The 72,089-nt window shown below is 25.4% G+C and overlaps 1 protein-coding gene across 7 annotated transcripts; it reads left to right on the top strand.

Moving 5' to 3' along the window:
* The first annotated feature begins 21,652 nt into the window (after positions 1-21,652).
* On the top strand, positions 21,653-59,137 carry LOC145830177 (uncharacterized). Of its 7 annotated transcripts, XM_082938087.1 has the most exons (26): positions 21,653-21,778; positions 22,720-22,848; positions 26,024-26,524; positions 26,891-26,992; positions 29,155-29,280; positions 36,999-37,107; positions 37,382-37,491; positions 38,554-38,638; positions 38,741-38,833; positions 38,963-39,044; positions 39,473-39,505; positions 39,857-40,038; positions 46,378-46,496; positions 46,750-46,880; positions 47,367-47,529; positions 49,758-49,898; positions 50,583-50,676; positions 51,050-51,226; positions 52,231-52,318; positions 52,782-52,929; positions 53,162-53,360; positions 53,533-53,687; positions 53,940-54,072; positions 54,697-55,992; positions 56,050-56,346; positions 56,418-59,137. In XM_082938087.1, the coding sequence occupies exons 1-26, from the start codon at positions 21,713-21,715 to the stop codon at positions 58,658-58,660; spliced, it is 7,002 nt and encodes a 2,333-aa protein (XP_082794213.1). In that variant the 5' UTR covers positions 21,653-21,712; the 3' UTR covers positions 58,661-59,137. The 7 variants fall into 7 exon arrangements, with proteins under 7 accessions (XP_082794213.1, XP_082794209.1, XP_082794214.1 ...); XM_082938083.1 differs by having other exon boundaries at positions 38,741-38,830; positions 54,697-56,346; XM_082938088.1 differs by having other exon boundaries at positions 54,697-56,256.
* The last annotated feature ends 12,952 nt before the right edge of the window (positions 59,138-72,089 follow it).

Genomic DNA, 72,089 nt, shown 5'->3' with positions numbered 1-72,089 from the left:
TTGAAGCTGATGAGTGCATAGGCATAAAACTCGAGTCCTTTGAGTTTTACATCTTAAAATAAACTTTTTTATAAATAAAGCCCTTAAGGTGGGCTCAGTGTGAAATATTTAATTTATCAAGTTAAATAACTTAATTCTATATATACGTATATACATAAGGAAGATCGATTTTTGTACTGAATTTTAGTAATGCACAATATTACGTCATTTTTTGCTTTTTTGTATAACTTTTGCATCTATGTTTAGTAAAGTGCTTTTTATTTTAAACTGAACTGGCTGATGATTAAAGCGTTTAGCTTTATGAAACATATGTACCAGTATTTTTTAAATCGTACTTTTCCAATAAATTATTTAAAAGTCCTTCAATTGGGCTCTGTAGAAGGTGTTCAAGTTTGAATATTAATCTTATTATATATATATATGTTGGCTCTACTGGACTATTGTTCAAGAATCGCTACACAAAACAAAAGTACAGCTTCAAACATGAAAAAAATAGAAATGCGACAACTTTATCACAGTACATTTGGAAACTAAAAAATAACAAAGTTAATTTTAAAATCCACTTGGAAATATTGACAAGAACGAAAAACAAATACAGTTTAAAAAATGGATATAAACTATTCAATGCGGAAAAAAACAAAATTTTAAACGTTAAAAAATCAGAATACATAAACAAAAGGAATGAATTACAAACTGGCTGTAGACATTACTGAAAACAATTTATTTAAAAATTTTGTTAATAATTTTCTCTGAAATCAACTAACTATTTACGTAATACCTAATTTTGTAAAATTTGAATGCTGTATTTACAAGTTTGCTTTTTATTGAATGAAATACTAGGCTGAAGACGCGTATTGAACGCAGAAAAAGCTGTTCTAAGCAAAAGTTTATTTTATGTATGTTGATTATATATATACATATAAATTATTAGTATAAATGCAATTTTAAAAATTCTAGAACATATGTTTCATAAAGACAAAAAAGATTGTCTTCAATCTTCATCCATTTCAAATTTGGTAAACATAGATGCAAAAGTTATACAAAAAACAATATGACGTAAGAATTGAATATTGTACATTACAAATATTTGATGCAAAAATTTTTAAATAGCAATCTTTATTTGTCTTTGTTAAAAATAAATTCTATAATTTATAAAATTGTATTTTACAACAAAATTATTTAAAAGCCCTCCAAGTGGGCTCTGTAGAAAATAATTAAGCTTAAACAATCACCTTATTTTCTATATATGTATATATAGACCACAAAAGATATATATATATATATGACCTTTAATATCATATATCCTATAATATAAGACCTTCTATATATATATATGTATATATAAGACCATAAAGAAAATTTCTTGACACAACCCAAGTGTAGATTAATCAATACATCTAAGTCCGATGTGGGCCACATGGTTAAGGTTAAGATTGATTGCATTAATAAGGCTGTGCGTTTAAAATCTTAACTTATGCAGTTGATTGATGCAGACCAAGTTTTAAATTGGTTCACTGGTTTGAAAAAACAAACGTACAGCTGTTTTAAGTTTGATGTGGTTGATTCTTCGTCGACCAATCAGCGAAGAATTGGTGATAAAATCTCTAAAATTTGCTGATAATTATACTAGCGTATCTACTGAAGACTTAAGTCTAATAAAAAATGCATGTAAATCAGTACTTAATGAACAAGGAATCCTGTGGCGAAAGAAGAGAGCAAATAACATCAGCTCTCATTTTTGATGTAGCGCAGGGATCTTTTATGGGTGCAGAGTTATGTGATCTAGAAGGACTTTTTTTGTTGGATAGTTTGAAGTTTTTTTTTGATTTAGATAGAGTAGGGTTGTACAGGGACGATGGTCTAGCTGTACTGCATAATTCTTCTGGCTTTAAAGTTGAAAGGTTAAAAAGAACAAACGCACACCTTCTTTAAGTTTATGGGGTTACGAGTCACTATCGATACACCAATGTTGACGACTGACTACTTGGACGTGAAGCTTAACTTTCTCCTATGTGCCTTATAAAAAGCAAAACACAAAAATTATAAATATAATTTAATGTTCTCGTCACCAAAAAATATTATAAAACAAGTATTAAATATAATTAATCAACGCTTAAATAAAATATAAAGTAACGAAGAAAACTTTTAAAGAGTAAACCACGATTACGAATTAATAATGAAAAAATGCGGCTACAATGATATACTTAATTTTGAAACAACGGAGCAACAAGATAAAACGAACAATAAAGACAAAAGAAAGCGAAATATAAATTGGTATAACCCCCCGATCTGTAGTTCAGTCAAAACAAATCTCGGCAGTGAAATTTTAAACCTAGTAAAAAATATTTCAACAAAAATAACCCATTATCAAAGATATCTAAGAAACATAATATGCGAATAAGTTATTCATGTATGGCGAATTTGGAGAGATTAATGAAGTCAACAATCAAAAGATTTAAAAAAAAGTAACTTAATCAAAAATTGGTGTAATTGCTCAAGTGGCAGTAAATAGGATTTGAAAGGCGGGCAATTGCCGTTCGGAGAATATTATTTACCAGGCAACAGTTAACTCTGACCTTGAAAAGAAGTTCTACATCGGCTTATGCTCAACTCGGATTTCGGTATGCTAACCATAAAAAATCTTTTAAGGGTGGTGCATATGAAAATGAGACTGAGCTTTCAAAGTATGTTTGCGGCCTAAAGCACAAAAACATTGATTTTAAATTGACTTGGGAGGTGATAAAAAAAGCACATCCAATAGCAGATGGTAATAACCCTGTTTGTAGGATGTGCTTAAAAGAATCAACAGCTGTTTTATATGCGTTAAAAAATGAAGATTGTTTAAATAAGAGGAGTGAACTCATATCGTCTTGTCGGCATATGAAAAAGCTCCTCTTAAAATATAATAAATTTTGAAGTATTTTATAGTCACTTAACTGTGGTTTTTGTGAACTTTAAATGTTTGTTGGTTAGATGGATCATCAATTTTAGCACCGTATATTTGTAATTTACAATTTTCAATTCTTACGTCATATTGTTTTTGTTTTCTTGTATAACTTTTGCATCTATGTTTACCAAAGTGCTTTTTATTTTAAATTAAACCAGCTGAAGATTAAAGAAAATCTTTTTTGTTTTTATGAAACGTATGTACTGGATTTTTTAAAACAACATTTCCTAATGATTTATGTGTTTAAAAGTTCTTTTAGTGGGCTCATTAGAAAGTGATTTAGTTTAAATAACCACCTTACTCTCTCTTATTATAACCCTCCGAAGTTACAGTGGGGTCTGATAACACATTGTGCTAGCCAGAGACTGTATTGAGCTCAGGATTACTTAATTGGGTGTGTTTACTAGAACTTGCTGCCTTATCAGCCGAGTGTACACGCTTAGCATGCTTCGTAACCAGCTTAGTGAGGCTAGTGGCTGAAAGGGTTTTAGGTTTCTTACTGGTAGTACTCATCGCTTACCGAGGTTAAAATATCGGTTACGGTGTCAACTAAGCCGTTATTGATTTTAAATGTAATAAACCGTAATAGACCGAGGTTAAGATCTTGGTTACGGTGCCAACTAAACCGTAGTTAATTTAAAATGTAATAAACCATGACAGACCGATGTTAAAATCTCGGTTACGGTGTCAACTAAACCGTAGTTGATTTTAAGGTAAATAAGAAGCTTAATTAAACTAATCGTAATATATCGTAATATAAAGGTTAAACTACAATTAAATAGTACTAATAGTTTAATATTTACTTGACTACGTTCTATCGTTAATGAAACAACTATTTAGCACTCAAAATTTTATATAGAATTAAAACACAAAACGATACAAAAAAAGAAACACTCACACACGTGCAGGTCAGAGCTCGATGGTTTGTTTCTCTGCACTTTTTGCTAGATGTATTTGTACTTGACTTTCGTTAAGCTTGTTAGAAAAACCGAAAAACGAAAACAAAAAGCTGTATTGAAAATACGCTTGTCTTCGTTTCTTAGTGGCTCGTGAACGCAACACTACAGAAACAGCTCGGTGAACAACGAAACTATCTAACTAAGCTTAACACAATCGTTAACTCTTTGTTGTAGCGTAAAAACTAGCTTGAAGAGTTAGCTCAACAAACGAAAGTCAAAACAATTGAACCAGATGAATGAATGTCTGAATCAAAAGACCGAATCAAATGACTACGCCCCTCTCGCGGCGCTCGGTTTTATGCGATTTGCTACACGCAAAAAAGACTCTCGGAGAGCAAGCGTACTGCTTACAATATATATCTAATAAGGTGGTTATTCAAACTTGAACACCTTCTACAGAGCCCACTTGAAGGGCTTTAAAATAGTTAAAAAGAAAAATACGATTTTAAAATACTGGTACATATGTTTCATAAAGCTAAACGCTTTAATCATCAGCTAGTTAAATTTAAAATAAAAAGCACTTTAGTAAATGTAGATGCAAAAGGTCTACAAAAAAACTAAAAATGACGTAATATTTTGCATTACAACAATTCGGTACAAAATTGATCTTTCCATCTAACTAATCAAACAACTAAAAATTCACAAAAACCACAGTTAAGTGACTATAAAATACGTTAAAACTTATTGTATTTTATTGAAAATATTCTTAAATGTTTTATAAATTCTATTGTTATATCTTAGTTCTCTTCTATGTTTGTTCCTACTGTTTATTTCGTTACAAGTTATTTTTTAGGTCTAGGCGTATACTTATAGTTCAAAAAAATTAACAGTCTAAAAGAGGTGGAGAGCTTTTTTTTTGTAACCGCATAGTTATTAAGTGTTACAATCTTATTTATGTTTTAGAAATTATTAGAACCTAACATGACTTTTTTAAAGATTTTTATTGTATGACTTCTTCCTTCAAGATTAAGCTTTTAAACATTAAAAATTATTTTTATCTCAAATTTATCAATGAATGTATGATGTGTTGATATACAAAATAAAGGTTTATTTATACAGCAGGTATAACCACATTTTTAAGCATTCAATTATTCAACAGATATAAACGAAACTCGACAGAAAAAATCGCAAATATTGATTTTTTCATTAAATACAAATGTTTTTAGCATGTTAAAGATTTTTGTAAGTTTTCGTAGTTGCGACTGGTAAATTTCAATAAAAAATAAACCTAGATCTCAGTTTACTGATGAGATATCAAGAGACTAAGTTATTCTGTCAAAATATAATAAAAACATTTTAGATATATTTAGGATTTTTTTATGAAAATCTTAGTTCACTTATTTTGGTTTTTATAAGCTTTTAAATTAACAGCAAACTTTTACAGTTGTGTGTTTTTATATTATTTAAATTTCGTTAACACAATAGTTACAGTTTTTTTTTTTGCTGTTTTCAAAGGTTACATGACAATTCAGAATTTTAGAATATATATCCAAAAGACTATATTTCAAAAAGTAATATACATTAAAAAAAAAAAAAAAGGGTTGTAGGTCTAATTAATAAAATCATGATCATTAAATAAAATCAACAAAAGTATTCATATTAAGAGAAATTTAAAATCTACTAAAAAGTACTATATTCAATTACTTATTATAGCTATATTTAAAAAACATAAAGTATTTTGCAAAAAAACTGACTGTAGATAATTAATAAGTTGCAACCCATCTTTTTTCGACTATAATTACTTTTTGAGGTATGGTCTTTAAATTTTTTTTTCAGAATTTGAGTTGTCGTGTACCCGTTTTTAACTTATAAAAATTTCTACGAGTTTATTAAAAACAGCAAATAAAGAGTTGATATGTTTTAAATAAGTAGAAAAATAATTTGTTCATTGATAAAGCTTTTTAATAAAATTATCACTAAAGTGAACCGGACGACTGTCAACAAAAACCCATGCAACATTCTGCGAGCTGGTTTTGTCTCATTGGTACTCATCAGGCAGAACTTGTCTAGAATTACATTCTATCACTTAAAATAAAGAAACTTAAATACGTTTGCACTAAAGCGTTCGTTAGTGAGTCAGCTGGAAATTTTTTTTTTCTTTATATTTAGTTTAAGCTTTAAGTAATTCTTGTACAATGGTGAAAATTACTATGGATATTCTTAAAACTCTTATATTTCAATTTAGCTAATCTTTATAAAAAAGAATTTAGACTTTAACAGAAAAAATAAATACGAAATGATATAGGACAGAACATAGACCATGTATCGGCAAACTGCGGTTTCTGAAGGGTAATAATGCAGCCCGCAATTATATTTTTCTTTTAAATCGATTGCCCATAAAGGTAAAACTACGACTCATGAAAGAATATTTTGAAACTCACACTAGATAATCTTGGGTTTGAAAGGAACAGCAAAAAAATGTTTTGATAGAATTTACCAAAAAATAAAAACTTAAGCTAGATGTTCTAAGGATTTAAATGAAAAAAAAAAGTGGTCTTAAGTACAATTTACAATAAATTTGAACTTTATTCTATAAATTCCGAGGTTAGAAATAAAGAGCAAAAAAAGGTCTAAGGTGCAATTTACTGGAAGTTCCAAACTTACTCTGGATATTTCAGGACTGTTGTGATAAATAAAATTGCACCATATGTTTCGAACTTAGTGTTTTTATGCATTTAGTCTTAACCAGAGTAAGTATTCATTATTTTCAAATTTTTGTATTTATTTATTTATACTAGTTTTTTTATAAAACGGATAACATCAAATAAGAGTAAAAAACAAAAAAAATATGTTTATATAATAAAACGTAATTGCACTTCAAATTAGAATTATTAAATATTACTTAAAGTTAAAGGCTTCAAAAACAAATTATATCAGCTTTTTATGGGAAAAAACCAATCAAACATTGTAAAATAATTTTGATTATTTTTTATATAACTTTTTAACTATTATGTTGTTATTAGTTTTTTAATTTACGAAATTTTATTATTTATTTTATATTATTTCATCATTTATTCGGATTTTTATGTATAAAATGTTTTGTTATTAAGTGAAACTATAGTTTGCAGGAGTTTTAATTAAGCAATAAAGCGTTCCTAATAACTTTAAAAAAATATTATTTTACCAAATATATTAATAAATTTATATATCTTAAAATGTATTCAAAAGATAAAAGTGTACTAGACAAAAAACATTAAATTTTTTTTAACACTTTTGTTTATTATTATGATGTATAGTGTATGTATAAATACACTATACATCATAATGTAAGTTTTTCAATTTTTATTAAAATATATATACGCTTGGGTACATCTGTTGCACCAACCCACAAATTTTCGTGTGATTTTTCTTCAGCGTGGGGATTTCACATACATGTATAATTAAAAAAGCTTTACTGTTATACTTTAATTATTAAAACTGAATCGCTAATTAAAAGCATTATCAGAACAATACATGATAAAAAAAACTTGTACAAGATTTTTAAAGCGCAAAACTTATATACTTAAAGAATTAAATAAAACTAAATTAAATATAATAAAATTATAGTACAGTGCATCCTTGCTAATCCAGCCATGTTAGGAAAGCTTTTAGGCCGGATTAGTCTTTGACCGGATATAAAAAAAAAATCGGTTTTTAAGTTTTTTCATTGTTTATATTATGCGATGCATAAAATAAAACGCACCATTAATTTTTTTCTTAATTTATTATTTTTATTTTTTTACAACTAAAACAGAAAAAAAACAAAATCACTCCGATAAAATTTAGAATCAACTTTGTAAAAACAAATTAAACGGTGTTAATATTTAGCACATTGTTTTAATCACGATATTTTAAGTTTTTACTTGAAAAAATGATTCAAGCTAAATTGATAAAACCTACTTTTCGACTAGCAACCGGATTAGCAAGGATCGTATTAATGATGACCGGATAAGCGAGGATGCACTGTACTAAGAAACTTATTTATAAGACCTTACTGTGTTAAAATCACGTAGTATTAATAAGATTTTTTATGTAAGTTAGTTTGCAAATTAAGAAAAATCAATTCACAGAAGTAACTTTACATAATTTAAAAATAATATTTTTTTAATTTTTCTAATTCCCTAATAAATTTATCAGATTTATTACAATTTGAATAATATTAAAATGAACTCATAAAGTATAAGTTATTCATAGTATAATACTATTCTTTATTTATTAAAGAACTATTTTACACAAAATCGTAGAACAAAAAAAAAAACTTTTTTCTCATTAGACTTACTTGTTAATCAAATTTTAAAGAAATAATAACTAGAAATGAAACACTAGTTAAAAAGTTTAATATTTTTTTTTATACATCTAAAAATGTAAGAAAGTAGTTAAAAAACTTTGTGCTTAGTAGTAAATTTTACTTTAACGGAAAACTAATTAATTGTGCGCAGCGCACTCAAAATAAAAGTGATAGGTAATTAAAAAGGTTTAACTAAATAGTATTAAAAGCGTTAAATGAATATAATTAATTTTTATAAAAAAAATATAAAAAACGAAAACAGTTTGCATTGTTAAACTTTCATCAAAATTTAAAAATGTCCTGGACTCAATTTAAACTTATTTTAGCTTATAAAAAACCAAATTTTACTCTAATTCAATTCTAACTTTAACGTAGAGTTAAATTCTTGTAAAAGTCAGAAATTAACCACAACTATTAAAACTTATTCAAAAGATAAATTAGAATTAAACATTTATTTTTTGAATATTTTTTTCTTTTATTGTTACCTTATACGGTTTTTTATATTAGGCACAACTTTTCTAAAAAGGGCGATATAAAAATTATTTGACAGCAGTTAATTTTTACATTTAAAGTTATAGTATTATGCTTTTTATTTATTTTTTGTTAATTTCTTTTTTTTAAAGTTTAGTTAATAAATTAAATTTTAAACTAAATAACATTAAAAAAGGGATGTTCGACCGTTAAAAAACTCTTATTGTTTTGGATATAGGTACGCCTCTAACGGCAAAAATTTAAGCGTGGCTGTGTTATACTGACACTTAATAAATATAAATAATTAAAGCTTTACTAGAGTACAAGCTTTGTGTTATCATGAATTTTCAATTCTTTTGAAGAGCCAATGAATCAGATTCGGGCTCTACCAAAAATAAGATTTGTATAAACATATTAAAAAATACAAATTTTTAATGCATATAAATTAAAAACTAAAATTAAAAACAAGTTAAAAATAATTCCTTATTTTAGAATTAAAAAATACACAGGACTTTCAATTTTAAAGTTAAGTATAATTTTTAACTTGTTTTTTATTTTTGCTTTTAATTTATATTCATTTAAAATGTGTTATAAATTTGTATAAGCTTGTATATTCAGTTTAAATAATAGCTTATAGAAAACTATATATTTATAATCAAAATAATACTTTTATTTTTTTGATTATATAACATACTTTTTTAAACCTCATCGTATATATTCTCCAGAGAACTATATAATTACATAAAAATTCAAATCGTTAAACATTTTAAAAGAGGTCATATTTTAATAAATTGAATAAATTTATCTTTAAAAAAGTCTGCCAGAAAATTCAATTAGTAAATACTATGATTCCAAAATAAACATGGAAAAATTTTATTAAAAAAGAAATTAATAAACTGCTAAAAGTAGCCATATTTTAGTCAGTTTATGAATTTAATTTAATCCAAAGATCAATCTTAGAGCTAAAAATAATAAAAAATGTACCAGTAGGCCCAACTTAAAAAAAAATATGATAGTAATTGAAAAGTTTTCGACTTATTTCTTCTATCACTTTCACTGTAGTTGTTAAGCGGAGAATTTTGGCGGTTTATACTTGGTACAATCGACGTTTATAATACGCTTAAGTTCTAAACAATAACTTGGTAAGTTTACTTTAATGGTTTAAGCACTTTACTTGTATTAAGTAGAGAGTAGAGTATTGCAAGTATTCATAACAAAAACTTTATGTATCGAAATTATTCTCAAAAATTTTTAGATACTATATCGAATAAAAGTAAATACTTAAAAAACTATATAATAAGTTTAGCAGATTATGACTCTAAAGATGTTTTTAATTACCTTACCGTTTTAAATTAACTTATTAAAGGTAATACAGCGCTTCCTCGCTAATCCGGCCAAGTTGGGCAAGATTTTTTTGAAAATACGGCCGGATTTGCCTTTGGCCGGATAAGAACAAAATATCGTTTTTTTTACAAATTATCTACCTTAGTTATATTATGAATGTATATAACAAAACGTACTATAAAATTTCTGTTAATTTAATTTATTTTACTTCATTCAAATAAAAAAGAATTAAAACTGACAAAACTAAACGAAACAAAACTTTATAAGTTCAAAATTAATGAAAAAAAATAACTACACTGTCAACACTTTAACTAATTTAAGATTTTTTTTTGAAAAAAGAAAGAATGGAAGATTGTTAATGGAAGATTTAAAGAATGGAAGATTGAAGAGTGCTTTCTCGTTTCTTAGCAGAAAACTCACGAAATTGGATGAGTTTTGACACATCTTAATTAGTCCCAGCTCCTCCTTTTCGGCTTTAAACTTTTCGAACTTTTCTTCGCCTCTCAAAATGTCATTTAAAGTTGACTTACCAATTTTAAACTGGCTCATTATAACAGCTTTAGGCACATTATTGTTTGCCATTTCGCAAACTTTTAACCTGTTTTCAATTGTTAGTTGAACGCGTTTTTGTTTCTTTGCTGTCTTATCCATTTTTTAACCAGATATGTTGATTGTAGTATATTAAAGTGTAACTTGCTTAGCAAAGACAGTAAAATTGCAAATGAATAATAAACAAGTTTGTTACAACTGAGCGGGAAAAGTATGAGAAAAAACTTAAGATTATACAAATGATACTTTATTATGACGTAACAATATATTGCTTGCATACTTATAAAACGTAAATTGAATACTTTTTCGAAGTAAAATTAAATTGAACGCTAAAGTAAATAAGTCGACTTCTCGACTAAAACCGGCCGGATTAGCGAGGAACCGGATTGGCGAGGACCGGATTAGCGAGGAAGCACTGTACTGTCTTTACCAAGTATAATATAAATATTTTTTATCAAAATGGTATAATTTAAATTTATTATGTAAAGGTCTTTTAGGTTCGTTGATTTTTTTTCAAGTTTTAAAAATAGTTTTTCATAAATACACCCTATATTTAAACAAAACATAAGGTCTTTTGAAATATTTTTATAATTATTGTAAACTTTTATACACTTATAATCTAAAATACAACTATATCTTGTTATTAAATTCAATTTGAAAAAAAATTCAATAAGGTATTTTTTGTATGTAAAAAATACTAGTAACGTTTGTATACTTTCTTTAAAGTAAAACTTTCATAACACACTATTATATATATATAATTAATATAAGTTCAAAAAGTTTTTAAAATAAATCAAAATTCTCTTTCGGAATCTAGCTGAAATTTTTCAATATTGAATAAAATTTCAAAAAGAAAGTTTTAAATTTATTTAAACCATACAATAATAAAAAACTAATATTTTAGAAAAAAAAAGTATAAAAAAAATTATAAGAAATATTCAGAATTATTTAAAAAAAAAAAAAATTTACACCGAAATATATACATTAAATAAAAATAGTTGTTTACTTGCAGCAAAACGGAAATTAAAATTTTAATTAACTTTAAAAATGGCTTATATGACAAATAAATAACCTTTTAAGAGTTTGAATAATGCATTTCATGATCTTTAGATTTAATTTTGACCCTTATAGTTTGGATACAGTTATTAATTATTATAATTTACTTAATTTATAAAAAAAAACAAAGTTTAATTTAAAAGTATATTACGTTTAATCCCAGTTCTAAGGTAAGTTTAGCTTATATAATGTACAAAGTTCTTACTTTTATATTTTAAAAGTAAAAGTTAAATCTTAATCTATAAAAAAATATATATATTTAGGATCGCAACAAACTACAAAAACTTGTAAAAAGTTATCAAATTTTACAAAGTTTTCAAACATTTCAAAGAAAATCTTAAATTTTAAAATACATATACTAATACATTTTGATTTCTGTATTTTAAGTATTTGTGTTTTTTTCTAATTACAGAAGTAAATATCTATCTTATAGCATTAACTTTTGAAAGGAGTAATTTTTAATGAAGCTCATATTTTTTTACTTAAACTAAAAATTTATTTCATGTTATTTTATTTTTAGGTTTAAAATATAATGTAAAATTTATTTATGACTTTTTTTTAACTTTAGAAAGCAGTAACTTTTTAATGAAGCTTATATTTTCTAATTGAACTAAAAATTTATCTTACGTTATTTTATTTTTAGGCTAAAAATATGATGTAAAAAAGTTTCTTGATGGCTTTTTTTAAACCTAATTCAAAATGTATACATATAGTAAAACCAAAAACAACGTAGTAGGATTAACTTAACACCTTTTACATAACAGAACTTATTCAAATCCTTAAATGGAAAACTATTTAGTAAACACAATTTACTGAGCAAAAAATATTTATAAGACATTAGAAATATTTAAAGCGGTACATTGCATATTGTTTAGAGCATTTAGATATTATATTTTGTTTTGCTATAATGTAGTATATATGTAAAGCTTGTCAACTAATAAATACGTAAATAAGTAAGTAAAATTAGAATATTTTATTTAATGTTTTTTTTAAAGAAAAGTTCTTAAAATTACATTGCAACAGATTTTTTAGTTTTAAAATATTATATAAACTTTCTTTTATATTTACTAGATAAATTGTTAGAAAAAATTCTCGATACTAAGTACTTAATAACTTCATAATAACTCAAAATATCATCTTCGAGTATCTTTTAAAAATCAAATATAAACACTGCTTGCAAGAGAAAAAAAACATTTTGCCATTTTCTTTAACCTAGTGCCGTAAAATATTTAGTTTTAAAAAGCTTAACTTTATTTAAGCTCTAATTTTTTTTATATTTTTATTATTGGATCAACCATTAATTCCGAGAGCTATCAATAATTTTAAACGAGTATATAGCAGCAACAAGAACAGCTAATTTAAGTATATTTGATTTCTGAGTAGCCTGCTCCTTTCTATTTAATATTTAGTTTCGACCAGAGTTTCCTCAATAGATAGAGGACGATAATACTAAGAAGCAATTTCAATTTTAGGTAATTATGATTTTTATATGAAACTAATTCAAATTAACTTAAAAGGTCAGAAGAATAGTTAACGGGAGACTTAAAACTTATACTAGATAATCGGGGGTTTGTAACGAAGAGTAAAAAATAGTAGCGAATATTTATTAAATTTCTACTTAAGGGGCGATTAAACAAGTAAGTTTTAGAAATTCTGGTTTAGATCACTAATTTTTTGTTATTGAACTATAGCAACAAAAATTATTTTTTAAATTTCTAAAAGCTTACTAAATCAAAATATAACTTATTTTAATTTATTAATTTGACTGTAGTGATTAAGTTTCTTTTTTTTACAAAATATAAACTTTTTAAATAAAAAAGACTAGTTTACACTTTAGGCTGGCACAAGACTAATTTAGTTTAAAAATAGAGATAAAATATAATTCAAAAATAAGACTTTGATTAGTAACTTACTTTAGTTTATTGTAAGACCATTGTTAAAAACAAATGTGTATCCAGATTTGTATTCAACTACTGATTTTAGTTTAGATAAAACTTTTACAATTAAACATGTTGTACAAAACAATAAACAGATGTAAAATCTTATTTTTATAGTTTTATCAATCCCATATTGTTTTACTCAACAATCATAAACGTTGTATGCAATTTACTGTTTTTTTACACCATCTTTAAATTTTTACTTCCTTATAAATTATATCAATTTTGATCTAATCGATTAAAAAGCTTCATTAGCACAACTTTTTTTTAAATTAAACTTACATTTATATCATAGTTTTTAGAACATTAATGTATAATTTTAATTTGTTTTAGTATAAATAACACAGCAAATTTTACAACTGATAGTTGGTTATTTTATAACCACGACTCGGTGATCGAGAGGTCTTTTTGTACACCCAGGAGCTCAGGTCCTTAAATCAACAATTTTTTGAGCATCTTCGTTTTTCGTTTTGTTCAATAAAATTACTTATAAAAGTTGGATAAGCTGTTCATATGTAGTACTGACGACTTATTGCATAAAGTTAGATAGTGTAGTAAAGACGTCTTAAGAAACAGTAATTAGTACCTTAAATGAGAAATTTTGATTCTAAATCGAACATATAACTAATAAGATTCTAATTGTAAATACTCAGTCTATACTTAAGTTTTTACTTTATGGAAAAATATGTTTCATATTTGCTATAGGTTTAAAGACGCTTTTTTACAACAAGAATTAAAAACCTACATCATTACTACAAAAAGTTTAAAAAGAATCAGCTTTATCTTCAGACTACTTGTGCTAATATTGGTATTTTACTGATCATTTCTAATTATCGATCACCCAAACACAATCGTTTTAGAATTGATAAATTCATACCTCATTGTTAAAAACTTGATAATTTTAAATTGGTTTATCTTAAGATTAATCTTTTTTTTCTCTGGTTGTATGCACAGATATACTTTACTTAACGACTAAAAAAGCGCTCTAAATATTTGGTCCTAGAACCTTTCGGTTATCGAATCACACACTACTTGGATACCCTTTAACGTCTTGTCCAGGGTTAAAATCTAAAATAAACATAACAAAACTAAATTAGCAAAATCCACAGACTGTTTAGAAAAAATTACAGCTTGTTTTTGGTTTGAATTCAAAAATTATTTTGGTCAAAATTTCATGCAACTTTGTTTATCTTATTATTGTTTTTTGTTATACTTGAATACAAATTAATGTATTACTTAATTACATCTCCAAACAACTCTTCTTTTTTTTACCTTTTTATGTGATTGTAAATTCCTATTAAAGTCTTACTACACAATAGTCTACTTTCAATTTATACTTTTATTTAATATACTGTATGATAATCTTAACTTAGATTAATAGTTTTGAAAAGTATTTCGCAACTAGGAGCTCAACTTAAGCTTAATTTTGTAACAAATTGATTAAAAGTTGATTTGTTTTGCTTATTTTTTTCAATGATAATCTATTTAAGTTTAGTTAATGTGATACTAACTCGTTTTATTTTAAAACTGATAATTAAAAAAAAAGAAGTTTTAAATTAACATAAAAGAATTATATAATTGAAAAACGTTTTAGATAAATTATTTAAATATAAATTGCTGCTTTATCAAATAGCTAATGAGCTGTATGAAAATATATAAAAATATTTTTAGTTTTAATAAGTATAGTTAAGGGTAGTGATATACCGGATCTGGATTTACTTTTGAAATAATGATTCGGCCAGAAATAAGTCCCAATCATTTTTTAAGTTAGAACCCGGTCGTGATCAGATCCTGGTCCAGTTAACTTAAAACTTTCAAGTTTTTCAGTTTGTAAACTGCATTTTAAAATAAATTTTTTCATTAATTTATCATTTTTTGATAAACTTTTATAGTCGATAGGAAAATTAAAAAAAAGTCTTTAGATAATAAATCTTTGTGGTTTATAAAATGATATTTATCAAAATGTCATATCCGACTTAGAAAAAAAGCAATATCATTTCTAAATTAAAATTTCACAGTGAAAGTGTCTATATCAGACGTATATCTCAACTTTTTTACTTAAGAAGCGACCAACATATTTCAAAAACAGTTAGAAAATGGTTTGTTACTTTATTTTATTAACAAAAAACAAATCTTCTGCTATTGTAGAACATTCATTGAATAGTTTACAGTGTGTTGGTTATTATAGTTATAATTTTTTTCAATTTTAGGTAAAGCACGCAAATTGTACCATTTAAGTTTTTCAGAGTCTTTATTTATAAAAACGTTGAGGAATAAACTATGTAAACAATAGTGTTTCTATAAGTCTAATCTATAAATAGATTTATGCAAATTTTTTATTTTATTCGCGACCGGTTTCGGTGGCAAGAGATTGCGACCTTTTCAAGCAAAAATAAAATAAGTCTAATCTATATAAAGTATAACAAAAGTGCTTGTTTACGTATTCAATAGTATTTCATGCTTAATTGAAAAATTTAACTAATTGTTGTTAGTTATTCAATGTTTATTGAATGAAAAAAAAAAGCTCAAATTTGGTGTACAAAAAACCTTTCGGTCATCGAGTTATACACCAGGATACAGTTTAAAGTCATGTCCAGGACGTGTTATAATGTGTATTTATGATGTAAATATAAGTATATGCTTGCTCACATTTCACTCTTATTTAGTTACTAACAGCTGTGATTGATAAGGGTTAGCCTAAATAGATTTTACTTTGTTTAGAATAAATAATTTATTAAAGTCTTATGTCTCAAATTTTTATACATAATAAGTAGCACAAATAAACTATTAATAACTATGTAGTTTAACATAATCAACTAAGAAAGGAATTGTTTAAAACAGGTGTTGGAAAATTTCGGGCTGCAGTGCACTTTATAGCTAAAAAAAATATATTTTTTAATCTAAACAACTTCAAATTATAACAAAACAAAATTAAAAGAGAATTTGTACTAAAAACTTGCATTAGAACTCTAAATTATTATTAACTTATTACTAATGGTGCATTATTGCATATACTACTATACTTTTAGTATAAAATAGTATCTGTTATTGGTTAGTAAATTTTTTTAAATATTTTCGGCCCGCTAGAGACGTTTTTTAATAAAATTAGACGTTACTGATAAAAAGCTGTGAACTATTGGTTTAAGTAAAATTAGAGTTTTAAAACATGGTTCTTAGAAATATAACTCTTACAACACTTTATAGCTTATTAAAACAGAACAACATTTTATTAATTTTTATTTAAGAAAAATCTACTATGCGAAAAAAATCCACTAATTTAAAATTGCCTAGCTTTCAACCACTGACCTGGTAAAGTTGCCCTCTTTTGGAAACCTATGTTAAGATTAGGGTTCAGCAAACTGAGACCAGCAAAAGTTGGATTGAACTGTATTTTATCTAAAATACTTTTTTTTTGAATAGCACAGTTTGCCGGGGTTTTATTTAATGAGCTTTTATGAAAAAAAATAGTATTCCTTTACCTTTTTATACATAATAATTTTAATTTTGCTGTTCATTGAACTAAGAAATATCGTTAATTTCAATAAACAAAATATTTTTTTTTAAACTGTTTTAGACAAACAATCTGAAATGGCTAATATCTTAAACCAAGTCAATTATTTATTAAAAAGCAGCTATTCTTTAAAAGACTTAAAAATCCAACTGTTTGGTAACTGTTGTTTAATGTTTTCTAGTGTAGTAATACTAAAGTGTTGATGTTAAAAAGTTGGGTCAGGAATCGGGATTATCAATAGAATAGATAGATTTTGGTTAAGGTTATATTGTGACTTTTATACCCTTGATTAAACCAAAAGTTAGATTTTACCTAAGTTGAAGAAGAATTATTTTTATTAGAATAAGCTAAAACAAGAAAAACTAGATTAATTAAACATTTCAACAAAAAAGACTAAAATAAAATTGTAAATGATAACAAAACAATTAAACACAAATAAAGGACGTATAGAACTTACTTTTTATTTCTACAGTTTATAAGATTAAAGATGCAATCGCGGTACAATGAAATTTAGTTATTAAAAAATATATAAAAGGCTTTAAGGTTTTTTGAAATGAATAAAACGTGGTTTAAATTTTAAAGGTTTGTTTAAGTTTGAACTTTATTTTTTCAACTAACATATACCATTGCATGACCATTTAAATTAGTTTAAAACACTGCAATCGTGGTGTACGACTCGATAACCGAAAGGTTCCTTTGTACACTAGGTTCTTAGACAAAACTTTTTGAGCGCTTTTTTTATCGCTCAATAAACAATAATACTACATCCTTATTAGTCCCTGATCTACAACTAATCGACTTATCATACAAATTCAAGTTTCAACTTGTAGAAATATAATCTTTGGTGTGTTAAGAGAAACTTTATTAGATGTTTAATAAAAACAAGATTAAATTCGAACTGTAATCTGGGTTAGCTGCAAATTAACTGAGTAGAATCTAATTAGTTAGATATTCAAAATTAAAAACAGTAGACAAGTCATTGTTTTATTAAATAAAGTAAAGTAATTTTTTTAACAGACATTACTTTTTATTTTTGAGTTTAAAAAGCTTAAACAATTAAAAAAAGTAGAATTACTTGGTGTTGATAATACTGTCTAAACAATAGTGTAAACATAATGGATTTTAAAACCACATACAAAAAAAGTTCTTAATTATTTATTTTATGAAAATTTAAATATTTTAATATCATAAAATTTTGAAATGATTTAGGAATTATCCTGAAATATGCAGTTCTTAAGAACTAAACACATATTGGAGGGTTTTTGAAACAAAACTGATCTAGACAATTTATTTACATAGTTTATGTTAAAAAAGCAGTATTTACCTAGGATTATGTTGCTCCAATATCAATCAGAAATTATATTAGATACAATGTCTTCTTTAACAATAATTTAAGCCAAACATCTATGTTTTAAGCCTAACATGTTTAATCTAAAAAGATACTTGGTTTTAAACAAGCTGTATAAATACATACTAAGAATTAAATTTAATTATTCTAAACTAAAATATTTAATCGATTTCATTTTCCAATATTGTATTAGATATAAATTATTGTATGCTTTATATTGTATTATATATAGTTTATTGAACGACAAAAACGTTCTCAAAATGTTTGGTCCTAGGATCTGGTGCACAAAGAACCTTTTGGTTATTAAGTTGCACACCAAGGATACCTTTTAACGTCTTGTCCAGGACAAATAATAATAAGAGCAGTTAAATATTTAATTTTATGTGTTTTTATTACTTACATTTTAGGTAATTACCTAGCATGATGTTGCACCAATATTTAACTGAAGTTTTATATTTAACATTTGTTGTCTTTTTTAACCATAGTTTTGGATTTTAAATCTATGTTATACAAATAAATAAACAGAATTAGACTTACTTATCAATAGCTAATTATTCTTAGATATTTAATGGATTCTATTTGACAATATAAGACAATTCAATCAATGCAATACTTTCTATTGATTAAAATATTGTAAAATAAAATATTTAAATATTTAAGTTTTACTAGTTTACAATATTTACATTCAATTCTTTTTTGTATTTATATAGCTAGTATAAAACAAAGAATCTTTTTAGACTAAGCTTAAAACATTAAATTTTAACTAAAATAATGATCAAAAAAGACACAGAATATAATTTAGTTTCAACTTGATATTGGTGTGTCATCATCTTAAATAATTACCAAATTTTATTTATGTATTTATAATATTTAAATTTTTAACCTTCAATTACTTTCAAAAAAGACTTCTAGTATAATATAATTTCAGCTTGATATTGGTGCAACATCATCCTAGGTAATTACCAAATAAGGTAATTTCCTAGGATGATGTTGCACCAATACAAATTGAAAATATATTATATTGGATGTCATTTTTGGCTAAAAATTTGTATTTTATAAATACATAAAAAAAAATAAAACTTAAATAGTTAATCTATTTTACTTGACAATATAAAGTGATTGTATCAATACAATAATTTATATTGATTATGATATAGTGAAATAAAGTTGATTAAATATTTTAGTTTATCATAAATAAATTAAATTATTACTATGTATTTGAACAGCAATTTTCCTGTGCATAACTTACAATACAAATGAATACAAATTTAAATAAAATCATAATTATTTTATTTCAATCTGTATTCATTCTATTTTAGTAAGATACAATTTCTGATGAGCCTTACTACGAAAGTACTATAATAAATTTAAGAAAAATGAAATGTATTCTGTTATATTGTTTAAATACTATGTATTTATATAGCTTGTTTAAAACAAATTATCTTTTTAGATTAAACATATTAGGCTTCTTTCTATAATAAAAACAAATAGTGAAAAACAAAAAATAGTTAAAAAAACATAAAGACAACTTTTTTTTGTATAATTTTGATAAAAATATTTTTGTTAAGAAATTTATAAACTATTTTTCTAAAAACTTGTTCTTTTATAAAGATTAGACTTGAAAAAAATTTGGTTACACACACAAATTGAGGCACACATTATTAAAGAAAAAATTTTCTACTTCTCTATTTATATTAAATATCTATTAACTACCAGGTTTAAATCCCTTTGCCCTTAAAAGTCACTTTTGATTTTAAAGCAGTAAAAAGCAACTATTAGTTTAGTTATTAGCGTAAAAACAAGATTAACTTCTTAAAATTTATAAAACACTGGACTTAATATGAAAAGTTTTTCATACACATTTAGTCTTGATACGCAGAAAAACCTGTAATTTTCAACAAACATTAAAAAAATAATTTAAACCACTTTTCTTTGAAATTATTAATTGTTTGCAAAATTTTTACTTACCTTGTTTACATTTTTTACAATGTAATTTAGCTTGTTACTAATGAACTTCAATGAGTGCTTCAAAAATATAAAGAACAAACACCTATCAAACATTTTTTTATTTAATTTTTTTTAAGTTTAAAATGCTTTAACACTTTTAGTTTAAAAGTTTAACAGAAGCTAATTCCAAAGTTGTTAAAGTTGATATTGCTATAAACCTATATACTTTTATAAATTGTTTATTTTTATCAAGTTTTTTAATTGAAATCTGTTTGACTAATTGTTTTTATTTAGAACAAAAAATATATATACTTTTTTTTGTATCTTATACATGACTGTTTAACTTTTGTTTCTGGAATTTAAGTAGACAGTGCAATAGAAAAAATTTATGATAAAATACAAAATACTAAAAAATATAAAGTTAAAACATTTTTTAAGACAGAAACTCATACTTAATTGATTGTCAACTATCAAGTTATTGTGAAAATCAGGTTGCCTTTTGCTAGTTTTACTGTTTTGAAATGTATTTGCTGCCTAGAATCATTAGAAACTACATGTTTTTACAAGTTAATACAAAATTACTAAAAAACAAATTGTTATTTTGATATTATTAAGGGCATAAAGGGGTCTACTTTGTTTTTTACCAGTTCATCTTAATTAAGAGAGTTTTATCTTAGCCATCAGACATTTTTAACTGTTTAACACAATTCAGAGTAACTTTTTGAGATATAAATAATCCAGTTGTTGAGCTCAATATGTTTCTTTAGTTTTTCTCTTTCATTTTTTAACAAATCTTGTTCAAATTTTTACAGTTACTCTATTACTAATATTTAAATATTTTTAATACATAAATTTTATTAGTTTAAAAAAAATAAAGTTCAAAACCAACACCATTTATTTTAGTCTTAAGTATTTATTTTTTTAATATTGATGAAATTCCAACATTCAAAGTCTAAATATAAAAGTCTTGTTAATTACATAAGATATATTTCCTAATAATTTTTAGAAACAATTTTTTTTTTGAGAAAATTGACAATAAAAAGTTGTAGTCTATACGTTTGTATTGGGATTTACAAATTTTTTATACCTATAAGTTAAATAAAATTTTATACTCTATCAAAATTGACTTCAAATTCATACTTATAGCTTTAATATAACAATCTTAAATTTTGTAAAAAATGTTCTTGACTCCCTATACACTTATAATTTTTATAAGTGATTATGTCAATTGTTATTTAGTTAAATTATTTAAAAGTTTTTATAGTTTCTTTTGAACTACATGTTGAACTTAAATAATACTTATAATATGCTAACTAAAGGTCGTACTTAAAAAAAGAATTTCATTTTAATCTTGGAAATGTAAATTACAAGCCTCAATGATGGAAGAACATAATGAAATAGATGTTGAGCTAGAAAAGCTTCTACTTTTTACTGTAAACAAAGTAAGTAATCATTCAATACATAGGCTCAATATACTTGATGTTATTTTGTAATTAGTTATAAGTATCAATTAGATACACTAGCTAAAACTTTTTGAGTTTATTCATTTTGATATTTTAGTATAAGTAGTTTTTATTTTATATGTTTTTACTTAAGGGTTTATTTTAAGGGCATAGGGGGGGGTAAACACCTTTTTTTGGTTTTTGATCTTATTTTATATAGTTTTTACTAAGCTACAAGATGCTTTTTACAGATTAAAAAAATTCAAAATAATTTTTGAGATATAGCCGGTCAAAGTTAGAGGCAACAATACGTTCCTTATGGGAGGCGCAAACTAAAACGGCAGAAATAGACTATTTCACTAAAAATCTATCTTCTCCTACGTTTTTTGATTTAACTTCCTCAAATTTTCAGGACATGTTCCTTGATATATTTAGAAAATTCTGTCGGAAGGAATTTTTATAAAATTAAAAAATAAAAATTTTATAACAAAAAAACAAAAAAAAACTGTTTTTTTTTTGTTTATTTTTTATATAAAATTATTATTTTTTTTTTAGTTTGTGCCTCCCATAAGGAACCTATTATTGCCTCCACTTTGACCGGCTATATCTCAAAAATTATTTTGAATTTTTTTAATCTGTAAAAAGCATCTTGTAGCTTAGTAGAATCTATATAAAATAAGATCAAAAACCAAAAAAGGGTGTTTACCCCCCTATGCCCTTAATATCAAGTAACAAACTGGTATATAATAATTGTTTTTGAATATTATGTTTGATATTGTTTATCAATTTACTTACTGATACTTCAAAAATTTTAAATACTAAAAAGAATTTATTCCTTGGATCATTAAAAGATAGCAAATATATAATTAGAAACAAATATTAAAAATAAACTACATTTGTTAGTTATTTAGTGTAAATGAAAATTTTAATTTATGCTACAGATCAGATATCAAAAACAAAAACCTTCATTAGAAAGAATTTTGCCAAAAATAACTAAAACAACTCAATATGATGAAAATATGGTTAAAACTGCACTTAGTGAAATGGTTAAAAATAATAAACTGTTAAAAGTAAGTTATCTAAATTTTAATTTTTAACTATGATATTATTATTATTATTTTATAGTTCTTGTCTTAAAATATTTCTTTTTCTAAATAATATTTAATTTTTTTACATAAACTGCGTATTTGATTTTTACTATATTGATTAATGTTTATTTGAACGATGTATAATTTTATTACCTTTTTTTTTGTATACCTTACTCCCTTATCTTTTTAGAACTTAAACATTTTATTGTTTTTAGTGTTTTTTAGTTTAAATATATAAAAGTTTCTGATTAAAAAGATCATTGTCTCAAAAATAACACTCTTTGGTAGAGTTTAAGGGCATAGGGTGGGGGTAAATGACCTTTTTCATAATTTAGTCTTATTTTATTGAGTTTTAACTAAGCTACAAGTTGCTTTTTACAGATTTTAAAAACTTAAATAATTTTTGAGTTATAAATGGTCAAAGTCGAAGACTGTAATAGGTTCCTTATAGGAGGCGCATACTAAAACGGCAAATAACTATAAATCACTAAAATTGTATTGCCTACGCTTTGTGAGATATATTTATCTCAAACTTTCAGTAAGTGCTCCTTGAAGTTATTAAAAATTCAGTTGGAACAAAATTTAAAAAATTAAATAAAAAAAATTAACAAAAAAACAAAAAAATAAAAAATTTTTAGGTTTTTTTTATATAATTCTTTTTTATTTATTTTGTTCTAACAAAATTTTCTAAGTACTTCAAGGAGCACTTTCTGAAAGTTTGAGGTAATTATTTCAGAATCCATCTTAGCCCATCTCAGAAGCTTATGAAGGCTAAAGCACATAGAAATACTGATATTTTTAATAACATATTAGTTTTTGTAGATATTAATAAGATATCTCAAAACAGAAAGTCCTATATTTATCAATGACTAAAAGACTATTTTAAATATTTTAAAGACTTAACTTTTAAAAATTTACTTATACATTTTGTTTTGAAAAACTATTTACTGCTGAAGCAATTTTAGTAATTTAATACAGCTAAATTATTATGTAAAACCATATAAATATTAAATGCTTAAAACAATTTATGTTAAGAAACATTATAAGAATAAAAAAATAGAGAATAAAATATAGTTGAAGGATTGTCTTTTTAAATTCTTTGAAAATATTTTCGACTTCTAATTTAAACCTTTATGCTTAGTTTACCTTATGCTGATAATGTTGAATAGTTGTTAAACAACAAACAAAAATAAATATTATAAGAAAAAAACTTCAAAAATTAAATATTTCTGCGTATCTCTATTCGTATGTTTAATTTTTTAATTTGTGTCATAGTTGATGATATGTGTCACTAAAACCTAAATTACTAAAATTAACAGACATTAAATATTTTATTTAATAAATTGGGTCTAAATTTCTTCAATCCATAGGTTCACTTTTGGATCCAAAAAACTTCAGTAATGTATAGTACAGCTTTTAAATTCAAATTGGTTTTGTTTGCAAAAAAATCAACTTGATTTAAATTTTCTTGTATGTATCATCAAAAGTATTAGACAGTAGACATGTCTACCTAGTTTTTAAAAGTTGATTTCGTTTTATAAAGTTATACTTAAGCATTCAATCAATTAACTCTGCTTAAAAAAAATTAAAAGTAACTAATGAAGTATAAGGGATCAAACTTGACGAGTCAATAGGTTTGTTATAAAGGTGTTAACTAAAATGAAAAAAAAAGACTTTTTAACTAAAAATCTGTTTTTCACATTTTTTTACCAATTTTCGTTAACAGTTAGTCTGTTAGTAATGTTTTAATTCACCCAAATGTACTTGATTTTTAATTAAAAACTACTCTTTTTTTGTTATTTTAATTTAAGTTCATAATTTTTGAATATAAGCCATGTTTTTTACAAGTTGATCTTATTTTAAAGAGTTTATTCTAAGCTTTAATGTGCTTTTTATCGTTTTAAAATATTCAAATTATATTTTGAATTATGACCAGTCAAAGTTGAGCCGCATAATAGGTTTCCTATGGGAAGGGAAAACTAAAACAGCAAAAAAAGACTATTTTATTTAAAATCTATCTCCTCCTACATTTTTTAAGCAATCTTCTTCAAACTTTAACGTCTAATCTTTATACAATTACAAAAAAGACGTTACTTTGGAATTAAAAAAAATTTAAGTAAAAACATATTTTTTTTGAAAAAAAAAACTTTTCAAAATTTTTATTTTAATTTGTTTTTTAAATTCATAAATTATTTTTTTTCTTTTAATATAAGGAACATTTCCTGAAAATTTGAAGAAGATTGCTTAAAAAATGAATGAGGAGATAGATTTTTAGTGATTTTAAAAATTTCTTAGAAAATTGACCCCAAAAAGTTAACGGTCCATACGTTTGTATCGGAAACTTTTTACAAAAAATAAAATATCTCAAAAGTTAAATGATATTTTTGAATTCTATAAAAACTAGCTTGTAGTTTGTACTTAAAGCTTTCATATAAAAGCCAAAATTAATTTTTGAAAAAAAAAAGTGTTTTAGCCCCCCCCCCCCCCCTGTATGGCCTTAAAGAACATATTTGATTAATATTATTTAATTATATATATATTTTAACTATGACTGTTACACCTAACCTTTCCTTGGTCGGTAATTTTTTTCTGTTTAATTTTTTATTATTATTTATGTATTGTATATATTATTATTTAATTTTTTTCTCATGCAAAATTGTCACTTGTGCAAAAGTGACCAAATTGAAAATTTTTTGAAAGTAGTTATTTTTTTGCTACAATATATTTGTGTTCATTATTTTTACTTGTTCAAACTTTCAGGGTCATTTTTTTTACTTGTTCTTATCAAAAAAATAAACCTGTTCATAATTTTTACTTGTTGAAATCTGGGGTAATTTTTTTATTTGATCCAAACTTTCTTTAGCAGAATAATAAAAGTTTTTACTAGCCAATACTATTTACAGCATTTTATAGAATATTGTTATTCATAATTCAGTTCGGTTTAGCTATAAATAGTTAAATAAAGTTGTTTAAATAAATTCATTTTATGTTACTTCTTCTTAGTTCTAACATGCAAGTAAGTTGTAAACAGTTTTACTTGTATAAGTTCATTTAAAAGATGTATTTTTTCTCTGTTTAATTTTTACTGAATATTATATTTGTATATGATGAATTTAAATTACAGCTTGAAGTTTTTTATGCTTGAACAAATTTTTAGGTTGAAACAAAAAAAGGATATTCCTACCGAGACCCTTATAAAGACCCACTTACTAATTTTAGCACCAGTAATGCTAACAAATACAAAGGTCTACAGAAAAAACGAAAAAAATCTAATAATGCTAAAACTAATATTTCTTCCAAAAATTTGTTGTCTAGCAAACTAGAATTTGATGCTGTGAATAACGAAGAAATAAACAAAAAAAGTTGTTTAACTGAAAATGTAGAAAAACCTGAAACATCTAAAAAGAATCAATTTTTAGTTAAAAAAGCAGCCTGTAAAAATCAAGTTAATGCTACAATTAGTATATCAAATCAAACAAAAGCTATACTTAAAAAAGCAAAAGGAATCAAGCCTTCCAAATCTCGAAAATTAACATTGTCTCCGTCTAAACATTTAGATGTATATAGCAAAAAAAATCTTTTATCACCTTCTAAGGTGAAGCTTCCTATCATAACTTTAGTACCTAAACAGGCAATGTTTCAACATAAAACAATCAAGGTTTGTATTTATTGTGTTCCATGTTATATTTGCAGTAAATAGAACATTCTTATTAAATTGTAATATATATATTTAAAATTTACTAATTAATTTTATTGTAAATTTTAAGTGCTTGAAAACAGTGATCTTAAATTAAATATTTTTTATATCAAGTATTTTGCTTTTATTAGATTGATTTAATAAATTAATAAAAACTCTCAATTAAATTGTTTCATTTTATTAAGTTACTGTTTGTAAAAAAAATAAATTGATAATTTGTTTGAATAATCAATTATATTTCTAAATTTTTTTCAAGCAACACTTACTAATAATATTCATATTGTTGTTTATAAATTTTATAATTGTTTTACTCTACTGTCCTTAAAGATCGAAGACCCAATTAAAGTGTTGGTGATGGCGCTGGATGTGATAAAGTTTGGAGAGCTTAAAAATTTAGAAGATTTCGTGTCTACTAACTACTATATACAAGTTTGTCTACTATTTTATATAAATTATAAAAAAAAACTTAACATTTTTGAACAAAAAGTTTTATGAATGTTTGTTTAAAATTTTTCAAACTTTCCCGAAAACTTGTATTACATAGTTAATTCTAACTTTTAAGATAAGATTTTTGTCTAAAATGTTAATAAAAACTACTTATTAGTAGAGCTATCCACAAGTTTTAAATATGGTAAATCAATGTTTGATTTTGATCAATAAAACATTTAAAACTTCTCTTATAATTTTTATAATCAAATACATTAAAATATTGTAATTTATTTCAATTAACTTTTTATGATAAAAAATATGTTTGATTTAAAAATGTAAATTATAATAAATAATGATATTAAAGTGAAGTTAGTGTAGTATAATTAAAAAAATCTTTAATCTTAACATTACATAAAGCTATTGAATACCACTAAAATATGACCTTTTGGTAGAGGTATCAATTTACAAAAGTTGTTAAAAGTTTAAACTTTTCAAGTGTTTTGTGCTTCTAGCTTATGAATATTTAAACAGTTAAATTAGCTAAGGCGAAAAAGTTGAGAGAAACTTTATTTTCTCTTACTTTTAATATATATGGTGGAGTTTTCTGAGCTAATACAACTTTATACAACATTTTACTTGATTTATGTAAACTAAAATGGGTTTTAAAGTTTTTTATAAATATTTTTAATTTTTTGCTTCCCTTTTGTGTTATATATAGTTGATGTGAGTTATGAAAAAAAATCTATTGCATTCATTTAGCCATCTGTTCCAACATTAGCTCTTACATCTGTATAATTTTTCCATTTTTTATTTAAAATCATATGATATATAAATTTTATTAGTAATTATTTTTAAGATTCTATTTCTGTGACCTAGTTATAAAAAAAATATTTTTGGTTATTTAACCATGTGCATTTATATTTATTCTATGATCCTATTTATTATGCTAAAGGTCTAACTTCTAAATAATTCTTATTGAAAATTTCTCAAAAGACCGTGAAAAAATTACTACTAAGTCTAAATTTTAAAAGTGATTTGTCAAAACTGTATTATTTGAAAAAGTGTTTTTAAGAATGTAGTTTATTTTTTCAAGGATATAAGCTACTGGCTGTAAAAATTGATTTACTTTATTAGAAACAAAAGTTCTTTGTTGCCAATGCTTCTATAAGTGTTAAAAAATCAACTAAAAATTTAATACCGACTGAACTTAGACTAGTAGTTTTCTAAGTGTGCGCCTGTTTACATTAGTTTATGTCGAAATTGTTTTACTGTACTCAAAAAATTTAGTTAAGTCAAATATTATTTTTAGATGACGTTTGCTTGATCTTTTTCTCTAAGAAAAAGTGTCTTTAACGCGTTGTATATATTCACTCAGAACAAAAAACAAAATAGTTCCTTTTAATTATATTAATTATTTTTATAGTCTGGTTTGCTCAGAATGTATTTTTCAGTTATTTAATGTGCGCAGATTTTTAAAAGGTTAAAGACTATTGATTTATACTATAAGTAGTAATGTTAAATCATTAGTAGCATAAGAATATATATAAGATTGTATTTTTAAGATTTTCATACTAGTAATGTAGATTTAAAATTATGAATTTATCACAGAATTTTAAATTTATGTTTTTAAATTGTTCAACTATAAATAAGTAGTAGTGTAACTAGAACTAATGCATGTCTATTCAGATAATTAGTTATGGACACAATGTTTTACTTATCACTGGTTTGGCTTCTATTACCCTGTATTAGTTTATAGAGTTTAAGTATGTTGATACTTGTAACGCAATAAAAACAATGCATAACTAATTATAAGATATGATGCATATTAACTACAAGAATTTAAATTTCCTAGCAATTTTTGTGCAGCAGAAATGTTTTATACTCATATTTCTGTGCGTGAAGTGTACTTTTACACAATGTCGGAAACTGACACAAAGTATATAAAACCCTAGTATGTTTTAAAATCAGTTTCATATAAGTATATACTTTGACATAAACTTTGTTTAGTTAAAATATTAACTTAAAGTCTAGCTATTTTTGCTTAAAAATTTTTGATTTGGATTAAAAAATTAAAACTATCTTATGACATGGGGTCAAAAATAAAAATATGAATTCATAACATGAAAAAAAAAACAAATAAAATTTAATTATATAAAAATAAGGGCTTGAATGGAATATCTCTGAAAGTTTTCATACGAAACTCGTGCAAGAAAGCTGTAAGAAGCAATAAACTGGTTGTGAAGGATGGTTTGTACTCTCTTCCAGATGTAACAGAGAACGTTAAAGAGGTATTTTTTTACTAGTTATCGACGTGAAATTTAATTTGTTATATCTTATTTATTTAAAAGTTATTTTTTCAGAATTGAGTTTGTTTAATTAATTAATTTGTTAAATTGTAATATAAGTTTTAATTAAATTTAAAGCACTTTAATTCAATGCTTTGGTTTGAGTAAGCCCATTGGTTCTTTCTCTTACTATATTTAGACTAGTTAATGTGTATTTAGATTGTAAAACTACAAGTTCATTGCTAACGATGGTTTAAAGCATGATAAAATCAGCAACTGTCTCAGCAAATTTTAACTGTTTTTTCTCAGTTATTACATAAGCAATATTTTACATAAATAGTAATTAAGTTTTTTGATAAAGTAAATATTTATAACTATATCGTATCGCTTAACTCGTATATGAAAACTCGGTATTTTTCAGTAAATATTTTTAATATAAACAGCTGTTACCTCACTCAAATTTATTGGTATAAGTTACGTTTAGTTTAACTTATTTGACCTCAGTTTTTCACTGTATAGCTTAACTGTAGAAACTTGTAAAATTATAAAAGTTATGATTTAAACTGTTTTTAAATTTTATTTACTGTTAATATTGATATACATTGATTATTGACTAAGTTAAAAAAAACTACTAAATTTTATTTAAACTAAGCATCAATTTTATTTTTCAAAGTATAAAACTGGTTACATAATTTTAATAGCTATATTAAAACACGATATGATGTTTGATTTATATTTTACTTAATCAAAGTTTACATGAAATATCTCATACATTAATTGTATCATAAGTTGTTAGCAGTGGTTTAAAAATGAAATGGTAAAACGATTAATTTTATTTGCATGTAAATGAGTGTTTTGAGAAACATTTTTTTACTGTATGTAGTTAAAATAACTTAAATAACACTTAATTTATTAATTAAATTTTTTTCAAGTTTAAATAATATATTTTTAGCAGTAAAATTTCATAAACCTTGTTAAATGTTTTAGAACTTTTAAGAAATATACAAATTGTGTGATATTTATTTATAATACACTTAACTATTATTATTAATTTACTAATTATGAGTATTTTGTTATCATTATATTTTAAATAAGAAAAAAAAATTGTTTCAAATTATTTTGTAAGCGATATTTTTTTTCTATGATCTTTTACAATTTTATAAAAGTTCTAGTTTATATGTTTATAGTATAAAATAAGTTGTTTATTATATAACTAAATTAAACTTCAAGAGTTTCTTTCCGTGTATACAATTGTTTTTCTGTTTACATATTTGCATAATTTTATACAAAAGTGAGACTATTAATTTCGCAAACTGACTATTAGTTTTCCAAAAAAAAATTGTTTATGCAAACACCATAAGTAAATTAAGCCAGAAAAAAAAACTTGTGTTTGTTTACAGCAGCATTGGATTAATATTCAATTGTTTTCAGTCTTTATATTTTACGTCTAACAAAGCACCATAAGTAAATACACAAAAAGTGAAATCCAAAACTTACAAGAGAGCGAGCAAATTTGTTAGGCGTGGAAATTAATTATTCAAACATTGCAATACAAATTAATGGGCAACATTGGTACGCGACATTGTAATTGATACAATTCCTACCAGCAAATATCTCCAAGTAAATCTTCCCTACTCTGGTCTACTCTCTCTCATTTCTCTACTTGTGTTAATTTCCACTGCTCTTGTGACGTCACAACGACATCAAATTGCAGACGAAAACAAGTTCTTTTTTGTCCGTTTTCGCGGACTTGATAAGTAATTTTTTTATTTGTTTGCGATATAGGGTAGTCTATTAAGTTTTTAAAACAATTAAAATGAGCTTTATTTTAACTGTTTCAGATTCAAAGTTTTAAAACATAAGTCCAAGAGTTTTGCTGATTCCAGTTGTTTAATTTTTATATTTAAGTAAAAAAAAAGATAGAATTAATAACGGGGCAAATTCAAGCACAATATCAACGATCCAATCAAGTCCTTGTGTGTATTCAAGCGTAATAAATAAAGTTTTCATGTCTCGTGCTTACTACTTGGATAAACTTTTTATTGCGCGCGTTGTTTTCCCGCTTCGTGCATTTTGTTTGCCACGAACACAACAAAACCTCTACACTTCTCCTTGTACTTTTTCGCCTTCTGTACCTGAGAGATTTTTCCCTGAGTGCTTAATTCGTTTCTTGTAAGTTCATTGTTTTTTTAACAACGTTTCTGCTTGCGCCGCCGCCATAGCGCTCTTCTTCTGTTGAAAGTGAGAAATTTCGAAAGTGCGTCAAAAAAAAATAGAGAAGCGTTTGTTGTTTTTTCATCTTTTTATTCACTGTTATGAAGTTTGACTTCCCTTTTTTAATGGCTGCCGTGAAATTCGTTGCACTTTGCAGTTTTTGTCGTCACTGTACACATACATTCCTTCTCTTTTCGCTTGCTGTTATTCTTAATGTGCACTTTCAATTTGAGTGTTTGTTTTAATAACACCTTTGAATGTATTTGATTATGGCATTGAAGGTGGCAAAGCAAAATTTTGTCTAATTTTCAATAAGATTAATTAGTAATATTTTAAATTATAGATATTATACACTACTAGACATCCAGCTTTTCAATAAAAATAAAACAACTATAGTAGTTTTTTCGTAAAATATTTATTAGATACATTATAAAAATCCAATTATATTAATTTTTTTAAATTATACATAATATTCTATTGACAAATGAGTTTGAAACCACATAAAATGTTTTAAACTACTTAAATTAGCAAAACATTAGATTCATCAACATTTGTGTTTTCCAAAATTTTTTTATGAGTAGTACTAATTTGAATACCACTCAAGTAAGTTTTTGATAAAAAAAACTGAAATATTTTGGATTAAATACTGTTCTTTGTAAATTAATTCTGTCTTCAGTTTTAAATGATTTGGAGTTTTATATAATTTAATTTTTGCTAAAAAATCTATAGGTTATTTATTCATAGAATATGACCAAAATTTTTTAAATTTATTTGATTTTGTTCTCTTCAATATAACGATGTTGTATTACTTTTTTTTTTTAATATAAATTTTACAATATGTGAATTTATGTATTTTTTATGATAACTTGCTACATAAAGCATCAGTTCTAAGGTGAAGTAGTTACTGATTTGTTCGTTATGTGATTAAAATTTCATTAAAATATATTGAGTTAGATTGCAACCGGAACCATATTTTAGTTAAACAATATTAATAAAAATTGATAAAGTATAGCTTACTATTGTTTATAGAGTTTTAAAGCTCTATCATTTAAAGCTTTTTGTAAATTCACAAGTTTCATTACATCAGTTATACGACATAAGATAATAACAAGTAGTTTAAATAAGTTATTCTTCAATCTTTTCTCTAGTAATCTTTTAAAGTCTTACTCTAGACTGATGATGTTTTAAATTTTTTTCTATTTTTTTAAAACCTTGTTTGTTTAGCTTTCGTTTTAGTTAACCTTTTATATATTCTACCAAATTGAAAAGCAAGTAATAACTTATAGTTAATTTTTATAAAATAGTTTGAGCTAATAGAGATTGACAAAACTAAATATATTATAAGTGATTATTTTTTTTTATATTAGAATAAATAATAAATTTAATATTATACATTTTTGTGTTACACTCTAGAATAAATATCAAGGTTTTTTTTTTTTTTTATTTGTTGTTGTCCCGAAAAACAGTAATCACTAAGGTCAGACATAACAAATAAAGTAGTAATAAAGTACATTTACGATATATTATAAATTGATGATAAAAGTCAATACAAAATTAAGATGACTAATAGAAAACTTTTTACATTAAAATAACTTTAAATAATCTTTATTGATTTTTTTTAATCTAAGTAATTTTCTCATAATTTTTTTGAATAAATATTGCTAATTTTTTTGTTTTGAAAAAACTTAGAAACATTACTTAGAACAAAAAATTCAGTAACGTTTATTTAAACTAAATTAAATGTAGACAGTTTTCTATAAGTCATCTTTATTTACATCATTTTATTACAAACAAACTAGTAACGATAAAAACTTGAAAATAGTTTAAACATTTTTTACGATTGTCATGTTAATATTGAGCTTCATTGTTATTTTAAAATTAAGTTTGGTTTTGTATTTTAGAAGTAGATTGACTTATAAAATTAAAGTAAGTAAAAGCTCCTGTAAAATATTGAATAATTATTACAGAAGATAGTGACACGTGTTGACAAACTTTAACTTGAGTTTTTTGTTGTTAGCAAACATTACATATGTATATTTTTTTAAGTATTTATTTTTATTTTACTTAAAGTTACACAAAAGAAAGATTTTGTGATGTTCTTTAATTTATTTGATTAATTAGTTTCGTAATTAAGGTTATTTTAACATTCATTTAATACTCGTCAAATAAGAAAAGCATAGTAATTTTCTAACTTTTTCTGAAGTTTTCATAACATTACCTTATCAATACTTGTTTTAGGTATTTAAAATAATTCGAATTTTACTATTGATATAAAATAGCTTTTTATTTTGTTTTTTGAGTTATTGCTTAAATTAACTTAAATAGAAAAATATTTTGTTAATTTTTTTTGTAAAATTTCAAATTGAAAAGATTCATGTTTATTAGAGTTAAATTACAAACAACAAGAAACAAATATTATGTTACCTAACAACTTGAAAATTATAATCTGACGTCATTATGAGAGCGACTTGTGGAAAGAGGGAAATCTTTTGGCTTTATGACGTAACGATCGATTTATACTTGTTGTGTGCGCGACACCATCTAAAATGTTATAAATACATTTGTTGAGAATTTACTTGAACTTATTATTGATTTTATCATCTGCTGGAATTTTTCGTCTTTAACATTTTTAATGAAATAATTTTCAGCAAAGTTTTTTTTTTGTCAAGTTAATTTTGTATTTCCAAAGAAATATGTTTTTTATTGTATGTTAGAAACTGTCAATTTTTTTAGTTAGATTTAATGTCCTTAAAAACTACTTAATAAAAGTTTATAAGTCTAATATGTTATTAAAACTGTAGTTTTTAATTTTATCTTCATAATATTGCATTTACCAAGAAGTTTTTGTCGAATAAATTTGCAAGTTTAAGAAAATAAATCTTAACTGTTTTCGTTTGTAATACCTTAGTATAAATAGCCCCTTATTGTTTATCGTGAAATCTTTGATTGATAAATAATTTCTTTTCGTGGGAACTTTAAGCAATACATCAAATAAATTTATTTTGACAAGTTTAAATTTAATACTTTAGGTATTAGAAATGTTCAAAAGAACTTTATTGAATATTATTTCCATTCACACAACTTTTTTTAATTAAAAAAAGTTCTTTTAAAATATTCTGTTGTTTACATCATGACATTGCTTTTGATTCAAAATGTATTATTACACAAAGTTGTGGTAAATTTATTCATAATCAATGATTATAGATTTTATTTTTACTTTTAATTTAGTTTACTTTTTTTTAAAGTTTGATTTATTCAAATGTTCAACATTAGCTTATTTTCAAGAATGATTTTGTTCAAAGATTTTTTAAGATTTATATTTTTAATAGTTGCTCCTTTGCAAACACTTTGTTATTTAATGATCAATATAGTTGTTGTTAATTCACAAAGACCACAAGTATATTAGTTACATAAAAGTCATTAATTTTGATCACAAAATCAGGTTCATTCACGTCGATGTTTGATGAATTAGTTGTATTTAAAATCGCCCGAAGCTTCACTAAGGCACAGTTCACTACTGGAATAAATTAATTTTAATTAGATAAAAACAGTTCAGTACTATATTTTGTTGCATTATTTGATGGTAAAAATTTGCTCTTTAATTGAAAAGTTGACCATCTAATTCTATTTAATTAGTATCAAACTAGCAAAAATAAACAATTTTTGTGGTTTTTTACGTAATTTTTTTTTATTTTTGCAAATCAGTTTAATATTTTAGGTTAAATGAATCCAATTAGACGCTTTTCTTCCAATTAAAATTTAAACTTAATTGATTTATAGCATGCATACTTTTGCTCTGAAATCTTAAATAATAAAAATATTTTTTGATGTGTTTCATTTTCTTAGCATCCCTGCAGAGCGCCATTGTGAAGTTGAATTGACCGCATTAATTCCAGCGGTTGTATGTTTGTCACGCATGTATTTTCACATCAAATATTGTTTTTATTTTATTATATTTTACATCAAAAATACTCTTCGGTTTGTTTTATTTAGCTACTATAAGTAAAAAGTTTCCCAGGCGATATAAATTTAATTGCTAGTTGTGGCAGATTAAAAATGATTGCAAACACTGTTAGACAAAAATTACTTTAAAGTTGTATATGAGGTTATAAATGAATGCATGGTTTGTAACTATAATGAACATTAATACTTGTCAACATTTTTAGTAAATTCCGAAAGAAAATCATATAATTTAGTTTTAAGTTAAATTTATAACGAGTTTTGTAATTAGTCTTTGGTTTTTATTTGACAATTATTTAAAATTATATACCTATGTATTGTTGAACTTAGATTTTAGCATTATTTGTCATTCTGAGTAACAGTTTGTATTCTCTTTAGCACGGTCATTATAGATAAACAGTTTGTTTTTTTATTTGTTGTAATACATTTACTTTTTGTGATAATCTTAGATTGAGTTTTTGAATAAATTATTAAAAAATGACTTACTAAATCATTTTTCTAACATATTTTTAAAAGTCGTTGGTATTTCGAAAAAAATAATATCTTCAATTTATACTCAATTGAAATTTAAGTGGTTTAATATAAGTTTTGTACCAAAAAAAAACACTTGTTTGTATTACACATTAAAAGTAAATATTTAATCATTGGTTTTATGTATGTTGAGGTACAATAAGATATAAAATAGAAGTTATAAATTGTATAGAAATTAGTTATTAACGTTTACACTTGAAAAAAGTAATGTTTTACATATAAGCTGTGTAGTGCAAAACGATTAAAAAGAAATCAACTTCAAAAAATAATAAGTTTTTGTAATTTTGAGTAACTTTTTTTCTTGATAAATTAGCGATTTTTTAAATGGTAAAATTGGCATGAATTCCTAATAACAAATAAAAAGTACAATTGATTACACTCACGTGATATTTATTATTTCCTTAGTTTATTGTTTACTTACAATGTTTTTTTAATAATTAAATATTTAAAGTTATTAAGTTGGCAGTACTTATTATTTTAATACTTATGTTTATTTGTATGTTCTTCTTTTTATACTTAATTCAATTTTTTGTCAAATTAAGAACAATTTTTATTTTTGTCCTGAGGCTATCTTTCAAGCTATTAGCTCATTTTTTATTTTATGAAGAGTTATTTAGCATATTTATTAAATCAAACTATAAATTTACAGTTATCTTTTCTACACTAAATATAAGTTGTTACATGTATTTTTATTGTACTAATCTGATATTTTTGTAAACAAACAAAAACCTTAAAATTTTACTATTTCATTTTCAAAATAAAAATTTGTAGATTAAAGGTTATTATTTCTTAAAAGACAATAAATTTTAGGTTAAAGTTTTAACAACTTTATATAAATAGTTATATTGAAAATAGTTTGTTTTTACTGAAAATAAAACAAAGAAATTTAACAAAAGTTTCTTTAGCAGGTTAATGATAGTTTAGTACTTTTTTCATTTATTGGCCTATTTAATATCACTTGTTTATTACAGTTATAAAGCTATGTTAATTGATTTAATTGTCAATTCAAATCACAGCAATCATCACCTCTTGTATGCTCCTATTGCTTCGGAACTTCACAATGCAACACAATGAAAGAGGGAACTCCTGAACCGTTGATCACTTGTGATAAATGTGGCAAAACAGGTGAGAATTTTGAGCATAGTAAACTGAAGTTTTGTTTTCTGATATACTTCATCCTTGTACTTTGTAAATTTAACTTTTGCCTTGTTTTTAAGTATGATATACAAACTTTTTGATAATACTTCCTTCCTCTTGTTTATGTTTACTATTTCAATAACGAAAATATTTTTTTTAACTTTTGTATTTTATACTATTGTTCACTAAAATCCTAATAGTTTTAAAACTGGTATACTATGTATGATTCTTTATAAGTATGTCTAAACAAGTTATTGTTAAGGACATGCGACATGCATGAAACTACCCGTAGACCTTTTCCTATTCATTCAAGATGGATGGAAGTGCATTGAATGCAAGACTTGTGTCGTCTGTAACAAAAATAACATCTCTGTAAGTTAAATCGGATATTTGTAAATAATTAGTCAAGTAATTTTGTAAAAATTTTAAGTTTATAAAAAACAAAAACTTTTATTTAATAGTAGTTTTTTTAATTCTAATTGATATATTTTCTTTTTAAGGTATTAAAGTAACCTGCCATGTACCTGTGCAGCTGCATAACTACTAATTTAGAAAAAAGAGTTTAATATTTAGATTTAAATACATTAAGATTATATCTTGTGATAAGTTTTTAAATAATGTTTTCATTCAATAATAAGGTGCCTACATTTTAAAAAGTATATATCTAAAAACATTTATTTGTTATTTTTTATAATTAAAGTTGCATTACCTTATGTTTTACATGTGATCCAAAAAAAAAGCATTATTCATTTTTTTTAAGTACTTCGTAAATATTTAAAACATATTTATCTGCGTCTTTGTTGGTTTAGTTTTAACTAAGTTTATTTTACATTAAATGAAAATTAAGCCTGTTAAAAATTGTTTCAAAGCTAAAGTTTTAACCTGTCGTATATATACGCATTTTTTTCCGGGGATCACCACGTGTAGCTACGCTGCAGGTGACTGTATTTTAAATTAATTACTGTTATTTTATAGGTTTTTACTTGTGTTAAATTTTAAGTTTTATTCCTTGTTTTCTATTTAAATTTTAAGTAACTACTTTTTTAACTTTATTTATGGCAATAGCTCACAATGACACATATATAAAGCATAAAAACATAGTTTTTTAATTAACTAAGATCATAAACACATTATACTTAAAATTTATCATTAATCTATTAGACAGTTATTTCAACGCATTTTTAAAATGATTGGTAATGATTTGAAAACTTTGAAAATTTTTAACAAGTTAGCTTGAACATTTCCTATAAACCAAGTTATATTTCAAATAAATGTCTATAAGAATTTATCAATTAATTTTATTTAAATCTAGTGTTTGTTTTCTATACAACTTGTATTATTTATTATTTAGTCAACGCTGTATTGTATAAAACAATAAAAAACTTTATTTAAAATAAGATTTTATTAGTTTCTGTAATTTTCAAATAATAACAGGACAAGTTTGTGTTTTGTTCGTTGTGCGACCAGGCGTATCACGAAAACTGCTTACCAGAGACAACCAACGGAAATATGAATTTAGGTTTGTATTCTTGGTTAAAAACTAATTTAAAGTTTTTCATAGGTATTATTATATTTATATAAATTTCTTTTGAGTTATAAACTCATAGTGTTGTTTTTGTAGGTTGTTCATTTACCTGTACAAAATGTGAAGAGAAAAGAAAAAATCCCAATCTATTAAGAAGTAATCAAGGAAATATTTTAAGTCCCTTAGGTGGTATGTTTTATTTCTATAATTTTACTGTTTTAACATTTACCTTAAAAAAATATTTCTGAATCTTTATTTAAAAAAGCTGACAAGTACACTTCAAAATTATTAACATTTACTTAAATTCAAATTTTTAAGGATCTGGGCAGTCAAAGAAAAAAAAAATGCTGAAAGTTGCATACAACAAGAAATCAGTAACTCTTATAGATGGTATGAGTAGGTAAGTTAACAGCATTATACTGATATCGCAATGAATTTTCGTTTATTTTCTAAACTTATAAAGCGATTTGGCTTCATATATTTTAAATAGATTTAATATATATCATAGCTGTAGCATGACTTGTCAAAAAAATCTTATTAAATTTAAATAAAAGCCAAACATAAAACTTTTATTTTTTATTTTTTCAAACTTAATTCAAAGCTTATGCATGATGTATAATGATTTAACAACCTAAATTATGTTTTATGTGGTGAATCAGTTGTTAATAAAAGCTTTTGATTGAATCAATTTAAAATTTGAAAGTTTTATTGAAAATAACCTCAGCTTTCACTTAATTTGCATGTTAGCTCTTCACAATTAGATGACTGATTTAATTTTCACAGCTTAAGCTATTTGGTTTAAACGATTTATTTTTACGTACATTTTAGAACAACTCCGAAAAGGACCAGGCGTAAAAAAGTGTTAGTTTTTGTTTTAAAATAGATATTTAAAATTATATATCCTAAATTAATCTTAGAATGCGTTTGCTTATTTACTAATTGGGTTTATGCGTCTTTAACTTTACTTAGCTAATTAAAAAAAAAATATTTGAGCATGATTGCAATTTTTTTTTCATCAATGAATCTTAAAGTTATTGTTTTTACAATAATTTGACCCTACAACCCATTGTATGCTAGTTATTCATGGTTGCATTAGCATTATGACGTCACATCTCTGTTATGCGCTTGAACTTAAATTAAAACAAGCACTGAGATAGTTGTGCTGACTTTTTTACGTATATTTTTTTTTTTATTTGTTTAATAACTGTTTAGGTTTTTCACCCCTTCTCTTTCTGGACGCAAAACTATGACATCACAGTCCCGAAAAATACAACTTGTCGTTACTCCACCTGATCTTGATGATGATTTTATAAGAACGAAAAAGAAAAGGCGGAATACAGAAAAACGCGAGAGCAAAATTGCTAGAAAAAACAGAAGTTTTTCACTAGTACAAGGTAAGTTTCATAAATGCAAAACATTTTGAAAGAAAATGGAACTGTTTTTAATGTTTTAAAAGCTAACTTATACAATTTTGAGATTTATAAGTTCCTAATTGGTTATTTTCACATTTGAAAGAAAATTAAATGAATGAAATATATCAACATAAAATTTATATTTTGATTAAAGCATGTTTTGTTTTCTTTATATTAGTTTTTGGAACTGTGTTACTATATCAAGTTTGTTATGAAATGCATGTGCAGTCTAAGATAGTTATGATATGACAGTTTATATATAAAAAATCAGATGACCTTTTTAAGTAAAACTGTTTAAACAACTTTTTAGCAGTGTTTTTACGTAGATACTTTTATAAAAGTAGTTTTTATACATAACATCAGTTGGTAAAAGTTACCTGATGATTAAAAGAAAATTGTGTGTATATATATATATTTATAGACTTCGCATTTTTACCTACTTCTTTAGTATTAGTACAAAAACTAGTATTTTTTTATCTAGCTTTATAGTTGTTGCCACACACTTAAGCTATTTTGAACTTTTTTAAAACTCAGGATAGTTTTTTGTTAAATTTTTAACTGAATATAATTAATTTATTTTTAAGTATTTAGATGTTTTGCAGTATTATAATGTTCTACTAATTTATTTTTGATGGTTTTACAGCATTATTATAGTTGTTGGATAAAGTTTTTCACATTGCGGCTAGACCTATGTAAGAATATAATAAAAGTATTTTTAATAGATTTTTTGTAAACATAAGGTGTGAAATATATACTGAAAAACTTACTCTTAGTAATTTAATAGATATATAAGTATAGCCAAAAGCAGTTGTTTTCAACATCTTACAAAGCTGCAAAGTGAATTATTGTTTAATGTATTGCGAAGAGTAGATAACTAAAATTTAACTTTTTTATTTTTGAATACAGGGTTGCAAGAAAATTTTTAATACTGGAAAGACCTAAAATTTTAAAGAACTTATAAATGAAAAGTAATGAGATTTCCATTAGTTACGAAAAATCTATCATATAGAAAAAAAAAGTTTATCATTAGTTTTATTTTATTGAATACCACATTTAAAGTAGCTTTACAGTATCTTTTAAATGTTGAAATTATTTTTAAGATAAGACAGTTATTTTTAGCATAAATCTAATTTTATACTAAAAATGAAACAAAAAACTTGTTCTTTTATAAACCTGGAAAAAAATCAAAAAATCTTTGGCAACCCTGTATTTAGATAAAATATAAATAATAAAAAGAAAGAATGTACCAAAAAAAATTTCCGCAAAAACATTTTTGTTTTCAAAATGCCTCATACTATCCAAAAGTGTGAGTAAAATTTTTAGCCGGCAATCAACGTCTTATAACCTAATTTTTATTTTAAAAGTTTTATGGAGTCAAGTAAACCTCATAAAAAAACCTTTTTTACCTTTCAAGACGTTTAGTACGAACTAAAATTATGTTTTAGTTTCATAGTTGATAATCAATGTATTGAACCTTAACATTTTTAATGTTTCATAGAATCTATTAAACCCATAAACATAACTTTTTAATTTTCATAATCTCTGGTCAATATATAAATGAGTCAATATTAGAACAACTTCTCTCTCTTTGTATATTTGTTTTACTTTTATTTTTGTTCTATAAAGTTACAACATTTTTTTTAGTTTTATTTTTATTGGAATGCTTTTTGATTGTGAAAATCTATTAGACCTATATATTTTATATCAAAAGTTTTTAACTAACCTTAATCTTATTCGTTGACAATTAGGTACTCTAAAAAACATAAAGATCTTAGTAAACATATTTAGATTGAAGATTTATCTGATAACAGTGCTACACAAAGCTAATAAAGCAGGTTTTTTCTAAGCTAAATATTTGAAACAAAAAAATTTCAAAAAAAATTTGCAGAAGCGTACTTGGTGTTCAGCACACTTGTTTATTATAGATAGTTCATTTTGAGATGTTTTAATAATCTCAGGCTGTTTCAGACTACTTTTTTAGTCTTAAAGAGTGGCAACCCTGGTCTAGAAGTTATATGAATGTGTTACTTAAAGTATAAAGTAAAATAAAAATATTGTTAAATACATTAAATTTGGTTTTGTTTATGCTTATAGCTTTTGTTAATGTAAATTAACTAATTTTATCTAATTCATTATTATTTCTGCATGCAATCTTAATCACATTTAAAATTAGAGTGCAACTCTTGGAATGGCAATACTTGAAATAAAAATATTGAAAGTAGATGTGTGGATTAGTTTTTGCTTTGTATCATATATGTAAAAACTTCACTGGTTACATCTCAAAAATGGTTATATATAAGTAGTACAGAACTAACAAACTTTTAAACTAAAAAGTAGTAAATAGTATTTTTTTAAGATTTATGGTTGACTACTCTGCCTTTTGGTTTCAAAGAACTGATATAAGCTTCGATTTATATTTTTCGTAGGTAGATAATGATGCATGTTTAAAATAATTAGAATGTAAGAAAACTTTTTTAATTTAATTTTTGTAGGTGTACTTGCTTAACTTACCATTAGCACAACAGATTTGTGTTAACATATATGGATAATTGTAATGTTACAAAAGTTTTTTCACATAAAAAATGTATAAAAATGGAGTTGCTAAATTTTTTTAGACATAATTACAGCTATTAAAAAGTTTAAATCGAAATAAAGATTAATTATTAGTGTTTATGTAAAATAGGTATTTTTTATATACTCTAAGTTTGTTTTGAATAAATTTCTATTAGTACAACTTGAGTTATTTCAACAATATATTAACCATGCTGATTTATTTTCAATCGGTTCGAAAAACTAAATGTAATTGCTAATTTTAATTCAGATTCATCTAAAAAGGGTATAAATTTGGATGAGAATCAATTTCATATAAATTTCAGCAGTATATTTGTTTTAATTTGATTTTGATTTTCTTGAGCTTTTTAATGTTTAATTCCATAAGGGTCCACCTTGTTTTAATTATAACTTTTTAGAGTATTATTTTAAATATCTAGCACATTTATATCGTTTATCAAAGTTCAAACTTTTGAGATATTAACAGCTAAAGTCGATGAGATCAATAGGTTTCTTATTGGATGCACAAACCAAATAGGCAAAATAAAATTACATTTAAACTGTTCTTTAAATTTTTACACTTAGTCCTTTACTAATATCTAAGTGTTTCTACTAAAGTAATATTTTAATTTTTTTTAAATTTGCCTTTTTTATTAGTTTTGAAAATCTACCATTTTTATCTTTTTTTAATCTTAAAGTTTTAAAGTTCTAAAACTAAAAATTATTTAAAATATCTAAGGAACTTTTCCTAAAAGTTTGAGGTCTCTAGCTGAAAAATAAAGAGTAGGTACATTTTTATTGAAATAAAAATTTCAGATAAAATACGAAATAATTGTAGTCCATAACATTTGTGTAGGAAATACTTTACAAAAATTTCTTTATCTCAACACTTAATTTTGTTTTTAGTATTCTTAAAAACTAACTTTAATTTATACTTTCAGCTTTCATTTAAGAGCAATGTTAATTTTTGTAAAAAAAAATGATTACTATGGATCTAAAGAAAATAAACTCATCAAAATTATATTATAAATCAAGGTGTAATTGATTTTCCACTTTATTAAATTGTGTTGTTTCTCCGTAAGAAATTAATAAACAATTTCTTTAATTATAATCCGATTTTAAATCTCTAAATGATTATTGTTATTTTTATGCTAAGCATATGAGCTTTTAGGAATTTTATAATAAGTTATTGACTGTTAAATTTATTTATAATTTTTTAATCCATCTCGTTTTATAGTTGTTTTTTTTTTCATGTCTGTGAAACAGTTTTTATGATTTAAAGGTATTTAGCTTTTTTAGTAATATATAAGATAAGTTATTTATACTTAGTTAAGTTTTTTGAATTTTCATTGTAGCACTAAAAGCGATCATGCACTAATAACACCTAGAACTTAATACTATATTTTCCTTAGCTTAAAGTCAACTAAAGAAAATTTTTGAAGAAGTCTGCCAAAATTATGATACTAACAATTTTAAGCTTTTTAGATTTAATACGTGAATTCAATTACATTACCAAAATAAAAATAATTTTGATTTTATTAGAAACACTTTTTTCAGCTGTGTTTGTTTACAAATTCTTGCTCCTTTATATTATTGTGTGTATTTTTTTAATATTTTTTGTGGTACATCAAAAATTATGATTGTTTTTAACGAGCATGACATTTAAATGTATAATTAAAAAGTTACAATTCTAAACTTAAAGTTAAGAAACCTTGTATCTGGCTGTTATGTTAAACTTATTGCATACCAAAAAGTGAAGAAAAATATTTTTGTAGGTGTATTATTTTAGTTTTTTTTTAATAAGTTATTAAATTGTTCCCGTAATGATCAATCACAATGACGAAAAAAAAGAAGAAAGAGACAACCACCAGATTGGGGGGTAAGTAAAGTGTCAGATCATTTTGTTTATGGGTTTCTACGAACAGAAATTAAATTAAAGATTTATTGCTAATTGTAATGTAGTTATAGTCTAAACAGTTATAAAAAAAATTGAAAACAATGACATTTTAAGCAATAAGTGTTTATGAATGTGTATGTCTTCAGTATAAGTAAGTATAGTTAAATATTCTATTAGAAAAATTTTGATAAGAGACACCAAGGGCGTGTTTTGACTGGTTTCGTGGAAGCTGTGCAACCCTTGAAAAAAAAAGTAAAAAAAAACATAGATTACGCGCTAAAAAGTGTTTGATCAGAATGTTGTAACAAGAAAGTATTAGGAAAATTTATTCATTTGCTTGTACACAACTAGCTGTCAGCTGATAGTGATTCAAAGTAAAAATTTAACTGTTGTGTCGTATTGAATTTATATATATTTAAGAGCCTATTTGTAAACGGGAACTTTTTACTAATTTGCTAAAGTTTTCGATTGATAATGCTTATTAAGTAATAAATTATGATAATGCATCGTTTTTAAACTAGAAAGTAATTTTTTTCTTAGAAAATATTCAATGTTAATTATTAAAGTTTAACTACACTAAGTTGTTTGTAAAAAGATAATAGATGTGAAGCAAATTTTATTAATTTTAGTTTTAAGCAATTGAAAATTGCATTATAATAAAGCAGATTACCTAGTGTTTTAATATGGTATTTCCATAATAACATTAGTTATTACCATTTATTTTTTCAAGTTTCAGTTCTTATAGTTCACTAAATACTGAACATGTCATTTCATCTACTCGACTAATACATTAATATATAGATATTTCAACAATTTTATTAAATTTTATCCTAATTAAAATGCCTTTATATTTTTTATCGTTATATTTACGAGTAAAGTTAAATGATAAAATTCTATGTTTTTATAATCACTATCTAAATTTTATAAGTTGAATTAAAATGTTTAACTTAAGTTAACAAAAATATTTGATAATAAGAAATTAAAATTATAATTTAAAAAAGTTTAATGGTAGTACAATAATTATTTTAAAAACAGTTTTTACAGTTTTAATTATAGTTTTTTACTTAAATGGTTATTTTTTTACAGAGCAAATTAGTTATCATAATGTCTATGGTCAGTTGAACAAAAAATCTAACTAATTAAAAGAAACGTCCTTTCAAAATTTTTGAATAACTGTTTTGTAAAAGTATACCTTGTATCTACATTATTATTTACAAATGCTATAACATAATCATACCCACTTACTTCATTTTCACAAGTTTTTTATGAAGTTATTTTAGTAAAAACCTTACTAATGTACAAAAAATAATTGTGCTACCCCACTTGAAAAAGCCTAGATACGCCACTTGCTATACACTAAAGTAAGCTTTTAATTCAAGTATAAAACAATAATTTTTTTTTTGAGAATTTTAATACCTTAATTTTTCTGTCGATATTTTTTTGTTATGAACAAAAGCACACAACCTTTCCTGGATGTACAGTAACTTATTGGTGCTTAAACTATGAAACTTATCTCCAATGAAATATGTTTTACTAAACAAACTACTGTAATAATCACATATTTAATTTTATACCATGTACTTCGACTTCTCTGCTAATGAATATGTTTCATTACTTATAAGCCTTTGTTTATATAAATGTAGTTACTTTGTGGTTTTCTATAAGGTGCATTGCTGCATGGCACTAACGATAGTTATTTCTAGATGTGATTATTTTTCTTTAAATCAGTAAGTTTAAAACATCAATAATTTTTTATTATTTTGATTAAATCACAAAATATTTAGCATGAAAGTCTAAAGCGCATTTTTTATACTACTTGTTAAAGATTAGTTCTAATATGAAATCTTGCAGTACAGTTTTTTCATTGATTTTAGCTTCTACTTACAAAGGAGATGCTGCAATGGAAAATCTTAGTACTCCACCACGGGAAATTCCAAAAATAACAAGCAAGGACCAAGAAACTTACGAGCAAGCCATTAAAAAGGCACAGAAAGTAGTTTCTTAATGTTTTATTTATTTATAGAACCTTACTTAGTTCAGTTGTTTTTTAAGCTTTGAAACTTTTTTATGCTTGTACACTCAGTCAATATTATTTTTTGTTTTATACTAAATAAAAATAAATAAAATTCATAAATTTATCGTTTGCAATACTTTTGTTTTATTAAAACTTACTTGTACTTAGGTATTTAAGATAGTATAAGCTCTTATATAAGATTTTACTCTTGTTTAAAGTATTTTGTTTTCAGAAAACTGAGCTGAATCGTTTAAAAGGAGATTTGATAGATCCTTTAGAAACAAGATGTCCTAATTCTATTCAGTTTGGTAAATACAACATCGATACTTGGTTTTCAAGTCCTTACCCTAAAAAATATGCTCAGTAAGTTTCATTTGAGTTTTATGAAACTAGGTCTAATTTAAAATAAAGTATGTACTTATTTTTATTTAAATAATTAAAAACTTCATTTAAAGAAATCAAAACTTAAGATGCAAGTAATTATTTTTTTCTTTTACACGTTGTGTTTAATTTTTTCACCATAAGATTAGTCATTAAAATATCTATAAAGTTTTTATACTACTATAACTACTCTCTAAAGTTTGAATATATATATTTAAAAAAAATTTAATTGTTGTATGTAGAAATTTAGATCAGTAGGATGTCTATTTTAAAACAAGTTAAGTTTGATAAGAAAGTTTTGAGTAAGCTAACTTACTTTAAATAAGATAATTTAGTAAACTAAGCTCTTGCTTCATATAGTACTTTAAAACCATGCTGTAACTATTCTGAAATAATTATTTTAACCAACCAGGTTTTAATGGTGCTTTGCAATATACTGTCAATAGTAAAAAGTAAATAACATTCCAGGTTGCACAAGTTGTACGTATGTGGGTTTTGCCTTCATTACATGGATACTCCATTCACTCTCCTGCGTCACAAACAAAAATGTTGTTGGAAACATCCGCCGGGCAATGAAATATACAGATGCAACAGTTTGTCTGTTTGGGAAGTCGAAGGGAAAAAGTGCAAGGTTTGCCTGAGATAAAATATTCATTAAAGACAATCTCATGTATTTGCTCTTAGAATTATTAAGGTCAAGGGATTCGTATTATTTTACATTTAGATTTAATTTGTTAAGTTTTATCTGAGCTATCAGGAACTGATAACTAGTTCACAAAGTTCGAAAGATTGTTTGAGATACCAGCAATCGAAGTGTTTAATTCAATTGTTTTTTTTCTCGAAAAATAGGCGAAAAAAGACTATTTCTATAAAAAAGAATATCACTTTTCTTTTTTCTAACCAATCTTCTTGAAGTTGCCGCAGTAAGTATAATACTAATAGGGTTGCCACTTTACCTGGAAAAACCTGGAATTTTGAACAAAAAACCTGGAATTTTTTAATTTTGAGTTTTTTTTATTTTTTTTTTAATAATTAAAATTAATATACTTATAGTTGTTATGACTTATAAATCTGTATTTTTAGCTAACTTTGTTCTTATGGAAACAATAATTCTTTAACATTAACTTTTTGTTGATATTGTAAGTGAGTCATTAGGAAAGAAATAAAAACATTACTTTTTACTTGTAACAAACATGTTACAAATTCTTTACAGAAAAATATGAAGTGAAACAAAACTCTTCAAATTTTACAACAAAAAATATAGTAAACTAATCAATGCACATTTTGTATATTTTCATTCTTCTATTTTAGCACAAGATGAATTTAATATACTTCAGACAAATTAATTTTTTTTTATCAATTTTTTTTTTTTAATTTTACAAAACTTAAAAAGAATTTTTCAGATTAATTACGATCTATGTATATTTTAATGAAATAGCAGTTTAACTTGCTATTTTATTTAGTTAAAAATGATTAACATAAAATCATTCAACTGGAGCAAAATATTAAGGTAATGAGAAATTAAATAGCAGGAGAAAATAAAACTGATGTAAGTATTTATCATGATGGGAGAAATAGTATTTTTAGAAGAAGTTAGTTTTATTGCAGTGAGCCTTAAGTCAAGACCCTCCAGATGTAGTTTCAGAATTGACTTTATTACTATTTATATTTTTATTGTAAAGTTTTATTTGTTAACAATGTTTACGTTTTATAACTAGTTTCTGATTTCAATTTAAATTGTTAAGTATCTTTTTATTCAAAACATTTTTAAGTATCTTCCTCTAGGATTTAAATTGTTTTCAAAAATTACTTTAAGATTTAAGGATTTTAAGTAAATTTAAGTTTTACTTTAAAAATTGTTGGGAAAGAAAAGTGTCAATAGAAGCAAGTAGAAATAAAAAGAAATAATAAGTTATAACAAATTTTAGTTCTGCATAATTGTTAAATTTTATTTCAGTTCTAGCGCTACTTCTAGAACTTAATTCTTGTTTAAGAAAAATATAATGTTTTAGATAATTATTGCAACTTTTAATATATCAAATAATCATTTAATAAAATAGTTTAACAAGAATTTACAAAAGATAACACATTCAATTTAGGAATAAATTTAAGTACACTTATAGCTATTTTAATTAAACCAACATAACGGCTTTTGAACAACCATCTTAGAAGAATTTAGTACAGGTTCCAACATAATAAAATAAATTGTAGTACTTATAGTAACTCCTAAGTAATTTATTTCATTTGAACAGAAGTTTTTTTTAATAAATAATAACTTACTACTAAAAATTATCAAAAAAGATGTGCTTTTAAAAACCTGGAAAACTTTTTTTGAAAAAAACGAGTGGCAACCCTGTACTAATATTTAAATAAATCTACCAAAAAATAATAGTTAAGATATTTTTAAAGTTAAATGTTTTAATTTTGTTAATATTTTAAATGTTTGTTAAAAAAAAGTTCAAATGCTACAAATCTTCTAAAATACTTCAAGAAAATTTGATTCATGAAGATTTGAGGTCTCGAGCTCAAAAAAACATCTTATGTTGAATTTATATTTTCCGAGAAAACTGACTGTGAAACGATTGTGGTCCATATGTGATTACCAGAAACTTTTTATAAATATTTCCAGATAATTCTTAAATTCTCATAATAATCCTCAAAATTCTTATGTTTCCATTAGGTGTAAAAACTGACGTACAGCTAATACATACTTTAAGCTTTTATAAAACAACCAATGTTAACTTTTATAAAACTTTCATGACCCAAATATGACTTAAAATAAGTTTATTTTTTCTTTTAACAAATTTAACTCTTCTTATGTTATCTCTGATTTTTTTCAAATTAATGATTATTTTTAAGATATATTGTCAAAATGTATGCATGCTTGCTAAGCTTTTCTTGGATTCAAAAACTCTTTTTTACGATGTTGAGCCTTTTCTTTTCTATGTGCTTACTGTGCATGATTCTACTGGAGAACACTTTATTGGATATTTCTCAAAGGTTAGTTAGAATAATTTTTCAAATAAATTTTGATTTAAAAAAATAAAATTTCATGCTTTAAAGTTTATGATCTAGCTATATACTTGCAAAATAAACTTGACAATACCTTTTTTTTTTTGATACCTGTTTATTACTTTGCATATTTTAGATTAAGCAGTATGTTCAGTTTATTATTTACTTAACATATTCTATATAAAATTCTTAAGCAGTTTAATTAATTTATTTAAACTTTAATGGTATAACATTTTATTTGAGTATTTATGACACATTGATGCGTAAAATTTTAAGTATAACTTATATATATCAAATACATTCACTAAGATATTATTAAAAAGATTTTTTATTTATTGCGTATTAAGTTTTTCTGTAAGTTTTAGTAAACTATTTATTTCTTGATAATATTTAAGGAATTATTTTTGGTTAAAAAAAACGACTATGTAATTCCTTTTTTTGTTCAAAACGTTTTCTAGTAAGCTAATATACTTCAAACCTGATAGTATATTTAAAAATATTTTTTATTCATTTTAATTTTTTTACACCGTTTTCTTTTACTTTTATACATAACTTTAAACACAGATTTTTGATATTATTATTAAATAGCGTTAATTTTATTAATTTACTTATTAGTTAACAGTATGTCTATTTATTTAATAAAAAGTTGAGCTTAATTGTCATTTTAATCAGGAGCGTGACAGTAGTCTTGCTCATAATGTTTCTTGCATCATGACAATGCCTCAGTACCAGAGACAAGGCTATGGGAGGTTTCTCATTGATTTCAGTTAGTAAGCTTATTTATTTGTATATATATTTTAAGTAAGCTATATTAAATAGCACATAGTAAATTATTTAAAGCTTTTACTTTTGGCAGGTATGTTAATATTATTTAATTTTTAGGTCCCTTTTTATATAAACATTTTGTTGAAATTTGCGCCTTAAAATACAAGTGTTACTTATGAAGTTAATTCTAATTAGTTAAAGCTTCTTCTAGTTTTTATTGATTAAAAAAAAAGATTTTTAAAATTTAAACAAATGTGAAGTTGAATTACTACCATGAATTGCTTTTTAATTATTTAATAGAATTATGTTACTCACAGTACCGGTTGACTTTATAATTTCTATTAGTAGTTGTTACATTTATTAAATGATTTTAGGCTATTTGCTAACAAAAAGAGAAAGAAAGGTAGGTGGTCCTGAGACTCCGTTATCACCTTTGGGAGCAATTTCTTACAACGCATACTGGAAATATGTCATTCTTGAGTATTTCTACAACAAAATGAAATCAAATAATAATGACGGCCTTGACATAAGATCCATAAGCCTACAAACCGGTTTGTACAAGTCAAAGTTTTTTTTGTATCAACAAAAGATCTAATAGCGTTTGCAGGGTCGCCGCACGCTTAAGCTACTTAAGACAGTTTGCAATTGAAAAAAAAGTCTGGCTAAAGTTTCTTGAGCTTTTGTGAAAAACAGAGGCCAAGTCAAGATAGTTTGACTATTTTGAGAAACTTAGGCCAGTTTTATGTTAAAATTTCAATGATATTGAGTTGATTTTTTATTACTTTTAGTTAATTTTTATCTACCATTTAGTTTTTGTTAATTTTGTAGAGTTGATTTCAGTAAATAGATAACATTTAGAATTTTGTTTGAGAGTGAAACTAAGATTTATAATGATAATATAAAATGTTTTGATAAGACCGTTAAAGTTAGTGTTTATTTCTGTTAATGTTTCAATAAATTTGATTGAACGTTTAGGTTTAACTTTCTTCAATAAATGTTTATACTTGCTTACAATAGCTTTCTATTTGTTTAATTATCATTATGTATAGACTAAAGAAAACGAACTTACTCTCATAGTTTTACAAGTGCACTTAAAATTCTTCAATGTTTGTTATTTTTAAGGATTTTGTGCATGTTAAATACTATGATTTATAATGTATTTTAGAAATACATTATATAAATTTATACTTTCAGTCATACTAATAGTTATTTTTTAACTGCATATTAAGTATAAAAGTCTAAAAGAAAAGTACATTAACCATAGAGACAAAAAAAATTCAATGATTTTTAATAAACTTAGACTAGTTTTATGTAACTCAGGCTAGCTTTTTTACTTCGAATAGTGCAAAGCTGGTTTAATAATTTAAATTAATAATTATAGATTTAGAAAAAATATTTTTTTTTATTCTAAAATCTACTAATTTAATTATTTGAATAATCAAAAACATTAATTTAATCGTATTATTATTTTGTTAAGTAGAATGAAAAACCTATAAATTTTCTTATTTTAATTTAAATGTAAGCTAGTATAATTAACAGACTTGTAACTTTAAAGGTATACATCACAATTCAATATCGGATACTCTAGTAAAGCTTAAGATGCTTAAAGTGAAATATCAACTGTCAAACTCAAAAACCCCCGAGTTCGTTTGTTAAACTTGACCATTTTTATTTAAGCTAAAGATTTTACAGTTTTTTATTTATAGCTGTTTTTTAACAACTCTACAAACTAAAAACATAAACTTTTAATAAATGCTTAAGAAATAAATATAATATTGAAATGTATTATAAAAAAAGTTTTGTCTTGTTAACAGTTTTATTTATTTATTTTTTAGTTTTTCGTTTGTAATTAGTAGATTAAAAAATATTAGTTCAATATGTGTTAAAACTTTTTTATCAAACTTTAAAATATGATTAACTTAAACATACTTAAATTAACATCAATTTTTATATCTGTTATATAAAATATACTTAAGGTTATGTTTATTGTTTAAACTATTTATTTTCATCAAACATAAAGTTATTTGTATAAAGCTTTATGAATGATTTGCCACTTCAAGGTCTAAAACTTTGTCTGGAAAGTAAATATAACAAACAAAATTATAGGTATGAGTTTTTACTCAACAAGAAAGTACTGGAAGAACATGCAATTAAAAGAGAAAGACACAAAGACAAACCTCGAGTTGATCCAGAACATCTAATGTGGATGCCATTTGGTGGTACCGCTGCTTTCAGTTCTCCTAATAGTGATAAAGTTTGTTTTTAATTGATTAAGTTCTAATACTGTATAAAGTTTAAATCCAAAAATTTTAGTCACAGTAAAAGTACATGATTATAGAAAAATTTAAATAAAGAGTTTCAGTATTTATGTCATGCTTAATATTTCTAAAAAAAGCATATATCAAAATTTTAGGCAAAAAAATACTTTATTTAATACGCGATTACCTTTCTACTACGTTTTTCATTGTCTGTTTTTGTATTAACAGAAGGCTACCCCAAAAGCAGTTATCCAAGCGGAAGAAAAGCAAAGCTCACCATTTAGTGTTGAAGATGAAGCACAGAAAGAAAACGAAAATGAACTTTCGAGTAAAATTATTAAACAGCATTCTCCAATAAAATTAAATAACGTCCTTGAACCTTTGAAAACATCTCCTCCGCCAAAAAATAACTCTATAAACAATTTCTGTAAGCTTTAATAGATCTTTCTTTGATATGATTGCTTTCTGCATACAATAACTCTTAAATAAACAATTTTTGTATTCCCCGGAAATATTTTAAAATACTTACAAATTATTTATAGTGTACAAAAAGCATCAAAAAAAATATATAGTTTATTCAATTTTAAACTTTTCTTCAGCGCAAGTTTTGCCAGATGTAATACCATCAAGTCAAAAAGAAGCTGTCAGTTTATCTGAAAAACCTATTACTAAAAAGAAAAAAAGGAGAAAAAGAAAACCAAATGGGTTTGATTACGGGAGGGTACCAAAAAAGAAAATAAAAAAAAATTTATTAGTAAGTTATTGTAAATTTTTATTTCTTGTTAAAATGTATTTTTTTACAAAAAAGTTATTTAGCAACTAAAAACAGTTAATTTAATTAGCAGACTTTTTTAATAAAAGTTGCGTTTGTATAGGCCTTTTTATAGCAAATAGGTTAGTAAAAATCGCATTACTAGCAATTGTTATTAAAATTTCTTGCAATTTTTATTTAGAAAACATTAAGTTATATTCATCATATTATAATACTTTATTTTACTATATTCAGCCTGCTTTGGATGCTCCTGAATTAAATTGTCGAACTTCTGTAGAATTACCTCCACAGTCTGACGAAGTTACTTTTGAAGATTTCAAAGTTGAAAACGTTGAACAACTTTCTACTGAAGCTGCAAACAATTACGGTAATTTTCAAGTATTTTAACATTCTTCAAAATAACTAGCTAATAGTTTGTTTATACTAATCCTAACGAAACAAGTTTATTGATTATAGAATAGTAACAACATTTTTCTCAACATTATTCTTTAATTATCTGACATGTGTTTCTCTAAGTTAAATAGTTATAATATAAACCACTTTTGTTGTGGGGTGCACGACTATTCCAATTCCGACAATTCAAGTTCTTAAAAAAATTAAAAAAGCCACAATTCAAAAAGTTAAATTTATTTGGAAAAAAAAACTTTTGTAGGTCTAATTAATACTCAAAAACATTTTTATTTTGCAAAAAAGAAATATTTAGAGAGAATTTTAAAAATGACTAGAAAGTACTATACTTTTTTAATTATATTAGGCATATTTTAAAGTTTCTTAGGCATTTTATAAAAACAAAACAAAGTTTGTAGGGATTAATTAAACCACTTTTTTTTAATATCTGATATTATTTGATTTGTGGAATTTCAGTTTTTTTAAGAATTTGATTTGTCGAAATTTAAATTGTCCGAATTTGAGTTGTCATGTAACTTTTATTGTGATAAGTAAGAAATAAACTTCTTAGTTTGACAACTTAGTTTCAAATATTGTTTTTCAGATTCAGAACTTAATAAGTCCATGATTTCCTCAAAAATATCAAAAAACAACAACAATGCAAACCCAGTCATCCAAGCAAATAAACTTTTTGGGGAAGGAAAAGTAAAGAAATTAAAACTGGTCAGATCACCAGCAAAAAAACACAACAGCCACCTTAAAAACCACCAAAACGAACATGAAAAGTGGGAAACTAAAAGCTGTCACGATGAAGATGACAAAGAAAGCGAAGATAAAGTTACTGAAATACCAATTTCGCCTCTTTCGCGGAACGAAGAGTGTTTTGAAATGAAGCCTCCCACATTTTGCAAACCCAAATCTAAGCTTGTCAAGTCTCTTGTAAAAAACACTAAACAGACAACCATGTTAAATTTTTTTAAAAGGATCCCAAATTCTAACGAAAAATCTCTAAAAAAATCACCAACCAAACCGGCGTGTTCTTTTTTAGGTGATTGCCCCCAGCAGAGTAGCAAAAACGAACATTTAGGAGAAACAAACAAGCTGCAAGTTTTCCAGAAAAAAGTTTGCGGCTTTTCTCAACTTCCATGGATTTCATCGTCAGTCCAATCGAGCAACTCAAGTTTGAACAATCTTCCCTTTATACAAGCCATGAAGCCTACATCGCTTCTGGCCAAGGGTAGCGACTTCGTGACGTACCGAGACCGCAACAAAGAAATCGATGACGACGAAGATCGTGAAGATGAAAATGCATCACGTGTGACGGCGTCCCCGGTGACCAGCGACACCAGCGTTTCCTCGGAGTCTTCGGTCGACGAGGAGGTAGAAAATTTTACTGATGACGAGGAAGAAGTTGTAATAAATACCAACAAGTGGACGAGTAGCTACAAACTGGGGGCAAAAAGTACCGCAGAGGCTTTCCCTGCCCTGCAGCAAAGCGTCATGACGTCAGCACCTTTGCAGTCGGACTCACCTGAGAATTTTGTTTTGAAGCAACCTATGTTAGTTGGCACGAAAAACAAGGTGCCGTACGATGTTAAAAATCAAAAGAAACCAGAAAATTTGTCTTCATCTGGAAAACGACGACCAGAAGGTGAGCGTGATAAAATTAAATCGGACGAAAATAGTGAAAACCAAAAATATTACGAAGTGAATGTAGTCAAAAATATTATAACCTCTGAAGTTAATAATGGCTTTGAAGATTCCGAGCCTCCTATGAGTGCTGACGACAAGCCAAGGAAAAAGAAGAAGAAAAAAGATAAGAAAAAGTACAAGAAGAAGAAAAAGAAAAGCAAACGTCATAATAAGAACGAACAAGATTCAAGTTCCCTACCTTGCGCCGGTAAGTCTTTTGAAATTGAAGTTAACGAAAAGAAAACCGAATCAAATTTAAATCAAGATGAGCTGACTGCGGCTGTTGCTTCAATAACTTCACCCATACAAGTTTCTCGCGCTTCACCATTACAAGTTAATCAAACAACGGAAGTTACTTCGTCTCCCTTCGATGATGAGGAAAACAGTAGTTTGAGAGATGTTAAAAGTAATGGCAATTCAGAAGCAGAAGATTTAAAGGCAACAGAAGCACTTTTAGAAGAACTTCATGAAAGTAATTCTAATACTAGTATCAATAAAACGATTCAAAATTCTCCAACAACGTTTCAGAATGTTTCTAGTTTCAAGTCAAGCTTTTCACCAAGTAAATTAGTTTTAAATATAATTAAATTTTCTTAAAATTAAATAAATTAAAGTTTAATAATAATATTTTAGCAGGCATCGAAAATGAAGCTACGATTGATAAAGAAGCAGTAATATCTGAAACAAACCAAGACTATCAATTGAACAATGAAAAAACCGGAGACGCGATAGTAAAACAAAGTAGCGAAAAAGAACAGTTAAACAATGACCAACATCAAGTTTCGATTTCTCAACAAGAGCAGCAGTTTGACAACGACCTTAGAAAACTGCTCAGTGAAATAGCTTCCACTCCGCCATCAGAAACTGTCATCACTACAGTTTCTAACAATCAGACTTCTTCGCGGCCTCCTTCTGTTACGACTCACGAAATTAATGATGGTCAGCCAACTACAGAGAAAATTTTTGCAAATATTTCTTCGGAGGCCTTAAAAGATAATCTGGTTACTTATGATGATAAAAATAAGAGTTTTAAGAAAAGTGTTCAGTCGCCTGCAAAAGAGTTTAATGTTGAAGCGCAACCAAATTTAAAGCAATCACTGGCCATAAACTCACATTGCGTTACAAAAAATATGTTTCAACCGACAACTCCACCCCATCAAATTGTTGAGTGTGCACCGGTGATTGGCGATAAGTTTATAGATTCACCATTAGATGAGCAAAGAAATGATACATTGCAAAAAAATAACGAGACGATCCAAAGTTCTTCTAACGATCAAGTTTTTGTGACGAGTTCAAGTCAGCTGGTAGACACCTCAGGTTACCAAACCATAGAGGTACAGAGTAATCAAGCAATGCTGAACTCACAACATTGCTTTATTGAAACAACACGTAGTGTTTGTAATAGTTCTTTAACATCTGCTGTGAATCAGCTACCAAATAACCAGTTACTTCAAAGACAACAAGCCAACCAGTCGGTAAGGTCTTCTTCAGCGAGCCAATTAGCTCTCGAGCAAATAGTTCGAAACCAAGCATTACAAGAGCAACAAGTACGATGTTCTTCGGTGAATCCTCTTATGCACAGACCACTTACCTCTAAAAATGCTCGTTCGGTTAGTCAGAGTTCGTCATCAAGTCACACGATCGAACACAGACCACCCAGTCGAATCCAATCGCCACACATTTCCCATTACATGAACTCCATGAAACTGAAGCAGTGCTCAATGGCAGCACCCGCCCAAGCTATAAGTGTCCATTTTTCAAAAGCTGCAGCAAGTAAATCGCAAGACATCCAAATGGTCAATCAGATGCAGGCACGTCAGATGGTTTTCAATCAAGCGCATGTGCTGCAAATGACACAACAGCAGTTACCGCAAATGAACGCTTCTCAGGTACAGCAAACAAAACTGCAGTCACCAAGAGCGCAACATTCTCAAACTCCGTCAACCACCACGTCTGTTGATTTCAGCAGTAGCGGTTGTAGTGGGTACGAAACGTGGTCAAACACCTCCAGTTCGCCCTTTACTCCAGACAATCATCACTTGCTCATCAACCACCATAATAAACAACCATTAGCCCAGTCACCGGTTTGCACCACTCATTCATCAGCTAAGGTGCCTATGGCTACAGTCGCTGATTCTCCGTCATCGCCAAAAAATTCAAAATCCCCATTGGTTCCACCTTCGTCCCGTCAACTTGTTCCTAAGGCTAACTGCTTTAACACCACTAAAAGTGCGATCCAGAAAACGTCCCCTTCAGTGACTTCTTCTGTGTTAATGACACCTCGCTCAAAAACAAGGAGCAATAACATTAGCATTCAGCAACATTATCAAGAACAAGTTATGAGACAGCAGATTGTAGCTCAGCAAAATCACAGCATGGTGAGCGTCAACCACCGTCGCAAAGAACCAACTCATCATCTCAATATGACATCACAGAAACGGACAAAAGCAAGGAAGGCAACGAAACAGCCTAGTGGCAGAAAAACCGCTTCTATTCACCAGCAGTTTAACCAGCCTGCCGCATATGATTGGTCTAATATGTATACGGCTAATGGTAACTATCAGCAAGCCTATAACCAGCAATACTGTTACCCAGGAGCTGAAATTTCCGGTTTTCATGGTAACCAGTATCACGAGTGGTACGCTCCAGGCAATAACTATCAACAGCCTCAGCTGCGCTCTAATTTGCCTTCAAGAGGCACTCCTTTAATGAACAATCAGCACTTGCAAGGAAATGCATCCCTTTATTCAAATATGTACCAGCAACAAATGGTACCATACCAAGACACAAACACCATTCAGCAGGTCGGTCAGCAGCAGTACAACCAGCAGGCACGGCAGCACCAAGCTCATTTCTATCAACAGTACCAGCACTGAATTCATGTCTTTTTTAAGCTTTTTGGTCGTATGAATTCATGTGAGTTTGCAAATAAACTGGTATTTTTGTTCAAGTTTTTATCGACTAGTTTTTTACACCATTCCGCTTTTTTAATGGTTTTTTTAGACGATCTTATTGCAACAAATAGTAATAAAGTCCCGCTAAGTTCAAAAAGCAATTTAGTTGTACAATTCTTGCGCATACAAGAAGCACAAATTAGAAATTTCTTTTCAATCGTTTTTCTAATTTACTTAGGTTCATTGCTTTTTGCTTTTCAATGTTGGCTTGTTGTTTTATAATTGGAATGTATTCTTTTAAAGCGAACATTTCATATACAAAATACATATTACGAATGTTTCACAAAACAGGTGTCGAAACGTTTTATTGATTTATAATGGGCTTTTATTTTACTTAATATATAATAAGTGTTTTACAAAATGATTCAAATTGTATAGAATAAAACTTTTTAGCTAAAATCTGTTTTGTATACTTTAAGCTATATTTAAAAATGCAAGTAAATCTGACAAATAAAGTATTTTTAATATCAAAGATCGATTTAAACTTGAGTAAAATTAAAAAGCGTTTCAATTGAATTAAAAGTTAATGATTATGTATATTAAATTTAAAATCCATATTGTATATATTTGCCTTTAAAAAGAATAAAAATAATTAAACTTTATTTTTTAGAAATTAAAATCGAGGCTTAGTAGATAAGTGTGTATCAGGTAATTTTGTGTGCCTTTATTAGGTCAACCTGCAATAAAAAGTGCAAAGCATGGGCGTAGCAAGCTCAAAAAAGTTACATACATGCGGCAACAAAATAACTTCAGGGACAACACGTGATGACGTTATAAGGGTATAGAGCAATTTATACTGCCCTGAATATTTTTTTTATATTTAAGTAGGCAGTTATGTTAAAACTTGAAAAATAAACGAAATTTTTAATTATGAGAGGTAATTGTATACAATGCAATTTATGGTGCTCTGCACCCCTAATGACTCCTCACTTGTTTTCACTTATGTACACCTTACAAAATTTTTACTTTAAGTAAGTTCAGTGCTTCCTTGCTTATCCGGTTATGTTAGGTAAGCTATTTTTGTAATTATGACTGGATAAGAACAAAACACTTTTTTTCTAGTAATCTACCTCTTTTTTTATTAAGCACTTCATGATACAAAACGCACACTAATTTTTTTTTTAACGAAACAAAACTTTGATACAGTTTGAAAATAATTTTACCAAAATAGATTAAGCAAACTGTTTAACTAATATCGGAACTCTTTATGATAAATGAAAAAATTGAAGTTAGTTTAATAGAGCTTTCTCGTTTCTTACGGGATGGATGAGTTGTGAAACACTTTCTCGTTGACAACGATAATAAGCTAAGTGAAAATTAATTTTTTGCATGGGTTCGAATTGAGAGAATGGACATTTTAAACGGCACTGTCTATTTCATGTTGACACCGTTTCGAATTACAGTCATTATCAAAAACAAAAATTAGTGTTAAACAACTAAATATAAACCGATTAAGTAATAATCCGATTATATATTACAAGCTTAACAATGAAAATTATGCACATAAACATTTATACATGGTTAAAAAAACATATTACAACTAATCAAAAATTCTTAATGTGTAGGTAACACCCAGTTTAGTTAATTGTTTGTTTAAAACTGGATTGTAACCTTAAATTAAAATGACTTCATTGATCAAAGTCTCAAATTTATTCCTTCATTCTTATAAAATACCAAAATTGTTAATAGTTATTCTTTAATTTTTACAGTTATTACTAATATGGTCAGATACAGCTGGTTTTCCTCTTAAATGTTTGTTGACTATTTCTATTAGTGGTCTCGAAGTATATCCAATATATTGGATGCTCTTAATCTTAGAGCACTTACGTTCGTAGACTACGTTAGATTTCAATTCATGAGATTTGTTGCTGAATTAAATCTTTGAAATGGTTTTTAAAAGCTCAAATATTCCCTCCTGCAATATAATTTTTTAATCTTCTCCTCAACTCTCAAAATTTTTGTTCCAAGTTGACTTTCCTATGCTGAACTAGCACTTTAAAGCAGATCTAGGCACATTATTTTTATGCCATTTCCGAATTTTTAGCAAGTTTCAATTGTTAATTGAACTCATTTTTTCTTTGCTGTTTTATTCATTTTTAAACCAGGTATGTAGAATGTGTCAAAAATATGTAAGTTACATAGCAAAATCAAAAAAGCTTTCAAATGAATAATAATAAAACATTTTTATTAACTGAGCACACAAACTTTGAATTATAACATAATGATTGAAAAAATGTTTGAACTAACTATAAATTGCTTGCTTGGTTGAAGAAATTAAATTAAACATTTAGTTATGTTAAAAAATTGATTTTAGCTGAATAAAGTTACTTTTCGACTGAAACTGGTCAGGTAATCAAGGGAACGGATAAGCAAGGAAGCACTGTATAAAAAATAGTTTTTATCAAAATATAACTAACTTATGGATAAAATTGTTATTTTTCATAATTTTTTAAAGTTTTTTTTAGTTATTTACTTAAAGTGTTGCTTTTATTAAAACGCTATTTTTTTTTAGGATTTTAGTGTAAAATTAAAAGAAGAGTATAATAAAAAAGTCCAACATGTTTATTACTGCTGCTTAATTTATAATATTTGTTGAAAGTTTATAGAAATTATCAATAAACTAGGATTTAATTAGTTTACTTTTAACAAATCTTTTTTTTGCTAAAAAATATATAAGGTAGATATTGTCTTAGTTAGTTTAATTCTATCTACTTTGTTTCGAAAAAAACAAAAAAAATTGTTTATAATAAGAATCAAATTCAATATATAAATAGCTGTTTTTTCTATAATTAATTTATTGAACGTCCTATAAAAACAGGGTTGCCATAAAACCTAGAAATTGTTAATTTAGAAAAAAAAACTGGAATTTTAAGCACCTTTTACAGGAAAATAATTAAATTTTGATTAGATATAAAAATTCTGTCACATAAAGTATTTTTTTGTATCATTTAGTATTTTGTTTATTATAACACATTTAAAGTAGCATTACAGATTCTTTTATATATTTTAAGACATTTTTTACCTTAAATTTAACTTTACTTTAAAAAACCAAAAAAATATAAAAAATTTTAAACTCAGAAAACTGGAAAAAAAAATTAAACCTATGGCAACCCTGTATATAAATATTTAAAAAAAAACATTGAAAAGCAAAAGCACAAAAAAAATTTCAAATACTTTTTTTAATAATTAGTTTTCAAAAAAAAAATAATACGTCGAAGTTTTTAGCATTAAATTATTAATTAAAAATATTATTAAAAATCAAAACATAAAAAGTATCAACAATATTTTCGAAAAAACAAATTCATTCTAAATACATTTTGTACGATCCATAACTGTGTGTGAAATTTCACAGTTAACAATTAACCTGTTGTACTCTATTTTTTAAGCTTTATGGGGTCAAGTAGGCCATAAAAGATAAAAAAAACTTTCACAAAGTCTAGTCGATGTATAAATAAGTTAATAGTTGAATAACTTGTTTATCTGTTTGTATTTTGTTTAACTTTTTATTCTCTTGTTTTAAAAAATGTTAAGCTTTTGTAGATGTATTTTTATTAATGCATTTTAATTGAGAAAGTCTACAAGATACCATAGATTTTAGATCATTATGTTTTAAGTATATCTTATTCATTAACACCTAAATACACTAAAAGTCATAAAGAGTATAGTAAACTTATTTATACTTTAAATCTATCTCATAGCAGTACTAAACTAAGTATAAATGCATACAAAAACTAAAAAACAGAGTCTTACTAGGTTAAAGAATTAAAACAAAGTTCGTTTTTTCTAAAAAGTATACGCCTCTACAGATTTGCAGCAGTGTACCAAAATACGTGTCTGATACTTATAACTTATTTAAACCTTTCAACTAATAGCAAAAAATATTTTTTCAAAGTTTGATGACTCCCATTACTAAATTTTATGTTTTAAAAGATTTTTAGTAAAAGTTGAAATACTTATGAAAAGAGGTTAATATATTTATCATAGTGATAGTTTGTTATGCTTTGTTTACAAACAATTGTTATTTACTCTGGTGACAGTGATCAGATGGTTTGCTTTTTGTTGTAATTTTTGTTAAACACTTAATAAGGAATTTAAACTTTATGATATTTAGACACTTTGTAGTTTCTATCATTGAAATTTTAGTCTTGTTTTCCAAATGACGTTGCACCAAGAGTTATTTTTTTCTTAGTTTTTTAAAATATATTTTTGCTTTACTTTTTTAATTTAAGTTTAAATATTTGCTGGCAGGTAAAAATCACATGGTGTAACATGTGGTTTTACATTGCATTGAAAACGTTAACCGTTCCAAATGGTAGAGCTTGATATTGTTGTCTTTTTACCATTAAAAGGTGTTTTTTAAGTGATGAATGTTTTAAAACTTCTTAAACTTTAATGGTAGAAACTAAAAAGAAATAACTGATTGTTTTTTAAAAATAGTTAAAAAAACCATAGATTTTTTAAAAGTCGGTATTAAATGTTGAACACTACAATATACAAAACAAATTTGCAAAAACTTCAAGCAAATTTTCGCCCTTTTTTTAAACATTACCTTTAAAATTTCAGTGGGAACCTTTTTATAAGTTTTAAAGCCTGATTAGTCAGAATGGTTTTTATATTAAACTACTTAAAATGCAAGGATAAAATCATTATAAGTATTTTTAAAAATTCGTAAAGCTCAATTACTTAGTATCAATTATTTGCCCTATAAATGCATACTTGGCACAAATATAACTAAATTTTGATTAATGCAGTTTTATAGTTGGAAAATTACTGATTTTAAATATAATATAGTCAATTGAAATTTTCCTTTTGTTTTTTTGGACTAACAAATTAAGTTTTTAATTAAGAGCCTATAACTATTTAAACAAAAAGTTTTTTAAACTACATTATATTAAAAATTTTAACGTATAAGTTAACGAGTAACCAAATTATTTGGAGTTATAAATTATTATAAGCTAAAGCCTAAGGCTTTTACCTATAAAAATTTTTAGTTTAGTTTGTTAGGAAAGTTATAATACCTTAACGGTAACTTATTAAAACAGTACATAGTACGATTTTACTAAAATTGCAATTAAAACTGCTTATTTACGTAGACTGCTATTGAGTAAGTAGTTTAACGATTTATTGAGTTTATATTATACTATTAACAAATTCTGAGAAAAAAGAAACTTCGAAAATGTTATAAAGTACTGTAAGCATTTAAAACTTTACATTTTAATACATTTTTAGAACGTAACTAAATACTAAATTTAATTACTTCTGAAAATTAAATTAAGTTGTATATATGACATGATAAACCACTATTTTTTATCACTGATCTATTAAATATAATAAAGTTTTACCATGATTACTATTAATAATTAAGTTAAAAAAAAAATTAAAAATAAAGTTTACAACTGTATCATTAAAACAGTATAATTTATTTATTTCTAAAATAATAAATGTAAAGAATTTTTTGCAAGTTCTTGAAATTAACTTTTACATAAAAATTTTAGACAACCACGTAAAAAGTTAAACTTCAAGTTCAACCACACTTTTACTTAGAAAATAAAACTACAATATATTTTCTACCTATAATTAAGAAAAAAAGTGAATACATAAACTATTTCGTTAAGACTTTGAACAACTACTAATCGTTTATATTTAGCTCAATAAACAAAAGACTTATTTTAAGACACATTTTTTGTAAATTTCCGTTTTATAAATAATGTTTAGAACTTTAAATACATTCTGTACCATATGGTTTCTTTCTCAGATGTTTTATAATAGTTAGCAGAAAATTATCAAATGTCCAAAAGACATCAGGTTTTTATAAAGCTTTATCTTGAAAATGTTTGTATTAAAAGTAAAGTTACATATTATCAGTAAAATTATATTTTTTTACAAATATACTAAAAAACTTTCTATAATATTTTAAAATCTAAAGTGACATGCCAACTAGGTACGCACTTCCTAGGTACGAACTGACTGTACGGTACGCACTTTTTAGCCGAAAAAAGCTGAGCTCTAAATATTTTTTTACTTCGAAGTTTAAAAAACAAACCTGAAAGTAGTAATACAAAAGTGTTATATTACGAAATAAAACATACTGTGTCTAAATAAATAAGTTAAAATTAAAGAAACCAGAAAATAAGGTACGAACTCACAAATTGCATATTAGATCCAGTATTAAAAAAAAACATAACACAGTACAATTACTTAACGAAAGTTAAGTACAGTGCAACTTAAATTTGCATACACCAAGGTTAAAACATAAAAATATAAAATATTTTAAAATTCAAACAATAAATTTTTAAACGAAAAAAATGAACAGTGCAATTAATTACTACATACCCAACGGTTGAAATATAAATGAGAAATAAAATTTAGAACAACAAAAATTATGAACAGTACAATGACATATACTTACCCCATGATTACCACATAAATGCTAAAAGTTAATATAAAAAAATGCTAAATGATAAGTAAGCAGGAGTACAATCGTATAACCTAAGCTAGCTTTTTTGAATAAACACTGTATAACAAAAGCATGATCAAAGTTTTCATAAATCTGTATTATTTTAAGTAGTTTAATAATATTTTTAATGTACAAGGATATAAAACAAAGGTTTGAAAAATTGTGGGTTGAATATAAATAAAATATACCTACATAAATAAAAACTCATATATAAATATATATACTTAAAAAACTCAAGACTTTTAATATACTATCAACAAACATGTTTTGATTTTATAATAAAAGTTTTTGTTTAGTGTATTTTGCTTTAGTAGTTATTTTCAAACTTTAGTGGCTTTTAACATGTTTATGTTAGGCTTAATTAAGGTAATTAAAGACCAAAAAATCCTAGGTACGCGCATCCGGTTGGATACGCTTTTTGGCGCTGTGTTCAAAGTTACTACCTAGTTGGCAGGTTATTGTATTTAATTTTTAACCAATAAATATGTTTTTTCTTATTTTGATAAACATTCAATGAAAAATATTAATAAACACTCTATAAAACAAGCTGTAATACAAAATACTGGATTAATTAATTTCTGAGTAATTTTTATTTGTTTTGAATATATTCTATTGAAGAAATTATAATCAAATTGTAGACTACTAAGCTAAATTAAACCGTTTTTTTTTTGTTTTTAAAAATGTCAAAGTTTCAATATTATGTAGTATCTTTGCAAAAATAAATTGTACTTATATCGACTTTTTAGAGTTTTAGTTTTCAACAATTCTGTTTTATTTTTTAATGTTAAATATATGCAGACATAACAAACTTACTTTTTGTGTTTATTTATATACTATTTTTATGTGTTAACTTTTACTCAAGTTTACAGTTTGTGTCCTCGAATAAATAAGTCTGATTTTTTATACTTCAGAGGGAAAAAATTCAATATAAATACAGTTAACTAAACACTGATTATAGAATATTCTTTTGTAAAAAATCAACGAAAAATTACTTTAAACATTTTTTATATTTTTTTTGAATGGATGCTATGATTAATATATATTTTTTTAACTTTAGTTTAACAGAATTAAAAATTATTGTTATATCAAAACTATACTATAGAATTAAGAACAAATAAATAGGACACAGTAATCTATCCACTAATAGGAGATTGATAAATAATAATTTATAATTTTTGTTATTATTTATATCAAAACTAGTTTAGTCATAATTTTGTACAAAACTATTTATCAAATATTTTCACATAACAAAAATATAAAGTTTTAGAAAACTCATAAAAAAAATTGATATTTTTACGATAAATTAAATCTACAATATAATAAGTCTCAACTTTCTGTTTCCATCACAACCTTACTCTTGAATTTTTGTCATTTTAAGTTCGAAATCTTATAAGCTTGAAGATTTTAAAGTAGCTTTAAAGTATAAAAAGTTAAAACATTTATCATAATGTTAAAATTAGGTTATTAATTTAGCATAATATAAATAGGTATTTTTTAAATCTGCACACATGCAATGCATATATATAGAAACTACTTTAAGGTACTTAGAAAATTTAGTTGAAGAAAGTAAGAAATTTACTAGTTAAATTATATTTCAAGTACTTTTTTTTTGTTAATTCTTGTGGTGTCTTTATATAGTATATACAAAACAATTACAAATCTTAACAGTAACAGTATTTTGATATAAAAAAATACTTACTTAAATGTCTAGCTTGAACATGTTTGTTTAAGATAGTAAGAAAACACAAGTCTTTACAATACTTTACTTTAACTTATTTTTAGTATATATAATATATAGTATTCAAAAATACTGCTTTATCTGGTAAAAAAAAAGTTTCTTCTTACACTATTTTAATTTTAAAGTATATTTCCTGGTTCAAATATAAATTTCAAATTTAAAACTGTTTGAGAATGTATAAAAATTAAATACTTAGTTAAAACTTATTTAACAGAGAAACAAGTTTAAGATAAAGACTATTGTAATAATTAAAAATATTTACTACAAATTCAGGCAATTACTAAGTTTCACCGCTTAGCGGATTGTCATACTGCGATTATGTAACAAAAGAATTATAAAATTTGTAAAGGTGCAACCAAATTTAAGTTTATTTTGAAAATTTGTAGAAAACTTGCTGTATAAGTTTTTTTAATACATACTGTATAATGGTTAATTAGGTTATTGTATAAAACTAAAAATAAATATGAATAAAGTTAGCTAAAACTTTTGAAAACTGTATACATAAAGCAAATATTATTAGATGTTGTTTACAAATAAGGTTCTTATGGTTATATTTAGAATTGTATGCTTCTAATAAAAAAGACTTATTTTAAAAATTAGAATAAATCCGCCTAGTTAGATCACACAACAGCGGTTTCTCACAACTATACTAGCCTGATAAGTACTAATAAGGACGAAACCGGTCGTAGGATTGTCCCGGATGGGAACCGTTCAGTTCCAACTCGCGCACAATTCCCACCCGATCAAATCCAACCCAAATCAAATCCTACCCGATCAAATCCCACCCGATCAATTCCAACCGAATCAAATCCCATCCGATCAAATCCAACCCGAATCAAATCCCACCCAAATCAAATCCCACCCGAATCAAACCCCACCCGATCAATTCCCACCCAAATCAATTCCCACCTGATCATTTCCCACCCGAATCAACTCCCACCTGATCATTTCCCACCCGAATCAACTCCCATCCACATAATTCCTACTATATTATCAAACCCGATTATATTTATTCTTGTACGAATTAAAAATTTTAATACGTTTGGAACTCACATTAAAACTTTAGTTTTTGTATTTTAAAAAATCATTTGAAGTATGAAATTAGTAAGGTAAGAACCCTTTTTAAATTTAAGCTAAAATTGTTACTGTTGCTTATTTTATCATGTTTTTAGTTTAATGCCTTTTTTTTGTTGATAACTACGATAATAAAATAATTACGATTTGCAAGCAACAGAAAGTTGGTCTGTTACTTGTAAAATGCTATCATTGTTACTAAAGTTTAATTCAGATCAGGTTTAGGTAATAATTAAGTTTTTAGTATTGGAACCATTTTCTATCATGTTAACTAATTTATGTCCAATTAATTTTTTTTGTACGAGTTGGAACAATTGACATTGACACTTAATTATATTTTAGTTTTTGTAATTAATTAAAACAACAAAATAATATATTACTGTACAACATATTTTTCTTTAAAAAGAACTTTGGAATTTGAAAATTATATTAATGCTTATTTTATTAAACTCTAGACCTAAACTACTTTTGTTCGTTGATTACTAGACTTTTTTAAGTAATTACGGCCGGCAAGGAAAATTGGCCTATGTTTTGTAAAATGCTTTTACGGCTAATACAATTCAGTCCAAATAAGGTTCAAAGAAAATTCAAGTTTTTAAGTATCCAAAATATTTTTTACAACAAAGTATTCTACGGTAACTGATTTATGTTCAATTAAATCTACCTTTGTAACGACTATAGAAATTGAAAAAGAAAACAATAAAAATTTGTTAAATTAATAATTTTTCTCATTAAAAGTTATTATAAAACTATTTTAAAATTGTTTAACGTTATTAAAAAAAACTTTTTTGATTGAAATATATGAGGTATTATGAAATTTTAAACTTAAAAAGAACGGAACTTGACTGAAACTTATAATCAATCTTTCTTCTAAACTTTACATGTACAAAATTTAAAGGGATTATAATTTATGCATAAAACTATTGATCTGAAGTAACCGTATAACATATACAAAGGTTGATAATTAATTTATATAAAATATTTATAAACTGGATTGAAAAAAAAAATGGATTAAGTCGAATGAGAATTCATTCGAGTGATAATTTACCTGGATGGGAATTGATCGGGTGGGATTTGATTTGGCAGGTATTTGATTCGTGTTGGAATTGATTCGGGATAGATTTGATCGGGTGGGAATTGATTTGGGTGGGATTTGATCGGGTGGGAATTGATTCGGGTGGGATTTGATCGGGTTGGAATTGATCGGGCGGCATTTGATTTGGGTTGGATTTGATCGGGTGGGAATTGATTCAGGTGGGAAATGATCGGGTGGGATTTGATTTGGGTGGAAATTGATCTGGGTGGGAATTAATCGGGTGGGAATTTATCGGGTTGGAATTGATTCGGGTGGGATTTGATCGGGTTGGAATTTATTCGGGTGGGATTTGAAAGGGTTGGAATCGTGTGGGTTGGAATTGAGCGCGGGTTGGAAATGTTAGTATACCGTCTCGGATGCTGTTATTGTTGATAGTTTGGTGAGTTCATTGTTTATTATCGATGGCGAAAAATACCTCAATTTTGTTGATGATGGCCGAAACAAATACTGGCTAAAACTGATAAAAACGAGTATAGAGACTAAAATCTCACATTAAGGTGACAATGTCTTAGACGTTGGGCTGTGAAAAATTTGGCTGGGTCAATTTATCGGACTTTACCTACAAACGGTCGCTTCAGTATAAATGCACTTAACCCCGCTTGGTTAGATCACAAAAGCGATTTCTCGCTACTATGCCTATCTGATGAGTACTAACAAGGACGAAACAGGTCGTAGGTTGTCTCGGATGCGGTTGTTGTTGATTATGAGGGAAGTTCATTGTTTATTATAAATTAGGGTAGTATATTAAACATAAACACTTGCCTTATTATTATTATTATTGAAGTTTATTGTCAAACGAAAGACCTAGGCATTGGAACCTAAGCAATTTAAACAGAAAGACACTAACATAAAAAGAAAAAACAAATTACAGTGTTAAAATAAACATAAAACTTATACAAGATACAAACTGAAAAAAATCAAACTTCTATAACTAAAATATTCAAACGATTCCAAAGCTATTAATTTCCAATTATATATTCCAAAACAATATTTTTTTGAAATAAGTACTTCTTTTCAAATTTTTTTCAGAATCTAGCTAGAAATTCTAGGAACTATCTTGAAGATATAAGTCAACCACTCTTCATCAAACAAGAAATTTCAAAACGGCATTTAAATAACTTTAGATAAAAATTTTCACCTTGTAGAATATTGATCTTAACAATCATTCGTTATTCATCATGTTTTCAAAGTTTTACCACGGCAAATTTAGTTAAAAATTACTTCAAATACGTAGTAGCAACAATTTATAAATCTAGCTTACAAATCAACTGAGCATCCAATAAATTTAGAATTTAAAGCTTAAGCAGATTAACAATAGACCGGCCAAAAAATCAAAACTTATAAGTAATTAAGATCTATAAGAGGAAGGTGTTGCTTACAAATCAAACTACCAACAAACCAGATACCACAAAGTAAATCAATGGTTAAAGAGATGAACAAAACTAATTACTTATAAAATTTACAGGTAAATACTTTATTTAAATCAATTTTTTTGACTTTAATCGAAAATGTTCAAGATTTTTGTAAGATATTAGTGCATTTGGAAGTTCGTTCCACATTTTTACCGAACGATAGAAAAAAGAATTTTGCCAACCAACATTGTTGAAATGATATTTGCATGTATCTTTTCTAACCTCTGAGTAATTAAATATTTTTATAAGATTTTTAAAAAAATTTGTGAATCAATAGTAGTTTCATTGTTAATTAGTTTAAAAAAAGTAATAAAATCAAATTCAAGTCTTCTGTACTCTAAAGTTTTTATACTAAGCTTTGTTAGTCTGTCTATGTAAGACGTATATGAAATGTTGCACCGATTAAAGATTGATCTCGTAAGTTTTCTTTGAATAGATTCTAGTTGGTTGATGTCTTTTATAGAACTTTGAGACCATAAAGGTGTGTTGTATTCCATCTTAGGACGGATGTAAACTAGGTACAATTTTTAACAATTTCCAAATCCGTAGATATAGAGCTTTTTAGAATTTAAAAAGATGGAAATGATGCAGTACGGTAAATATAGTTAATGTGATGATTAAAATTAATGAAGAGAAAACTATAAAACACCAGAAATACAGTGTAAATTGTAACTAATAAAGTCACAAAAAATAAGTTTATCAAGTAAACTTGAAAAATGGAAACAATAGAAATTAAAATCTCTAATACATAGTGTGGATACAGCACAAAATTTATTTAGAGCAGTTAATACATTTGTAAAACATTATCCTATCAAGCATTGTTTAAATGATGTGAACATTAAGTAATGAGTTCATTAATTTTTTTTTATGGATTGTATTTTATCTGAACTTTAAATGTGAATTCTATCCAGATTTCTTTTTATGATTTATTTCTTATATCCAGATAATTTTTTGGTAATTTGCAAAGTTTTTTTTTTTTTCAATATTTATACACCATTGGTAACTAAGTATTTAGAGGTTACTTATTTTATTTTCTTTTTTGTTACATGAACGTTTTCAAAACTATACTAGTTTCATTCTCAAGTGGTAAATGTTGTACGAATTTGAAAAAATTTTTGATTTGTAAAACATTTTTAAAAAAAGTTAAAATTGTGACCTATGAATAAATTCAATAAATACAAATTTTACAGTTTAGCAATTGAAACTTAAGTAAAGATATATAAATTAACTACTTGTAATAGTTTTGTTTTTCCATTTAATGCTTTTTGCGTATTTATTATTATTCGTCAATCAATAATGATTCCAGGCTTGTAGATTTTGCTTTGTTTACATCGTTTAAAACTTTAAAGTTTTTAACTATGTCAGAGTTTTGACAGCGTGTGCAATTAAAAAGATAGTCGAAAATTGCGCTGTTTTATCTATTCCGCAGTGGTTTGTAATTCGTCGGAAGAATTATCATGATGTTTCTTCAATATAAGAGAAAACCACCAGATTTAGAAAATTTACAAACATCAATATTACCATCTAAAGGTAGTATCTGATCAAAGAAAATTAATTGTTAATGAAATGAAAAC

Source organism: Thalia democratica, chromosome 2 (assembly GCF_965202585.1).
Source record: "Thalia democratica chromosome 2, ktThaDemo2.hap1.1, whole genome shotgun sequence".
NCBI lineage: Eukaryota > Metazoa > Chordata > Thaliacea > Salpida > Salpidae > Thalia > Thalia democratica.
The sequence above is the reverse complement of the archived record's forward strand: the minus strand, read 5'-3'. Positions and strand labels throughout refer to the sequence as shown.

Excerpts from the sequence above, each read along its gene's own strand:
- LOC145830177 (XM_082938082.1), top strand. The coding sequence starts at position 21,713 with ATGATGGAAGAACATAATGAAATAGATGTTGAGCTAGAAAAGCTTCTA. Across the intron at positions 21,779-22,719 it reads TACTTTTTACTGTAAACAAA|ATCAGATATCAAAAACAAAA; the intron begins GTAAGTAATCAT and ends TTTATGCTACAG. Across the intron at positions 52,319-52,781 it reads TCAAACTCAAAAACCCCCGA|GTATGAGTTTTTACTCAACA; the intron begins GTTCGTTTGTTA and ends ACAAAATTATAG.